This window comes from Lactuca sativa, chromosome 4 (assembly GCF_002870075.4).
Source record: "Lactuca sativa cultivar Salinas chromosome 4, Lsat_Salinas_v11, whole genome shotgun sequence".
In the NCBI taxonomy this organism is placed as follows: Eukaryota; Viridiplantae; Streptophyta; class Magnoliopsida; order Asterales; family Asteraceae; genus Lactuca; species Lactuca sativa.
In genome coordinates this window covers 125,016,541-125,088,629 of record NC_056626.2, presented here as the reverse complement: position 1 = coordinate 125,088,629, position 72,089 = coordinate 125,016,541, and the positions used below count along the sequence as shown (strand labels likewise).

At 39.9% G+C, this 72,089-nt stretch overlaps 2 long non-coding RNA genes across 11 annotated transcripts; both read left to right on the top strand.

The window, feature by feature from the left end:
- Nucleotides 1–58,675: 58,675 nt before the first annotated feature.
- On the top strand, nucleotides 58,676–61,539 carry LOC111877930 (uncharacterized). Of its 5 annotated transcripts, none has more exons than XR_008231704.1 (3): nucleotides 58,676–59,382; nucleotides 59,937–60,351; nucleotides 61,137–61,539. It is a non-coding gene; the product is annotated as an uncharacterized LOC111877930 (long non-coding RNA). The 5 variants fall into 5 exon arrangements; XR_008231705.1 differs by having other exon boundaries at nucleotides 59,605–60,351; XR_002845565.3 differs by having other exon boundaries at nucleotides 58,676–60,029; nucleotides 60,297–60,351.
- Nucleotides 61,540–64,882: 3,343 nt separating this feature from the next.
- LOC111900344 (uncharacterized) lies at nucleotides 64,883–68,993 on the top strand. 6 transcript variants are annotated; one of them, XR_008231703.1, is made up of 9 exons: nucleotides 64,885–65,417; nucleotides 65,632–65,896; nucleotides 65,989–66,136; nucleotides 66,355–66,421; nucleotides 66,503–66,863; nucleotides 66,999–67,078; nucleotides 67,528–67,629; nucleotides 68,198–68,255; nucleotides 68,677–68,993. It is a non-coding gene; the product is annotated as an uncharacterized LOC111900344 (long non-coding RNA). The 6 variants fall into 6 exon arrangements; XR_008231700.1 differs by having other exon boundaries at nucleotides 64,883–65,417; nucleotides 66,999–67,629; XR_008231699.1 differs by having other exon boundaries at nucleotides 66,503–67,078.
- Nucleotides 68,994–72,089: the final 3,096 nt, after the last annotated feature.

Below are 72,089 nucleotides of genomic sequence, written 5' to 3'. Positions count from 1 at the left end.
GGGTCAAGTGTATTGTGTTATAGTGTTATGTTACGACCAATAGATGACATATATGGGTCATGGTTCATGTAAATTGGGTTACAATGTCATGTTACGACCAATATATGACATATGGGTCATGGGTCATGTGCATTGGGTTATAGTCTCATGTTACGACCAATAGATGTCATATGGGTCATGGGTCATATGCATTGGGTTATTGTGTCATGTTAAGACCAATAGATGATATATGGCTCATGATTTATGTGCATTGGGTTATAGTGTCATGTTACGACCAATAGATTACATATATTGGTCATGGGTGATGCGCATTGGGTTATAATGCCATGTTACGACCAAAAGATGACATATAGGTCATGGGTCATGTGCATTGGGTTATAGTGTCATGTTACAACCAATAGATGACATATATGGGTCATGGGTCACGCGCATTGTGTTATAGTGTTATGTTACGACCAATATATGACATATATGGGTAATGGGTCTTGTGCATTGGATTATAGTGTCATGTTACGACCAATAGATGACATATATGGGTCATGGGTCATGTGCATTAGGTTATAGTGTCATGTTACGACCAATAGATGACATATATGGGTCATGGGTCATGTGCATTAGGTTATAGTGTCATGTTACGACCAATAAATGATATATCTGGGTCATAAGTCATGTACATTGGGTTATAGTGTCATGTTACCACCAACAGATGAGATGCATGGTCATGGGTCATGTGTATTGGGTTATAATGTCATGTTACGACTAATAGATGACATATGTGTCATGGGTCATGTGCATTGGGTTATAGTGTCATGTTACGACCAATAGATGTCATATATGGGTCATGGGTCATGTGCATTGGGTTATATTGTCATGTTACAATCAACATATGATATATATATATATATATATATATATATATATATATATGGGTCATGGGTCATGTGTATTGGGTTATAGTGTCATATTAAGACCAATAGATGACATATGGGTCATGGGTCATGCGCATTGGGTGGTAGAGGCTTATAGTGCCATGTTAAGACCAATAGATGACATATGGGTCATGGGTCATGTGCATTGGGTGGTAGTGGCTTATAGTGTCATGTTAAGACCAATGGATGACAAATGGGTCATGGGTCATGTGAATTGGGTTATAGTGTCATGTTACGACCAATAGATGACATATACGTTATGAGTAATGTGCATTGGGTTATAGTGTCATGTTACGACCAATAGATGCCATATATGGGTCATGGGTCATGTGCATATGGTTATAGTCTCATGTTACAACTAATAGATGACATATGTGGGTAATGGGTCATGTGCATTGGGTTATAATGCCATGTTACGACCAATAGATGACATATGGGTCATGGGTCATGTGGATTAGGTTATAGTGTCATGTTACGACGGTACGACCTATAGATGACATGGAAATTTAATCAAACTAAATGAAACATTATTTACTTTAGTTAATTTAAAAACAATATACATACATAAACTAAATAACAAACAATATAATTTAACTTTTTTTGGTAATTTGAACTATACATATATAATGAACATTTCATATCTGATATACCGTCGATTACATCATTAAAATGATAAATAAAAAATGTATTAAGCTTAGTAAATAGATTAGATCTTAATTTTTATTTTAATATTTTGCCATTTTAATATTTAGGCTTTGTTATCTACTTATTATTTTTTTAATATAAAACTAGTTGTTTTTATTCTATATATGTTCTTCTAACATTATCTTAGTTACTTTCATGTTTTTAAAATCTATTTCATTTTTTTATTCTTTGCTGTTCTAACATTTTTATGTCAATCTTGTATAATTTGTTATTATTATTCATATTACAACCATATATTGATTAAAAATTTAAAAGCAAACATGAAATTGATAAAGATAAATATAAATCCAAATATAGTTTGAGTTGATTTGTTTTGACAAAAAAAACCATTATTAATCAAACATTAATCATTGTATTTACAAGGGCAATTAGGTCATTCTTTCATTAATTAATGGGTTCTTGATAAGGCATAGATAATTACACTGGTTGGTTACTCAAAAATGTTTTTTTTAATAATGTGTTTTGACAAAACTACATTTAGTAATCACATATTTGGAATTATTTCAAGGGCAATTTGGTCTTTTTGCAATCTACATCTTTTAGTTGCCATGACGTTTCTGACGCCATCATGTCGTTTCAATTCTTCAGGCCCTTTCGAACATCTACAATTTTCCCGAAGATCAAACTGCCAACTATCAAAGAAAACCCCAAAATCCTCGATAGAGAATCGCTCTCAAAATTGATTTTCCCTAATGTTAATGAAGCCGGTACTTCGTCCACGATCAGTCGATCAAAGTAGGGTTTTTTCTTACCTTGTTACACCGTATTTCACATTTCGCCTGTTTTTTCTTAAAATTTGATATCAACTTATGTAAATGTGTATTTTGTAAGTAGAATGTTGAATACATGATGTTGTAGTTCGTTGGATGATCTACCAGTAGAGATTTTGACTCAGATTATTGTAATGTTAGGTTCAGAATCTGAAAAGGCATCATATCTACAGGAATTTGGTAATTCTCAATAAACATTAATTTATGAATGTATATTTGATGAAATATAACTTGATTTATTAGTTATTAACTTTATATTTCAATTTTGGAAGTTCGAAAAAGATGTATGCAATGGGGGAAGAAGGTGAAGTGTTCAAAGAAGCATTCATCCACATGTTTGAAGGGATGGGTCTGAAAGATTTTAAGACTGATGTATTTATACACAAATGTGAAGTGCATAAAAACGTGGATGATATGTATAGACAAGGAGTGATATGTGTAATTTGAGTAATTTTATGTAGTTTGATTTAATTTATTTTTAGTGTCATTGGTCTTAATATTGGTGTTGTTTTTATTTTTTAACAGGAGGAGTGCTTCTGTAAGGGCAATTTTGATTTGGCAATGAGTTTGATGGGTGATGCATGCAGGAGATAAGGATCATCTCGAGGCAATTTATTTGGTTGTGTATGATGAAGGTATGTATAGTATGTACATCACATTTTCTATATAGTTAATTAATACATATTTATAGGTTGTGCAATGTATTGACCACATAAATCTTTAATTTTAGTATTAATGTCAGAGACTAAATATTAGAATACTAGTTTATAACCCGTGGAAACCACAGTTACAAAATTAATGAAATATTTATAGTAGAAAATTCAAAATTATGAATCAATTGTTTTATATAAAATTTTAAATATATTATTAATTAAGAGATTTTTTATTAGTTATGTAAAATTATAATTATTGATTCAAATAAATATGTGAAATTAATTTATCATACATATTAGACTCTTTTTATTTGTGAACTAATGAAAACAATAATATAAAATTTAAAATTTAAAATAAAGAATAAATAGATTGACAAATAACATCACATTAATTAGGAGGTTTAATGAATTTAAAATAGAGAATTAATAGAATGACAAGTGACATCATATTAATTAGGAGTTCTAATATTATGACACTTGACAAAAAGACTACTCTTTTATTAGTATAGATTTAGTGTTATGTTGTATAATTTGCAATACTTATTGAAACTGATACATTGAACTGATAGTTTTTTAATGTGTACTTGTAGTTAAACAACTACTTGATGAGTATTTCGGTTGGTGTGGTCCGAAAGGTGGAGAGTACACAATTTATGCTGACGGTGCCTTGAAATTTTGAGGAGTGTAGATGTTGTTCATAAACTTACAACAGATAACATAACATTCCAATGTAAAGAGGAAGTTCATTCCGTTGAAGAGACATTTTTGGATGGAAAAGATGAGGATGAGGACACACGGAGGTTGTAACGCCCGTAGATCCGGGCTAGTCAATTTAGAGATAAGAGGGGTCGAAAACGACTTTTTGACAAAAGATTATTTAGAATAAATAATCTTAACCAAGTTGTAGAATATGTCACAAGGTTTTTGTACATATAAAGAACGCCGAAATCCGAGTTATAACAAAGAAGTTATGACCCGTCGAAGTTTTACGGCAAAACCGACACGACACCGGGAAGCGTAAATAGTGAATTTACGATAGAGTGAGTTTTAGCCTTAGCGATCTAAACATAAGTCTAGAATACGTTAAACCGAGAGCGTCCATAAAAAGAACACCCAAATATGACTTCGTATGAAAAAGTTATGTTTTTTCGAAGTTTCAGCTTAGCAGTGTGCCCGAAATTCGAATATTAGATCGAGCAGTTTTTGGCCGACACAACCTAAACAAGAATCAAAGATCTCGTTAATAGTAGCATAACGAAAAAAAATACAGACGAAAACGGACGCCGGATGAAGAAGTTATGAATTTTTAACGGACCAATCGTGTCCCGGTCTGTTAATAATATAACTTTTAAAATAATGTCAAAATTAGCCGGCGGAATCTAAACGAAAGTTGTAGAATACGTTCCCACCTTCGCATGGATATAAAGAACGTCAAAAACGGAGCTCGTACGCGAAAGCTACGAATTTTTAAAGTTTGCACTCGGATTTGTGAAGCCTGATGCGATGATGATGACGTGGCCGAGTACCAGCCGTCTGACGCCAATCAAAGAACTCGCTTCGGATTGCAACACGTAGTCCTCACATTACGCCCCACGTACGAAGCTCGGAATGCGCCGCGTATGCCTCGCACTCCTCGGTCCAGCTTGAGCCACGTCGCCCCATCCGAAGCTCGCCATCTGTCCGCCTTATTTGAAGCTACGCCCCGCGTAGAGCTTCCGAACGCCCAGCATAGCAAGGCCCTCACAACTATAAAAGGAGGTCGAGGCAGCCTCATTTCTTGCACCTTTCTCCCTTCTCTTTAACTTCTTTCTCTCTCTAGCCTATCCTAACCCCCCTAAACCCTAGGGAACCTCCCTAGCACCCAAAGGAAGCCCCGAGGCTCTCGGAGTCCCGAGAAAAAGGGTCTTTCGGTTTCAAAACGCTGCTTCGAGCAAAGCCCGGTTTTCTTTAAAACCCGCTGTAAATGAGCTACGCCTACGCAATTTTTAATATAGATTCTAATTAATTATAGTAATGTTATTAGGTCCTTAAAATAATTATTTGGGCTATTATTATGAGTTATATAGAATGTTGTTTAATGCTTATATAATAATAATAATAGCTAGACTATTAATTAGTCGCGGTTAACGTTAGACTAAACCCTAGTGGTATTGATACTAGGTTTTTTCGAGGAAAATTATTTTAAGAGTAACGAAGTGCTGTCCGAGTACTGAGTCACCACCGTACCAGGTGAGTGCATAGTTACTTTCATCTTACAGATATATATGAAGTATTTTATATAAATTACGTGCTATGTGTGCATATTATCTGAGTACTTGCTGTCTATGCTAGATGAACAATTTTATACATGTTTTAAATGATTTAAATTGTATATGTATTTTATATCTACGATAATGTTGGGGTAAAAGATGGGTAGATGTAATAGATGGAATATGAGTTGGATGATGAGTTGAGAGGTGTTTTAGACCACGAGGTGAGGGTGAGAGGTGGACGATGTGAGAAGCCTTTTCCAAATGATGGCCCCGTCATTCAGCAGAGTATGGATGACAACCACAGACTATTCTAGACAGTCTAGTGGAACACTAGCAGGCTCGCAACCTGTAGGTGTTGTGAACGATGTGTTCACCCAAAGTACTCTAAACCTTGGTGATCATGCAGACTTGATGCCTAAACCCTGGTGATCATGTAGACTTGATGCCTAAACCTTGGTGATCATGTAGACTTGATGCCTAAACCCTGACGATTCTGCAGACTTAGTGCCCGTTGTGTAAACCATGGCAACGATGGACTTCGTGCCGATTCCTTAGGATCATCCTTAGGAACGAATGATCGAGAGATAGCTGATTGTTAGGGTAGATCCTTAAGAATAAAGAAGATAATGAGGATGGGTAATTGGGCTGATTGTTTGATTGTTTAAACATAATAATTATATTATTGTGGGTTGAAAACCCTATGTACTCACCAGGTTTCCCAACCTGACCCACTCAGTTTATTTATATCACAGGTGACGATGTGAAGTTACCTTACACTGAGAGATTAAGGATATATAAATCACTAGTGTAAATGAATGTAAGTTCTGTTTATGCTTATGTTTCTGTAATTACAATGACATCCCAAATGTTTTAAAATGAATAAAATACGTTTCTTTGGAAATGTTTTGATAACGTATTTATCATGTTTTTTTTGAACAAATTCCACAACATTTTTATTAAAAGAGATACTCTGATTTTTATAAAGTATAAACAAAAATCGGTTTTTTCTGGCCGTGAAAATGGGGATGTCACAGAGGTATTGCAAGGTGTGTCGTTGGTACGTAGAGTATGACAATCTTTGAAGGTTTGTTAGGAAATTGGCTGAAAATGGATATTAATATTTTGTAAATATTGTGAATACTCTTTGGATTGTACATATATATTTGTAAATGGATGCATATATATCCTTTGGAAGACAAAAATAGAAATGATTTTAATTATTAAGTATTAGTGACTTTCAGTATTGTTTATGTTATGTTATGATAATTATCAATTCAGTCATAGATGTTAATTTAGTGTAGGTTACTTTATTGATAGTGGGTGTATTCTGTATACAATTTTATTTTGTTTATATTGTTATTTTGTTAATAACTATAATAAAGTTTTTATGTTTGTTATGACCTATAATTACGACCAAGGGTTATCGAAGGTTCCCTCATACACTCTTTCTTTGATCTAGTATCCATTCTACAAATATTCTACGCCATTATCAAATCATCAAAGTGATTAACCGGAACTGTTGTATCAAAGAAAAAATCCAAGTGATCCATTTTGGTTACTTATTATTATTATTGATGCATAGGTTTCAACAATTGTATAGATTAATAATTTGTAACTTTGTATGTCTTCCGTACTTTATAGAACATTTTCATTTATTGTAGTACATTAACCTTGCAAATTACCACATATATAACTACATTCCATGTCATAACATCGTTTTTACATTACCATTTAGTAACAAACATTTGACCGTATGTTTGACCACACCATTTATGGGAAAGTTCACTGCATATAGTTAAAAATTAAGTCCTTTAATGTTATTAAAATATGGATACACATTTGTGATATGGTGTGGCTATTCGAATGATGTTTTTACTCATGGACCATTTGTGATATGGTGTAGCTATTCAATTGTTTATTTTACACAAACACCATTTATGATTTGTTGTTTTTTCTCATGGACCATTTGTTTAAAGTAGAATGTTATTACATGATAGACTTGTAACACATACCATTTAAAAAGTAGTCAATTAATATTGTAACTAAGTAAAACAAATTACTATGACAGAAATATATTAGACTAAAAAGGTTATCACTCCACCAAAAATTATTTAATATCAATAAAAAAAACATTAGCTTTTTATGGAACTTATACGAAGATAATGTTAAATTATTAGGATAATATATCAATTAAATTTAAATAGCAATAGCAGATTTATTTTGATACATTTATATCATGTGTGACAAATCAGACTTTAAGATTTGCAAGCATAAACAATTACAAATATATTGTCTCATGATTTACAAACAATATCACTCAATATGATTAATATCAAACTTAATGATTATCCATTTTGCCCCATTTTTGCTCTAAATAATAGCTACACGAATATTTCACGACGCGACTAATAAAAATCATTTGGATAAACATTTTTGATATGGTATGTCTGTTCGAAATCAATACAATCACTTTGAAATAACATGTGACTATACACATAAAAAACTACAAATATATTGTCTTTTAATTTACAAAGAATAACACTCAATGTGACTAATATGAAACTTAATGATTAACACTTTTTCATCATTTTTGCTCTAAAAAATAGCTACATGAATATTTCGTCACGTGACTAATAAAAATCATCCGATACACACTTGTGATATGGTGTGGCTATTCAAAATTCATACAACCACTTTGAAATAACAAGTGACTATACACATAAACGATAGGCAAGCTATAACACACGTTCAACTTCAGTCGCACTTATAGTTATGAGACCATATGTACCAAATTTTTTCTACACTGAAATCATGGGAGACAAACTCCAGTTTATGAGTTTGCGACATAAACATTTACTTCATGTGATGATTTATGACATTTGGATACTTTTTTGTCACTTTTTTTACTCAGTATGTTTGTCATTTTTTTATGTATAGAGTAACTAATGTGCCGAACTCAATCTTCTATAGTCACGTCTTCCAATTAATAAATGGTTAAACGTTCCGCTAAAATCTTTCAGTTCACTTCAACTACTTAATTATTAAAAGGTGTGGGAATACGCTTTCGAATAGTCACACGATGAAGACCTTCAGCTACTTAAAATATCATATGAGTGATTGTTCGTTTCCGGCGTCAAGTGACCAAAGCCATAAAATGTAGTAGTGACAAGCAAGAAATAAGATGTTCTTGCTTCGAAAAGTGTTGCTTTACAGTGCGGTTGTGATAGAGGGATTCTAATTTAGATCGTGTTTTTTCTTGCTAATTGGAAAGGTAAATACATATTAAACCTCATTGTAGTTTAGATTTGTTGCTTGAATTTATGAATATAGATTCACTGGCTTAATCACGATGGTTTGTTTAAATTATTCATGTCTTTTTGTAAAATTCAAATAAACATCATGATACAACATCCACAATATTTTCAACCCATTAAGTCAACTCTAAGTCATTAGAAGTCATTATATTATTATTCGAATGCAATTAGGTGAAGTTATTAGACAATTAAGAGGGTTTTTCTTGACTTTGGTGCACAACATCATTTACATGGTCATGTAAACATCCAGGCACAATTTACACGAGTCATGTAATTCCTTGATTTTCCCAAGAAAATATGACTTTTTCGCTTGGAGTTTGGTTTCTTATAAGGATCTTCTATGAAAAATATACAAATGTTTATGTGATCTTTGAGATTAGTTAGACTATTAATGACCTTAATTAGCATAATTATGATTAACTAGTAATTAGCCTTCTCAAAGTTCAGGAAGCATTTATGGTAATAAACTATATAAGTAACGTGAATACAAATCTTATTATCCTACACATGACTCTTATCTTGATATATTCTCTTACTAGTTTATAATCCGTGAGAACCACGATTTTAAAACTAATTAAATTTTTATAGTAAAAAAAATCAAAATTATTAATCAATTATTTTAATTAGAGATGGCAACGGGGGCGGGAAACACAGGGGACCCCAATCCCCATCCCCATCCCCGAATCCTCAATCCAATCCCCATCCTCATCCCCATCCCCATCCCCATCGGAGAATATAAATAAAACCCCATCCCCACCCCCAACGGGGACTGGGGATCCCCAACGGGGAAACGGAGATTTCTTTTTCTCTTCTAATATGCAAACTTTTATGTAAGAAAAAACTCTAAATTTCAATTTTACCAGCATAAGTTTAAAGATTTTATAAAATATATAAGTACTCATAAATTGCATAAAAATATAAATAAATTTTCTACCGAATTTAAATACATACATAAAAAATCAAGTAGAAAAAAATTATCAGATTGATATTTTAGGTAAAATAGATCAACCAAAGAGAAAAAGAAATATACACGAGTTTAAATTAGATAAAAGAAAAAGTAAAAATATAATTTCAACCAAGTAATTACTAATGAATTAGGTTACTTAGATCAAATTTTATGTATTATAAATTGTACTATAAATATATGTTCTGTATTATTTTTATATATGAATATATGTCGGGGACGGGTCTAGGGTCGGGAATTAAGGGTATCCCCATCCCCATCCCCATCCCCACTTTTTTTATTCGGGGATTCCCCATCCCCGTCCCCATCCCCGGTCAACTTGGGGATTCCCCAGTCAAAACGGGTACGAGTTTCGGGTTCCCCGTTGGGTATGAGGTTTTTTGTCATCCCTAATTTTAATTAAATTGATAATTAAGAGATATTTTTTAATTATATAAAATCATAATCATTGATTTAAATAAATTCGTGACCTTATAATTAGTATTAATGTTATTTTAATGTTTATTCTAATGCTATTAATTTAATGTAATTATAATGAAAAATTTTGAATTTTGAAATTTGAAATAGATAATCAATAGGTTGACAAATGGGATGTCATTAATTAGGGGACCTAATAGGATTACACATGTCAAAAGAAGAATAAACCTATTCTTTTATTAGAATAGGGATTTAGGATTTTATTTGTTTTGAGGATTATGTTTCCCTTCATTTATTACAAGGTGTTTGTAGGATTACTTTGTGGATATAAGGTATACATTGTGTGAGTAATATCACTTTGTATTTAATTAATATATGGTAATAGATTACATGTTAACAGTTTTGATATTAGTTAAGGCGTACACTTCTGAATAATATCACTTTGTATTTAAAATAACATGAGGACATAGAACACGTGTTAGCCGTTTTGGTAATATGTAGGGTATACAATATATGGGTAATATCACTTGATATTTAAAAATAAGTTGGGGGCACTAATCACATGTTAAGCTTATTTGGTAATAAGATAGGTATATATGGTGTGGGTAATATCACTTTGTATATAAGACAACATGAGGATGCATATCACATGTTAAACCTTTCCTTGAGTGCTGATATTATGTTTTGCATCAGTTAATTATTATGGTATCATACACTATGAATAATTCATTATGGATTTCCACCTAAAACACTATTTTTGTCATATGGTAGGTGAATAAAAGATATTAGCGGAGATGATTTTGGAAGAGAGTTTGAGGAGAACTATGGATTTTATAGTAGCAATAGTCACTTATACTAATCTTTGTTCCATATTTTAACATTCCCGCTTACATTAAAACCATGATGGATTGTTTTAAATGAAACATGGTGAAGCTTTGATGGGAGTTTCATTATTAATTATGTATTATATAACTTTTAAAAGCTTTAAGGGCTTTTTCAATTTCATTCTACATTAGTGTTACATATTTGGTCATTATGTTCAAATTGTCATGATCTTGCTTCTTTTTATTTTATGGTGTGCATTTTGTTATCTAGGTCTTCCTTGTATTATCCTCCATTCTTTTTTAAAGAGGTTTAATCTCAAGTCCTATCCAGCCTCATTATCATGTTTATACCCAACTGATTCAATATCTTGAAAAACTTTTGGTAGCTTGGTTGAGTTCGACCCTCTAGAACAGTTCGAAGGGCTCGAAGAAACCTTTGTGTTCAAAAAATCTTCAAAATATTTATGATTTTCATTTGTTCTTTCATATATTTCAGCTAAATATTCCTACAGTTATACACAACAATAATATATATATATATATATATATATATATATATATATATATATATATATATATATATATTACACAACAAAAAAACAAGTTTCACAATATAAAAAGTCTAAGTCTATTCAATACACCCTTGATTACTATTTGTACCATTGGTTTCATAGTTTTTTTGGTTGATTTGTGGTTTGTTGTCTTTTTTCTTTTATTATTGTTATTATTACTATTTGTATTATTATTTTTATATTTTGTTGTATTATTATTATTATTGCACAAATGGTCCATGTGGTTTGTGGTAGTCTATGGGCTTGCTTGATCGCTATTTTTTATTTTAACTCGGATTGTCTTTATGAAATGCTTTTGTTGTAATATTTTAATTATAGAGCTCACCTTACACCCCTACTTGATGTCTTGTTAGAAAACCGACCAATGCATCATCTACAACTTATATCCATGTCTATATATCTCATGTTTGGCTAAAATTCATGTTGAATATTGGTGTCAATTCTAAACAATAAATGCAAGGGAAACAATAATCAATTGTCCACCAAGATTGAATTGAGGATCACAAATTTTACAACTACAAACAACTAAAATAATAATCCTAGATGATAAATGATTTACCTTATTGAGAAATGTGATTATTTCTTCACATTCATCAATCAATAACTTGGAACCAATAAATTTGATAGTCTAGTTTAGTATGTTTGTTGCAGGTTTAAGAATAATAAACTAAAAAATGTAGAAAAAATTCTCATTTTTATAAAGTAGATGAAAGTTGTTGAAGGGTGTTGGGTAGATAAATATTGTTGAAGGACTAAAGTGAAAATAATTAAGAGGAGTTATATTTTCGAGATTGTTGCCAGTTGTGATATATTCAATAAACTTGGAGGATATCGGTGCTATATGGAAAGCTGAAGGCAGGCTGGCCCAAGGGCTGGGTGAGCTGGGCCACAGCCTAGGGCATCAATTGATATGAGGGTAGGAATTTTGTAAAGTTGTTATAAGTATATTTGTTTTGGGTTAATGGTTAGATCCGTAATAGAAGTCAAGAAGGGGTTGAGGGAAGCGCCAACCGAAAGGATGAAAAGCGAAGGCAGCACATAACACATAACACGGTAAGCACGAAGCTTAGTGAGTTCCCTAAAATACCACATATAACACATATTAGCCACTCGAGGCTATAACTCTGTGGGTCCTATGGCCCTATCTCTGTGGACCCTCTAGTCTTAACTCTGTGGACCTTCCGGTCCTAACTCTGTAAACTCTGGAACACACACAGCATAAATCACGTAGAAATAATGTAGTGCAACACATCACATACACAACATACAAGATAATATGTCACATAACTCTTGTTACCTACTCAAGGTAAACTATAGTGAGAAGACTCACCTCAAATAAAGTCGGATAAACTCCCGTGCTCAACGTCCCGACCTAGCCTCCTCCTATTATTCAAATAACATTCCCGATCAATACTCTCTCATAGTCTCATCTCTAAAGATTGGGTAGAAGACCATTCTACCCCTCCCTGAACTCTCTTAAGTCAGCCTTGACCAAAACCCTAAAGTCAATGAAAGTCAACGGTCAAACTTTGACCCGACTCGTCGAGTGCACATGGGCGACTCGGTGAGTCCACACGTGTCCACGGAATCCTCCTTCTAGCCTCGCTTGACACGTCGAGTCAACCCCTTGCTCGACGAGTTACACCTGACATGAATCGCGGGGCAACCCCGACTCGACTCGTCGAGTCCAATTATGAACTCGGCGAGTTGCTTCCATGGTCATACTCAAATAACCTTCTAAGGTCAGATCTGTTCCTCTAATCCATAGATCTGACCTTCCCAAGCTCAATAAACAGGTAAAGGCTCGACCTTGATGTCCATGCATGATACATTTTGCTCATAATACCATTATGACTCCATTAAAGGTTCATAGCTTCCAAACTCCATATTGCTCATCTCTAAGCTCCTACTTTCGGACTCTCTGGACCTTACAAGGTCCAGATCTACCACTCAAGCTTGGAAAGGGGTTTGGTGCATCCAAAACCCCATCATGAAGAGAATATAAGCCCTAATTTCCAAAATAATAGATCTACACAATTAGGGAAGGAAAGGGGGGCGAATATAATACCTCCAACTGAAGCCCCTTTTAATGAAATCTTCAGATCCATCAATTTCCTTTGGCATTCTCGGTTTCCACCTCCTCCTCTTTTGCATAATCACACTTATAAGCTCAAGATAGCTCTTCCTCTCACTCTACACAACCAAGGACTCTTTAGGGTTGTTCTCTGGAAGATGTGGCCGCAAATGAAGGCCATAAGGACTTTTAAATAGGTCCTAAACCCGAGAAATTAGGGTTTCTCTGCCCAACATCTACTCGGCGAGTCCCTCCTCTGACTCGTCGAGTCCACTCATTAAATCCGCGTGAGAACCCGACTCGACTCGGCGAGTTGGATCCTCAACTCGTCGAGTCTCTCCTTTAATCATAAGATTAACCTACACAATAATAACCCTGAAAACCCGGATGTTACAATTCTCCCCCACTTGAATTAGATTTCGCCCTCGAAATCACTCGTTAACCATACATATAATGAAATCGTCAACCCAATAGGCACCACCGAAAGGACCTCATACTACACCGATATCTTTCTCTATGGACACTCAAAACTTCACAGAAACTTCCAAGACCAAAATTTTAACTAATCCTTTCATCGCTAACATACTCCTTCCCAATATCCATAAACTCTGGTGGCCTGACCCGCCGCCAGACTGCCCACTCTAGCGTTCACCATGATATTTGCTCCTCGAATATCAAACCCAGATTCCTCACTGGCTCTCTGATTCCCATGAGATCAAATCCAACAACCTGCCATTGCTCGCCCAAACTGGTCATGATAAATCATCCAAATCATAACCCAGGAAGGAAAGGGCTCACGCCCCACCGAGGCACATTCACTAAACTGCTATCAGAACCCACTCAAACAAAGAATCCTCAACACTCTGCCCTCGGACACAAAAGAAATAACTACGTTTTCTCGGGAGTGTCCTCAGACATCACCATAATAAGCTCTAGCTCATTTCTCATATCCCTCTTCAATACTGAGAACCAGGTCAACTTTGACTCCATAGTTGAACCTCCAAAGGTCACCCACAACATGATCCAGAATGTCTCACTACCTTCCTTCTCGTGTCAACTATCTCGGCCCAGTAACACACAAGTCACGGAATTCTCTTTACCTCATACGAAAACTACAATCCAACCGAAGTTCGACTCAACCTGACCTCTGATGTCTGTTGCGCATATCTCATGTGCATCTCGCGGTATCTCCCGTACCCGATTACCGACCTATACAGGTTTTAGACATCGGATGACAACAATACCCCTCATCCAAGAATTCACCTTAGAATTCTAGAATCTCATCTCGTTTACCCACATACCATCAATGCCAAACTCAACTCGAGAGTTTGGTCTGACCTAGAGTTGGAACCTCGTGTCCCAATGAAACATTCATCTCATAACTCAACCTGCGCCCCGCACGAATACTACCTTTTCCAATTCCTTCATGTTGCGACAATCACACTCAAATCAAAATATAATGATTCCCGACAAAGACGGAGACACTAGTCTCACCCCTAATTCAACCACCAGGATCCAAAACTCAATACTAGGACTACTCAAGCCCAAAACTCTTATGCATCATACTCTGATCGAAGAGTACTTCATCATCACACTCTCTTCCCGTCTAGCGAGTACCATGACTCCCCGTAACATCACGATGACCTCTCGATGACTAGTGAGTACTACGACTCCCCGTAACATTTCAACTCCCTCTCTCTGACTTGTGAGTACTACGGCTCCCTGTAGCATCACAAAACCCTCTGACTAGTGAATACTACGGCTTCCCGTAGTATCACAACCCCATCTCTCTGAATTGTGAGTACTACGGCTGTAACGACCCAAAATCACGACTAAAAATTTCTTTTAAAACATTACTAAAACTGGATTTATAAAACGTATCATAAGTCAAACATAACTTTTGAGTATTAATTTCAAGGCATAATATCATTATCAGAGTCAAACATTCCCAGGCTAACTGACTATGGTGTGTGCTCTGCAATCTTCCCGAGCTCCTCTTTTGAAAACCGAGTACCTGAAACCAAAACTGAAAACCGTAAGCACGAAGCTTAGTGAGCTCCCCCAATCTACCACATATCACACAAAAACATATAAAGCACATATTGGGCCTTGCCACTGCATCGGACCGAAGTCCGGACTAACTGGGACCTTGTCCCCTGCATCGGACCGAAGTCCGGGCTAACTGGGGCCTTGCCCCCTGCATCGGACCGAAGTCCGGACTAACTGGGACCTTGTCCCCTGCATCGGACCGAAGTCCGGGCTAACTGGGGCCTTGCCCCCTGCATCGGACCGAAGTCCGGACTAACTGGGACCTTGTCCCCTGCATCGGACCGAAGTCCGGGCTAACTGGGGCCTTGCCCCCTGCATCGGACCGAAGTCCGGACTAACTGGGACCTTGTCCCCTGCATCGGACCGAAGTCCGGGCTAACTGGGGCCTTGCCCCCTGCATCGGACCGAAGTCCGGACTAACTGGGACCTTGTCCCCTGCATCGGACCGAAGTCCGGGCTAACTGAACAGAACATAACATAAACATATCAATTAGCATGAACACACGTATACTGCATACTACATCGGGCCGTAGCCCGGAACACATAACACATAAACCCTGTCTGAGCCACGAAGGCATCAAACATACTAACTATTGTATCAGATCAACATCCGAAAACTACTGCTAGCTAAACGGGCCGGCATTGTGGCCTTAGACCCGTTCCTACTGGAAAGGAAACTCACCTGAACTGCTGAGCCCTGCTGATAAACCTCTGGCTGCTACTCGACAATCCCCTGAACCGCTGCTCCTCTAGCTCTCCGAGCTATCAATATACATATAACACTTAATCTGACAGTCAACTAAGTCAATTCTGGTCAAAGTCAACCTTCCAGGTCAACCCTACTCGCCGAGTCTTCCTAAAGACTCGCCGAGTTCATAAGCTTAGGGACTTTCTTATTCGCGACCCGACTCGCCGAGTCAGTCCATGACTCGCCGAGTCCCACTAGTTCCAAGTCCTGTCCTGCCCAACTCGCTGAGTCACCACCCGACTCACTGATTCGAGTCTCAACTCAAAAGGGTTTAAGGTTTCGCGATCTGACTCGCCGAGTCCAAGAACAGACTCGCCGAGTCCTAGACAATCTTCAACCAACTCGTCGAGTTGTTCATCCAACTCGCCGAGTCCATGCCTAACTTCATCCGACTCGACGAGCTGTTCATCCTACGCGTCGAGTTCCTCCTCATCTTCAAGCTACTCGCCGAGTCCACTCGAAGGACTCGCCGAGTCTATCCAGTCCTCAATCCATGCAGTGGCTTTTCGAGCCAAATAGAGCTTCCAATTCATAGATCTATACTTCTAGGGCCTATTCCCCACGTAAAGTGGCAAACTTTACGTGTAGATTGAGAGATTTATGCTCAAAACACACTAAACTAGGGTTTATGGCAAACATGCCTCTTCAACATACCAAGGGCTGATACTTTAGGGGATTCAAGACCAAAACCAACATGGATCTGAGGTAGCAACCTCAGATCTGAACCTCCAACTCGAATTGGTTACATATCATACCAATAATGACCAAAACTCACACATAAGAATAGATCTAGATGCAAAGGGAGTCCAAGAAATAGCTTGTTACCTCCAATTGGTCTGAAATGACTCCTCAATCCCAGATCTACAGTCCCTTCTTGTACCTCCAAGGTCTTTCTTCCTCCTCCAAGCTTTAGTGCATTCTTCAAGACAAGATCTAGCTCAAAAACGGATATGGCGGCTAGGGTTTGGTGTTCTGGGGTAGAGAGGCAGTAGAGGAACCCTAGGAAGGAGAATGAGACGCTTAAATAGTCTCCAAGTCCCAGATTTAGGGTTTTCCTCGTTCAGACCCAACTCGTCGAGTCTCCTTGGCCGACTCGCCGAGTCGGTCGCTTCCACCACAACCCGGATCCCGCTCGGACTCGCCGAGTCCCTCCATGGACTCGCCGAGTCTACCCTAAACTTGAGGTTTTCTTTCTTTTCTTGGCTTTCCAACTCTTTGTCTGGAAAATCCCTCACTCTTGCCCATCACTCCGGCCACTCACAGTGCCGATCACTACCGATAGAACATACTAAATCCTTCTCTTTCCCATAATCTCCTCAACGTTGCTTCCTCCGACTGAAAATCCTGCTGCCTCCCATCCGCCTACCGGATGTACTGAGACTACTCTGGTCTAACCAATCTCCCTATATCTGAGTTACCGGACTCCCACCGGTCACTACACTCCATCGCAACCTCCTAGTCTTTTCCAGCGACTCCTAAAGATACTTCGATTATCTATAACTGTTCTACCCATCCTGCCGCTCATACTGAAACGATGCTGCTGGAACCAGCTTGCTTTTATCCCACCTGATTACTCATCTCCTACTTACTCGAGCCTTCCCTCCTGAATGAAAAGCTACCTGCCTAGCTATCCTTACAGATCATTTATACTCGGCAAAAGGCTCAACTGATCCTGCTGAGAGGGACTTGCCAATTCCAAATCAACCAACTATACCGTCAGCACTTGCATTCCAACGCAAAAACAATACTGACCCAGAACCCTGAAACCTTCCAAACACTGAACTGCCTGCAATACTGAACATGCCTGAAACACTAAACTGCCCGAAACGCTGAACCAACTGAGACGCTGAACGGCCTGAAACACTGAACTGACTGAAACACTGAGCTGCCTGAAACACTGAACTGACTGAAACACTGAGCTGCCTGAAACACTGAACTGACTGAAACATTGAGCTACCTGAAACACTGAACTCCAACCCAACTGTGGAGTCAAGGGACTCCTCACTTAGTCTCTTCCACGACTTCTGAACGAAATCTTCCTCTAGGACTAGTTTCCACTGGTTATCCTGTCACTGTGGCTCTAGCAACCTTCCGATCCAACCGATCGGGTTCATACGTCACATCCTGACATCATCAATTCCACGACTAACAACATGATGGCTCCCAGACTGACGGTAGCCCACAACATACCCGAACCCCAACGGTCCACCGCGACTCTGATCTCATAACTGATGTGACGATCCCAAGCCCAAATTGCTAATTTAGCCGTAACTGATCCCTTTGGGAAATCCGAAAGCTAACCCGTGGATTCCCATATCCTCACTGCTGCACCCGAACTGGTGGGTACAACTGCTTTCCCGCGTCTAACACGCGCTCATGCTACCTACCAATCTGATAAAAGGCTGCGACTACGCTTGCGGACTTACGACTCTCTAATACTATCTGGCTGCTAGTGGATGCTACGGCTACCCCCGCAGACTTACAACACTACTACTGCTATCTCGAGAACATCCTGACTATCCCTAGTCCCGCTAGTGATTCCTCATCCCGATTTCTAAAAAAAAAGACAGTCCTTAGACTTTGAATTCTGCATCATCCCCTACATCTTATATCCTTGATATACTTAGCGCTTCGTCGAGGAATCCTTCGGCTTGGTTCCCAAACCAACCGTTTACTAATCCGGATACAAGAAGCTATTGTTGGGAAGTTTCCACACTCCCAACTCCTGAATCTACGCAACCTGCATGCCACCTCAGTCACTGGCTACCAATACGAAAACATCTCTTGCTACCCGTTCTCAAGATCTTCATTCCGACTCTCATGCGTCCGACAGGTGGTCCTCCATTCCTGGATTCCCAACCAGCTTCTAACCATCTCGATTACATGAACTAACTGCTGGGAAAAGTTCTCGAACTCCCAATTCTGAACTTCTCAATCCATCCATCACTGTGCTACTACCATTTCTTCTCGGAGGCTGCGCACTCATTCTGGGTCTACGTGTCTCTTATCCATGAATACTCGGAGGGTTCTCCCCCACTTCAATCCTGCTTACCCCTTGCTGCTTCACACTCAAAAGAGATCCTGATCTTCACTACCATTCTGGAACATCTACTAGGGAACCCAAGCCTGCCAGGTAGGAATTTAACCAATCCATCCCAATCACTAACCACTCCGAACTAGTGAAACGAACCGAATCTCTCTCTCAACCATGCTACAGTTACTGCATCCTCCGAAACCTTCTCCATAAGAGCACATCCCCTAACTACCAACCAATTATCCGAGGTATGCAAATGGCATATAACATAATCACAAGCAAGCCACACTATAACACAACACTTATACCACAATTTGATGCAGAACCATAACAATATAATCATGACATAAGCTGACAGAAAAACAAAAGTTACGTACCTTCATTACTCAGTGCTGCTCGAATCCCTGCTGAAATCTACCGGAAAACTCGGCTCTGAGCCGTAGGCACCCTTGCCGGGCCTCGACAACTGCTGGCGGTACTCGAAGTCCCAAGGGCAGGAGCTGGCACCTGCCCTGCTGGATACAAACTCGGACAGTGGCCCTTCTTGTGGCCCCTCTGACTGCAATGGAAACATAACGGATCAAGCCCCTGGGCGGTGGTAACAACACAGTCTCTGCTAAAATGACCAATCTGGCCGCACTTGAAACACCCAGCATCGCCACCACTCCTACGCCTACACACACCCATATGCGTCCTTCCGCACTTCCCGCATCGACTGCGGCTCTGATAGTTCCTCGTCCTCAAATCTGGACCCTTGGGCCTCTTACCCGAACCTGTGGCTACCTGAGTCTCATCGATTTTCCTTTTCCCTTCTGACTCCCTGCCCGACCCTCGCTCCTGCGTTACCCCAACGGCAACGCCTGCTAACTGAACAACAGATGTCTGATCCTGAAGCCTCGCTATCAATCTATCAGTGATCCTCACGACCATGTCGGGCAGATCCTCGCGAATGGCTCGCGAAACTTCCTCAACTATCCAATCATGCAATGGTCTCTCTTGGAGACAAAATTCCCCACTCACCCCTGCCCCCTGATGGCAGGAACTAGAAATAGGATCTCCCTCCTTGATGGATCCCTGAACTCCATAAGATTCGGGACCTAGACGAGCCCCAATCTGTCCTGAAACTAACCCGGCCTTAAAGGCCTCAAGATGACTGTCCATGAGCTCCACAATGGCCTCTCTAACCGAACCGAAAATCACTGGAGTCTGATCAATGATGTTGCGCGTAATCTCTGCGGAAATGAAATCCCTCATTTGATCATCAAGCTGCCCGGCTCTGAAGCCCGAGCCAGACCCCTCCTCGACACCTGAACTGCTAACTGGTATCTCGCGCAACGTCACCATGCTGAAAATACAACAAAATCCTGATCAATTTACATACTACTGCTGAGGAATTTCTCACTCACTACCCCATTCCTGGTTTCGTCTTGGCCCCTCTTGAATCGAGTACGGATCCTCTGCTTTCAGTAGTATGGGCCCCTACTACCTTCCACATCTATCCATACTTTCCTCAAGAGTTACCTCAACTCCACACAGTCCCCTTTACTCTTCTACTGATCTCTGCTACTCTCATCCTAGGCTTGCCCTAGGGAACCTCTGACTCTACTCAAACCAGTCCTCAGCTGCTGAAGGCCTCCTTGTAATGCCAATTAGCCACCACCTGAATACCATCACATGTAATGAGGCTCGGATAATCCTTCGAGTGAAAGTCTCGTCCCTACAACGGTTAGACTCAAACGAGAGCTGCGCAGTAGGGCCAAATCCAGCACTCTGAGATTATTCAACCCTGATCACATGTGATGTGACGTATTCACCTAATGGCTAACTCCCATCACTCAAAGTCCCACAAAGCACAAAGCAAGCAGCATTCGGATAAAGGAAACGTACTCAGGCAAAACTATTCTCATAACAAGAAACTACACTAGCATACAATGCTAAGCTCGCGCTACCAGGCATAACCTAAACAGGCTATCCTACTGCTGTCTACTCAATACTAGCATGCAATTCTCATAAAGCTGAACACGTAAAGCAGGCACATAAGGCATCATCCTAGATCCTTAGTCCTATTCTAGCATGCTGTTCTACTAAAGCTGGAACTGAAACTGAAACCGAAACTGATACTGAAACTGATACTGATAATCATAATATAACTTGTATGGGTAAATTGGGAGTACTTACTTGAGCTCGGCTGATTGCATGCACCACACCCTTTTCTCTTTTCAAAACTCTTTTTGCTTTTTCTAAAATTGTTTTCTTTTCTCAAAATTCTTTTGTAATTACGATTTTTTTTTTTTTTTTTTTGAAACTATATACCACTTCCTTAGTTTGAGTTCAGACACACTCAGGAGTGCGCCCGAATCCCTCAAACCAAGGCTCTAATACCAACTTGTAACGACCCAAAATCACGACTAAAAATTTCTTTTAAAACATTACTAAAACTGGATTTATAAAACGTATCATAAGTCAAACATAACTTTTGAGTATTAATTTCAAGACATAATATCATTATCAGAGTCAAACATTCCCAGGCTAACTGACTATGGTGTGTGCTCTGCAATCTTCCCGAGCTCCTCTTTTGAAAACCGAGTACCTGAAACCAAAACTGAAAACCGTAAGCACGAAGCTTAGTGAGCTCCCCCAATCTACCACATATCACACAAAAACATATAAAGCACATATTGGGCCTTGCCCACTGCATCGGACCGAAGTCCGGACTAACTGGGACCTTGTCCCCTGCATCGGACCGAAGTCCGGGCTAACTGGGGCCTTGCCCCCTGCATCGGACCGAAGTCCGGACTAACTGGGACCTTGTCCCCTGCATCGGACCGAAGTCCGGGCTAACTGGGGCCTTGCCCCCTGCATCGGACCGAAGTCCGGACTAACTGGGACCTTGTCCCCTGCATCGGACCGAAGTCCGGGCTAACTGGGGCCTTGCCCCCTGCATCGGACCGAAGTCCGGACTAACTGGGACCTTGTCCCCTGCATCGGACCGAAGTCCGGGCTAACTGGGGCCTTGCCCCCTGCATCGGACCGAAGTCCGGACTAACTGGGACCTTGTCCCCTGCATCGGACCGAAGTCCGGGCTAACTGAACAGAACATAACATAAACATATCAATTAGCATGAACACACGTATACTGCATACTACATCGGGCCGTAGCCCGGAACACATAACACATAAACCCTGTCTGAGCCACGAAGGCATCAAACATACTAACTATTGTATCAGATCAACATCCGAAAACTACTGCTAGCTAAACGGGCCGGCATTGTGGCCTTAGACCCGTTCCTACTGGAAAGGAAACTCACCTGAACTGCTGAGCCCTGCTGATAAACCTCTGGCTGCTACTCGACAATCCCCTGAACCGCTGCTCCTCTAGCTCTCCGAGCTATCAATATACATATAACACTTAATCTGACAGTCAACTAAGTCAATTCTGGTCAAAGTCAACCTTCCAGGTCAACCCTACTCGCCGAGTCTTCCTAAAGACTCGCCGAGTTCATAAGCTTAGGGACTTTCTTATTCGCGACCCGACTCGCCGAGTCAGTCCATGACTCGCCGAGTCCCACTAGTTCCAAGTCCTGTCCTGCCCAACTCGCTGAGTCACCACCCGACTCACTGATTCGAGTCTCAACTCAAAAGGGTTTAAGGTTTCGCGATCTGACTCGCCGAGTCCAAGAACAGACTCGCCGAGTCCTAGACAATCTTCAACCAACTCGTCGAGTTGTTCATCCAACTCGCCGAGTCCATGCCTAACTTCATCCGACTCGACGAGCTGTTCATCCTACGCGTCGAGTTCCTCCTCATCTTCAAGCTACTCGCCGAGTCCACTCGAAGGACTCGCCGAGTCTATCCAGTCCTCAATCCATGCAGTGGCTTTTCGAGCCAAATAGAGCTTCCAATTCATAGATCTATACTTCTAGGGCCTATTCCCCACGTAAAGTGGCAAACTTTACGTGTAGATTGAGAGATTTATGCTCAAAACACACTAAACTAGGGTTTATGGCAAACATGCCTCTTCAACATACCAAGGGCTGATACTTTAGGGGATTCAAGACCAAAACCAACATGGATCTGAGGTAGCAACCTCAGATCTGAACCTCCAACTCGAATTGGTTACATATCATACCAATAATGACCAAAACTCACACATAAGAATAGATCTAGATGCAAAGGGAGTCCAAGAAATAGCTTGTTACCTCCAATTGGTCTGAAATGACTCCTCAATCCCAGATCTACAGTCCCTTCTTGTACCTCCAAGGTCTTTCTTCCTCCTCCAAGCTTTAGTGCATTCTTCAAGACAAGATCTAGCTCAAAAACGGATATGGCGGCTAGGGTTTGGTGTTCTGGGGTAGAGAGGCAGTAGAGGAACCCTAGGAAGGAGAATGAGACGCTTAAATAGTCTCCAAGTCCCAGATTTAGGGTTTTCCTCGTTCAGACCCAACTCGTCGAGTCTCCTTGGCCGACTCGCCGAGTCGGTCGCTTCCACCACAACCCGGATCCCGCTCGGACTCGCCGAGTCCCTCCATGGACTCGCCGAGTCTACCCTAAACTTGAGGTTTTCTTTCTTTTCTTGGCTTTCCAAACTTTGGGGTGTTACAGAAGGTGACATCTCCTCTATCGGCTGATTTCTCAACTCAGATCGCAATCCCCCATAAACACCATCTCTACTAATCCTTGAGTCTTGCGACTACATCTGACATTTCACCAAAAATACTTTGAAATTCTCTCGACCTCCCTATCAAGGATGCCTCTTCGGACTCAATCATGGCCCTCAGGCCTAAAACCCCATCGCGTCCAATCTCCACCTAATCAATCATGATCGGATAACCAGAGAACCACAAGAATCATTTGCTAAGAACCATGGTACTCAACCCATGACATCACTTCTCAATCTGCTACGATGCATGGTACTCGAACCATGACATCGCTTCTCCATCTGCTACGATGTATGGTACTCGAACCATAACATCCCTCCTCAATCTGCTACGATGTATGGTACTCAAACCATAACATCACCCCTCAATCTGCTCTGATGTATGGTACTCGAACCATAACACCACTCCTTAATCTGCTCCGATGTATGGTACTCGAACAATGACATCACTCCTCAATCTGCTCCGATGTATGGTACTCGAACCATAACATCACTCCTCAATCTGCTCCGATGTATGGTACTCGAACCATGACATCACTCCTCAATCTGCTCCGATGTATGGTACTCGAACCATAACATCACCCCTCAATCTGCTCTGATGTATGGTACTCGAACCATAACACCACTCCTTAATCTGCTCCGATGTATGGTACTCGAACAATGACATCACTCCTCAATCTGCTCCGATGTATGGTACTCGAACCATAACATCACTCCTCAATCTGCTCCGATGTATGGTACTCGAACCATGACATCACTCCTCAATCTGCTCCGATGTATGGTACTCGAACCATAACATCACTCCTCAATCTGCTCCGATGTATGGTACTCGAACCATGACATCACTCCTCAATCTGCTCCGATGTATGGTACTCGAACCATAACATCATTCCTCAATTTTCTACTTAGAACCTTCAGAATACTTCCTGTATCGAGTATGGGTCCTATGCTTTTGGTAGTACGGGCCCATACTACCTGCCACATCTACCCATACTTTCCACACGGACCATCCCAGAGCTTCCCAAGTAGCCACTCAACCTTCTCGTTCACTAACTCTGTCATGCAGTGCTCGCTCCTCAGCGAAAGGCTCTACTCTGCCAGCGTACTCATCTGACTAAGGTTACTCCATAGGCTCTTCCTAGGTTCTCATACTCCTCCGTCATCAGCTACTAAAGAACTCCTAATAATGCCAGCCATCTACCTACTGAATATCATCATATTCACTTAGTAGCTGGCTCCCATCATCGAGGGTCCCACAAAGCACCAAGCAAGCAGCATTCGGGCATCGAATAATACATAAAACTCACTATGGGTGATAACTCCACTTGCTCTGCTCATTCTCAAAGATACCATCGAACTCTATAGCTCTACCCCTCGCGGGTTCTAACTATTCTCTCGATAAGCATCACAATACTCATCTAGGCATCTCTCCTAGATTACTTCTCTACTCAAATCCCTCTCTACAAGAACTCTTGATGAACACTCACACTCAACACCTACTCGAAAAGTGCATCACCGATAACAACAATTCCTAGGCTAAGGCATCACAAATCAGGCCACTCTAGCCCTAGAATATGAAATACCTAGCCTATCTATAGCATGCATAATATCTCATAACATATCTCATAAGTATAAAGTCAGGGTATTTTGGGAAATCACCGTTCGGGCTCGGGCTGATTGTACACACTGCTCTTTCTCGTTTTCCCTTTGAATTCTTATTCGCTTTAGAAAATCATTTCTTTGAAAACTTTTCTCAATTCCTCAGTTTGAGTCCAGATTTACCCGAAGGTGCATCCGAATCCCTCAAACCAAGACTCTGATACCAACTTGAAACACCGTAAGTTTCAAACTAAAATTTTCATTTAAAATCGCATAATTCATAAAACACTTTTCATAAAAATCTCATTTTGTTTAAGTTACAAAACATAATTCTATATTCAAATAAATAATAATTCAGGATCCCCAAATCATAACTCTTTCCATGGTGTGTACAATCGAGCCGGTGCCGTCCCGTGATCCTGAGGAAAACCTGAAACACATAACACATAATACGGTAAGGATGAAGCTTAGTGAGTTCCCCAAAATACCACATCTAACACATATTAGCCACTCGAGGCTATAACTCTATGGGCCCTCTGGCCCTATCTCTGTGGACCCTCTGGTCCTAACTCTGTGGACCTTCCGGTCCTAACTCTGTAAACTCTGGAACACACACAGCATAAATCACGTAGAAATAATGTAGTGCAACACATCACATACACAGCATACAAGATAATATGTCACATAACTCTTGTTACCTACTCAAGGTAAAGTATAGTGAGAAGACTCACCTCAAACAAAGTCGGATAAACTCCCGTGCTCAACGTCCCGACCTAGCCTCCTCCTATTATTCAAATAACATTCCCGATCAATACTCTCTCATAGTCTCATCTCTAAAGATTGGGTAGAAGACCATTCTACCCCTCCCTAAACTCTCTTAAGTCAGTCTTGACCAAAACCCTAAAGTCAACGAAAGTCAACGGTCAAACTTTGACCCGACTCGTCGAGTGCACATGGGCGACTCGGCGAGTCCACACGTGTCCACGGAATCCTCCTTCTAGCCTCGCTTGACACGTCGAGTCAACCCCTTGCTCGACGAGTTACACCTGACATGAATCGCGGGGCAACCCCGACTCGACTCGTCGAGTCCAATTATGAACTCGGCGAGTTGCTTCCATGATCATACTCAAATAACCTTCTAAGGTCAGATCTGTTCCTCTAATCCATAGATCTGACCTTCCCAAGCTCAATAAACAGGTAAAGGCTCGACCTTGATGTCCATGCATGATACATTTTGCTCATAATACCATTATGACTCCATTAAAGGTTCATAGCTTCCAAACTCCATATTGCTCATCTCTAAGCTCCTACTTTCGGACTCTCTGGACCTTACAAGGTCCAGATCTACCACTCGAGCTTGGAAAGGGGTTTGGTGCATCCAAAACCCCATCATGAAGAGAATATAAGCCCTAATTTCCAAAATAATAGATCTACACAATTAGGGAAGGAAAGGGGAGCGAATATAATACCTCCAACTGAAGCCCCTTTTAATGAAATCTTCAGATCCATCAATTTCCTTTGGCATTCTCGGTTTCCACCTCCTCCTCTTTTGCATAATCACACTTATAAGCTCAAGATAGCTCTTCCTCTCACTCTACACAACCAAGGACTCTTTAGGGTTGTTCTCTGGAAGATGTGGCCGCAAATGAAGGCCATAAGGACTTTTAAATAGGTCCTAAACCCGAGAAATTAGGGTTTCTCTGCCCAACATCTACTCGGCGAGTCCCTCCTCTGACTCGTCGAGTCCACTCATTAAATCTGCGTGAGAACCCGACTCGACTCGGCGAGTTGGATCCTCAACTCGTCGAGTCTCTCCTTTAATCAGAAGATTAACCTACACAATAATAACCCTGAAAACCCGGATGTTACAATTCTCCCCCACTTGAATTAGATTTCGCCCTCGAAATCACTCGTTAACCATACATATAATGAAATCGTCAACCCAATAGGCACCACCGAAAGGACCTCATACTACACCGATATCTTTCTCTATGGACACTCAAAACTTCACAGAAACTTCCAAGACCAAAATTTTAACTAATCCTTTCATCGCTAACATACTCCTTCCCAATATCCATAAACTCTGGTGGCCTGACCCGCCGCCAGACTGCCCACTCTAGCGTTCACCATGATATTTGCTCCTCGAATATCAAACCCAGATTCCTCACTGGCTCTCTGATTCCCATGAGATCAAATCCAACAACCTGCCATTGCTCGCCCAAACTGGTCATGATAAATCATCCAAATCATAACCCAGGAAGGAAAGGGTTCACGCCCCACCGAGGCACATTCACTAAACTGCTATCAGAACCCACTCAAACAAAGAATCCTCAAGACTCTGCCCTCGGACACAAAAGAAATAACTACGTTTTCTCGGGAGTGTCCTCAGACATCACCATAATAAGCTCTAGCTCATTTCTCATATCCCTCTTCAATACTGAGAACCAGGTCAACTTTGACTCCATAGTTGAACCTCCAAAGGTCACCCACAACATGATCCAGAATGTCTCACTACCTTCCTTCTCGTGTCAACTATCTCGTCCCAGTAACACACAAGTCACGGAATTCTCTTTACCTCATACGAAAACTACAATCCAACCGAAGTTCGACTCAACCTGACCTCTGATGTCTGTTGCGCATATCTCATGTGCATCTCGCGGTATCTCTCGTACCCGATTACCGACCTATACAGGTTTTAGACATCGGATGACAACAATACCCCTCATCCAAGAATTCACCTTAGAATTCTAGAATCTCATCTCGTTTACCTACATACCATCAATGCCAAACTCAACTCGAGAGTTTGGTCTGACCTAGAGTTGGAACCTCGTGTCCTAATGAAACATTCATCTCATAACTCAACCTGCGCCCCGCACGAATACTACCTTTTCCAATTCCTTCATGTTGCGACAATCACACTCAAATCAAAATATAATGATTCCCGACAAAGACGGAGACACTAGTCTCACCCCTAATTCAACCACCAGGATCCAAAACTCAATACTAGGACTACTCAAGCCCAAAACTCTTATGCATCATACTCTGATCGAAGAGTACTTCATCATCACACTCTCTTGCCGTCTAGCGAGTACTATGACTCCCCGTAACATCACAATGACCTCTCGATGACTAGTGAGTACTACGACTCCCCGTAACATTTCAACTCCCTCTCTCTGACTTGTGAGTACTACGGCTCCCTGTAGCATCACAAAACCCTCTGACTAGTGAATACTACGGCTTCCCGTAGTATCACAACCCCATCTCTCTGAATTGTGAGTACTACGGCTCCCCGTAGCATCACAACACCTTCTGACTAGTGAATACTACGACTCCTCGTAGTATCACGACTCCCTCTCTCTGACTTGTGAGTACTACGACTCCCCGTAGCATCACAACACCCTCTGACTAGTGAATACTACAGCTCCCCGTAGTATCACGGCTCCCTCTCTCTGACTTGTGAGTACTATGACTCCCCGTAGTATCACAACACCCTTTTCTCATCACCCCATAATCTCATTCTTACTACAACACCACACTTCGTCCATTAACTCATGCTCCGTAGACTATCATAGATAGCTACACACACTTGTCCCGAATATGCATCACAGATTATGACGGCAACCGCCATAACAAAATACCTTTCCCTGCTGAAATCCATATTATTAAATAATCCCTCCTTATGACAATACCCGAAGGCTCCCACTGGAACCATAGATACTTGATACACCACTAGTCGTCTCAAACTCAAGATTCTAAATAACTCCGAAATCAGGACATTATACCTGGATACCTCGAAACACCATTACAGAACATCACAATGTCCTGCCTCAACCACTGATCTCCTACTCCCAGCATCATACAGATACAACAACACATTCCCTCTGAACCCCATAATTAGTTCTTCATTTTACCCAATGCGCAACTTCGGTGTATCCAAACACTCAATTGGAATACAGAGAAAGCACTAACGCTTTAGAACACTCTGATGATCTTCTGAAACTCTTTCCTCTACTGCTCAAAATCCAGGCAAGAATACACATATCGGTCCGAGAGTTGACTGCTCGATCATCTTCTATCTACCCCAAAGGGCATACACAATCAATACTTTGACTCAGAAGTTCTCATCTGCTAATACCATCCTTACGATCCTTCCACTTGGAACGGCCCTAACCACCACCAGGTTCCTGACCATTGGCCACCTTCCGTGGAGACACTCATCCTTTCTCAGACACGTACCACATGCATCATCTTGCTCTGCACCTCTCCTCGATCACCAATAACTCTGGTCTCATGAATTTGTACCTCGGGTCTCTATATACCACGTTATAACCGCTTTTGAACAAATCTCTGCTTCCTTCAATATGATACCCGGTTCTCCCCCACTTGGGGTTCGAACCATCACCAAATGGCGCACAAACCATCCCACAAACTGTTTCCACTAGCAACATTGCACCTGCCCTTGGAAGGTGTTACGCAACGCCCGGTAATCTCCTTTAAAGAGATCAAGCAACCTCAAATGTCAGATGAAATCCTCAGGAACTTCTCATCATGACTGCTCTAGTCGTTCAAAGTCTCATACCATCCCAATACCGAACATCTCAACTGTCCAGTAATCTCACTGACACTTAGACTGAAACAATAAATCATCATACTCCTCAATTTCGACTTCTTAACCCACATTCCAACACATGAATCATCACAAGAACAGGGACTCCACTCCCATACTCAATACCCATCATAGACAGAAGAGCCACTGTCCTGATATACTTGTCTGGATTACCCGCTGATACCGCTACCACGCCCCACTATACTCAATTAGGGTGTAACATGGTCCTTGACCATCTCAGTCCCAACTGACTACCTACTCATGGTAAATCATTTCCTCGCGGCAGACATGCTGCCTGATACTCTGGTGGGAAAATCGTCATCAATGTCAACCCGTAAGGTTTACTCCTAAACCCAAAACTGAAATCTCACGCCTCTCTTGTTTCCTACAAGAAACATAAATAACACCCCTCAGGTCACAGAAGGTGACATCTCCTCTATCGGCTGATTTCTCAACTCAGATCGCAATCCCCCATAAACACCATCTCTACTAATCCTTGAGTCTTGCGACTACATCTGACATTTCACCAAAAATACTTTGAAATTCTCTCGACCTCCCTATCAAGGATGCCTCTTCGGACTCAATCATGGCCCTCAGGCCTAAAACCCCATCGCGTCCAATCTCCACCTAATCAATCATGATCGGATAACCAGAGAACCACAAGAATCATTTGCTAAGAACCATGGTACTCAACCCATGACATCACTTCTCAATCTGCTACGATGCATGGTACTCGAACCATGACATCGCTTCTCCATCTGCTACGATGTATGGTACTCGAACCATAACATCCCTCCTCAATCTGCTACGATGTATGGTACTCAAACCATAACATCACCCCTCAATCTGCTCTGATGTATGGTACTCGAACCATAACCCCACTCCTTAATCTGCTCCGATGTATGGTACTCGAACAATGACATCACTCCTCAATCTGCTCCGATGTATGGTACTCGAACCATAACATCACTCCTCAATCTGCTCCGATGTATGGTACTCGAACCATGACATCACTCCTCAATCTGCTCCGATGTATGGTACTCGAACCATAACATCACCCCTCAATCTGCTCTGATGTATGGTACTCGAACCATAACACCACTCCTTAATCTGCTCCGATGTATGGTACTCGAACAATGACATCACTCCTCAATCTGCTCCGATGTATGGTACTCGAACCATAACATCACTCCTCAATCTGCTCCGATGTATGGTACTCGAACCATGACATCACTCCTCAATCTGCTCCGATGTATGGTACTCGAACCATAACATCACTCCTCAATCTGCTCCGATGTATGGTACTCGAACCATGACATCACTCCTCAATCTGCTCCGATGTATGGTACTCGAACCATAACATCATTCCTCAATTTTCTACTTAGAACCTTCAGAATACTTCCTGTATCGAGTATGGGTCCTATGCTTTTGGTAGTACGGGCCCATACTACCTGCCACATCTACCCATACTTTCCACACGGACCATCCCAGAGCTTCCCAAGTAGCCACTCAACCTTCTCGTTCACTAACTCTGTCATGCAGTGCTCGCTCCTCAGCGAAAGGCTCTACTCTGCCAGCGTACTCATCTGACTAAGGTTACTCCATAGGCTCTTCCTAGGTTCTCATACTCCTCCGTCATCAGCTACTAAAGAACTCCTAATAATGCCAGCCATCTACCTACTGAATATCATCATATTCACTTAGTAGCTGGCTCCCATCATCGAGGGTCCCACAAAGCACCAAGCAAGCAGCATTCGGGCATCGAATAATACATAAAACTCACTATGGGTGATAACTCCACTTGCTCTGCTCATTCTCAAAGATACCATCGAACTCTATAGCTCTACCCCTCGCGGGTTCTAACTATTCTCTCGATAAGCATCACAATACTCATCTAGGCATCTCTCCTAGATTACTTCTCTACTCAAATCCCTCTCTACAAGAACTCTTGATGAACACTCACACTCAACACCTACTCGAAAAGTGCATCACCGATAACAACAATTCCTAGGCTAAGGCATCACAAATCAGGCCACTCTAGCCCTAGAATATGAAATACCTAGCCTATCTATAGCATGCATAATATCTCATAACATATCTCATAAGTATAAAGTCAGGGTATTTTGGGAAATCACCGTTCGGGCTCGGGCTGATTGTACACACTGCTCTTTCTCGTTTTCCCTTTGAATTCTTATTCGCTTTAGAAAATCATTTCTTTGAAAACTTTTCTCAATTCCTCAGTTTGAGTCCAGATTTACCCGAAGGTGCATCCGAATCCCTCAAACCAAGACTCTGATACCAACTTGAAACACCGTAAGTTTCAAACTAAAATTTTCATTTAAAATCGCATAATTCATAAAACACTTTTCATAAAAATCTCATTTTGTTTAAGTTACAAAACATAATTCTATATTCAAATAAATAATAATTCAGGATCCCCAAATCATAACTCTTTCCATGGTGTGTACAATCGAGCCGGTGCCGTCCCGTGATCCTGAGGAAAACCTGAAACACATAACACATAATACGGTAAGGATGAAGCTTAGTGAGTTCCCCAAAATACCACATCTAACACATATTAGCCACTCGAGGCTATAACTCTATGGGCCCTCTGGCCCTATCTCTGTGGACCCTCTGGTCCTAACTCTGTGGACCTTCCGGTCCTAACTCTGTAAACTCTGGAACACACACAGCATAAATCACGTAGAAATAATGTAGTGCAACACATCACATACACAGCATACAAGATAATATGTCACATAACTCTTGTTACCTACTCAAGGTAAAGTATAGTGAGAAGACTCACCTCAAACAAAGTCGGATAAACTCCCGTGCTCAACGTCCCGACCTAGCCTCCTCCTATTATTCAAATAACATTCCCGATCAATACTCTCTCATAGTCTCATCTCTAAAGATTGGGTAGAAGACCATTCTACCCCTCCCTAAACTCTCTTAAGTCAGTCTTGACCAAAACCCTAAAGTCAACGAAAGTCAACGGTCAAACTTTGACCCGACTCGTCGAGTGCACATGGGCGACTCGGCGAGTCCACACGTGTCCACGGAATCCTCCTTCTAGCCTCGCTTGACACGTCGAGTCAACCCCTTGCTCGACGAGTTACACCTGACATGAATCGCGGGGCAACCCCGACTCGACTCGTCGAGTCCAATTATGAACTCGGCGAGTTGCTTCCATGATCATACTCAAATAACCTTCTAAGGTCAGATCTGTTCCTCTAATCCATAGATCTGACCTTCCCAAGCTCAATAAACAGGTAAAGGCTCGACCTTGATGTCCATGCATGATACATTTTGCTCATAATACCATTATGACTCCATTAAAGGTTCATAGCTTCCAAACTCCATATTGCTCATCTCTAAGCTCCTACTTTCGGACTCTCTGGACCTTACAAGGTCCAGATCTACCACTCGAGCTTGGAAAGGGGTTTGGTGCATCCAAAACCCCATCATGAAGAGAATATAAGCCCTAATTTCCAAAATAATAGATCTACACAATTAGGGAAGGAAAGGGGAGCGAATATAATACCTCCAACTGAAGCCCCTTTTAATGAAATCTTCAGATCCATCAATTTCCTTTGGCATTCTCGGTTTCCACCTCCTCCTCTTTTGCATAATCACACTTATAAGCTCAAGATAGCTCTTCCTCTCACTCTACACAACCAAGGACTCTTTAGGGTTGTTCTCTGGAAGATGTGGCCGCAAATGAAGGCCATAAGGACTTTTAAATAGGTCCTAAACCCGAGAAATTAGGGTTTCTCTGCCCAACATCTACTCGGCGAGTCCCTCCTCTGACTCGTCGAGTCCACTCATTAAATCTGCGTGAGAACCCGACTCGACTCGGCGAGTTGGATCCTCAACTCGTCGAGTCTCTCCTTTAATCAGAAGATTAACCTACACAATAATAACCCTGAAAACCCGGATGTTACAATTCTCCCCCACTTGAATTAGATTTCGCCCTCGAAATCACTCGTTAACCATACATATAATGAAATCGTCAACCCAATAGGCACCACCGAAAGGACCTCATACTACACCGATATCTTTCTCTATGGACACTCAAAACTTCACAGAAACTTCCAAGACCAAAATTTTAACTAATCCTTTCATCGCTAACATACTCCTTCCCAATATCCATAAACTCTGGTGGCCTGACCCGCCGCCAGACTGCCCACTCTAGCGTTCACCATGATATTTGCTCCTCGAATATCAAACCCAGATTCCTCACTGGCTCTCTGATTCCCATGAGATCAAATCCAACAACCTGCCATTGCTCGCCCAAACTGGTCATGATAAATCATCCAAATCATAACCCAGGAAGGAAAGGGTTCACGCCCCACCGAGGCACATTCACTAAACTGCTATCAGAACCCACTCAAACAAAGAATCCTCAAGACTCTGCCCTCGGACACAAAAGAAATAACTACGTTTTCTCGGGAGTGTCCTCAGACATCACCATAATAAGCTCTAGCTCATTTCTCATATCCCTCTTCAATACTGAGAACCAGGTCAACTTTGACTCCATAGTTGAACCTCCAAAGGTCACCCACAACATGATCCAGAATGTCTCACTACCTTCCTTCTCGTGTCAACTATCTCGTCCCAGTAACACACAAGTCACGAAATTCTCTTTACCTCATACGAAAACTACAATCCAACCGAAGTTCGACTCAACCTGACCTCTGATGTCTGTTGCGCATATCTCATGTGCATCTCGCGGTATCTCTCGTACCCGATTACCGACCTATACAGGTTTTAGACATCGGATGACAACAATACCCCTCATCCAAGAATTCACCTTAGAATTCTAGAATCTCATCTCGTTTACCTACATACCATCAATGCCAAACTCAACTCGAGAGTTTGGTCTGACCTAGAGTTGGAACCTCGTGTCCTAATGAAACATTCATCTCATAACTCAACCTGCGCCCCACACGAATACTACCTTTTCCAATTCCTTCATGTTGCGACAATCACACTCAAATCAAAATATAATGATTCCCGACAAAGACGGAGACACTAGTCTCACCCCTAATTCAACCACCAGGATCCAAAACTCAATACTAGGACTACTCAAGCCCAAAACTCTTATGCATCATACTCTGATCGAAGAGTACTTCATCATCACACTCTCTTGCCGTCTAGCGAGTACTATGACTCCCCGTAACATCACAATGACCTCTCGATGACTAGTGAGTACTACGACTCCCCGTAACATTTCAACTCCCTCTCTCTGACTTGTGAGTACTACGGCTCCCTGTAGCATCACAAAACCCTCTGACTAGTGAATACTACGGCTTCCCGTAGTATCACAACCCCATCTCTCTGAATTGTGAGTACTACGGCTCCCCGTAGCATCACAACACCTTCTGACTAGTGAATACTACGACTCCTCGTAGTATCACGACTCCCTCTCTCTGACTTGTGAGTACTACGACTCCCCGTAGCATCACAACACCCTCTGACTAGTGAATACTACAGCTCCCCGTAGTATCACGGCTCCCTCTCTCTGACTTGTGAGTACTATGACTCCCCGTAGTATCACAACACCCTTTTCTCATCACCCCATAATCTCATTCTTACTACAACACCACACTTCGTCCATTAACTCATGCTCCGTAGACTATCATAGATAGCTACACACACTTGTCCCGAATATGCATCACAGATTATGACGGCAACCGCCATAACAAAATACCTTTCCCTGCTGAAATCCATATTATTAAATAATCCCTCCTTATGACAATACCCGAAGGCTCCCACTGGAACCATAGATACTTGATACACCACTAGTCGTCTCAAACTCAAGATTCTAAATAACTCCGAAATCAGGACATTATACCTGGATACCTCGAAACACCATTACAGAACATCACAATGTCCTGCCTCAACCACTGATCTCCTACTCCCAGCATCATACAGATACAACAACACATTCCCTCTGAACCCCATAATTAGTTCTTCATTTTACCCAATGCGCAACTTCGGTGTATCCAAACACTCAATTGGAATACAGAGAAAGCACTAACGCTTTAGAACACTCTGATGATCTTCTGAAACTCTTTCCTCTACTGCTCAAAATCCAGGCAAGAATACACATATCGGTCCGAGAGTTGACTGCTCGATCATCTTCTATCTACCCCAAAGGGCATACACAATCAATACTTTGACTCAGAAGTTCTCATCTGCTAATACCATCCTTACGATCCTTCCACTTGGAACGGCCCTAACCACCACCAGGTTCCTGACCATTGGCCACCTTCCGTGGAGACACTCATCCTTTCTCAGACACGTACCACATGCATCATCTTGCTCTGCACCTCTCCTCGATCACCAATAACTCTGGTCTCATGAATTTGTACCTCGGGTCTCTATATACCACGTTATAACCGCTTTTGAACAAATCTCTGCTTCCTTCAATATGATACCCGGTTCTCCCCCACTTGGGGTTCGAACCATCACCAAATGGCGCACAAACCATCCCACAAACTGTTTCCACTAGCAACATTGCACCTGCCCTTGGAAGGTGTTACGCAACGCCCGGTAATCTCCTTTAAAGAGATCAAGCAACCTCAAATGTCAGATGAAATCCTCAGGAACTTCTCATCATGACTGCTCTAGTCGTTCAAAGTCTCATACCATCCCAATACCGAACATCTCAACTGTCCAGTAATCTCACTGACACTTAGACTGAAACAATAAATCATCATACTCCTCAATTTCGACTTCTTAACCCACATTCCAACACATGAATCATCACAAGAACAGGGACTCCACTCCCATACTCAATACCCATCATAGACAGAAGAGCCACTGTCCTGATATACTTGTCTGGATTACCCGCTGATACCGCTACCACGCCCCACTATACTCAATTAGGGTGTAACATGGTCCTTGACCATCTCAGTCCCAACTGACTACCTACTCATGGTAAATCATTTCCTCGCGGCAGACATGCTGCCTGATACTCTGGTGGGAAAATCGTCATCAATGTCAACCCGTAAGGTTTACTCCTAAACCCAAAACTGAAATCTCACGCCTCTCTTGTTTCCTACAAGAAACATAAATAACACCCCTCAGGTCACAGAAGGTGACATCTCCTCTATCGGCTGATTTCTCAACTCAGATCGCAATCCCCCATAAACACCATCTCTACTAATCCTTGAGTCTTGCGACTACATCTGACATTTCACCAAAAATACTTTGAAATTCTCTCGACCTCCCTATCAAGGATGCCTCTTCGGACTCAATCATGGCCCTCAGGCCTAAAACCCCATCGCGTCCAATCTCCACCTAATCAATCATGATCGGATAACCAGAGAACCACAAGAATCATTTGCTAAGAACCATGGTACTCAACCCATGACATCACTTCTCAATCTGCTACGATGCATGGTACTCGAACCATGACATCGCTTCTCCATCTGCTACGATGTATGGTACTCGAACCATAACATCCCTCCTCAATCTGCTACGATGTATGGTACTCAAACCATAACATCACCCCTCAATCTGCTCTGATGTATGGTACTCGAACCATAACACCACTCCTTAATCTGCTCCGATGTATGGTACTCGAACAATGACATCACTCCTCAATCTGCTCCGATGTATGGTACTCGAACCATAACATCACTCCTCAATCTGCTCCGATGTATGGTACTCGAACCATGACATCACTCCTCAATCTGCTCCGATGTATGGTACTCGAACCATAACATCACCCCTCAATCTGCTCTGATGTATGGTACTCGAACCATAACACCACTCCTTAATCTGCTCCGATGTATGGTACTCGAACAATGACATCACTCCTCAATCTGCTCCGATGTATGGTACTCGAACCATAACATCACTCCTCAATCTGCTCCGATGTATGGTACTCGAACCATGACATCACTCCTCAATCTGCTCCGATGTATGGTACTCGAACCATAACATCACTCCTCAATCTGCTCCGATGTATGGTACTCGAACCATGACATCACTCCTCAATCTGCTCCGATGTATGGTACTCGAACCATAACATCATTCCTCAATTTTCTACTTAGAACCTTCAGAATACTTCCTGTATCGAGTATGGGTCCTATGCTTTTGGTAGTACGGGCCCATACTACCTGCCACATCTACCCATACTTTCCACACGGACCATCCCAGAGCTTCCCAAGTAGCCACTCAACCTTCTCGTTCACTAACTCTGTCATGCAGTGCTCGCTCCTCAGCGAAAGGCTCTACTCTGCCAGCGTACTCATCTGACTAAGGTTACTCCATAGGCTCTTCCTAGGTTCTCATACTCCTCCGTCATCAGCTACTAAAGAACTCCTAATAATGCCAGCCATCTACCTACTGAATATCATCATATTCACTTAGTAGCTGGCTCCCATCATCGAGGGTCCCACAAAGCACCAAGCAAGCAGCATTCGGGCATCGAATAATACATAAAACTCACTATGGGTGATAACTCCACTTGCTCTGCTCATTCTCAAAGATACCATCGAACTCTATAGCTCTACCCCTCGCGGGTTCTAACTATTCTCTCGATAAGCATCACAATACTCATCTAGGCATCTCTCCTAGATTACTTCTCTACTCAAATCCCTCTCTACAAGAACTCTTGATGAACACTCACACTCAACACCTACTCGAAAAGTGCATCACCGATAACAACAATTCCTAGGCTAAGGCATCACAAATCAGGCCACTCTAGCCCTAGAATATGAAATACCTAGCCTATCTATAGCATGCATAATATCTCATAACATATCTCATAAGTATAAAGTCAGGGTATTTTGGGAAATCACCGTTCGGGCTCGGGCTGATTGTACACACTGCTCTTTCTCGTTTTCCCTTTGAATTCTTATTCGCTTTAGAAAATCATTTCTTTGAAAACTTTTCTCAATTCCTCAGTTTGAGTCCAGATTTACCCGAAGGTGCATCCGAATCCCTCAAACCAAGACTCTGATACCAACTTGAAACACCGTAAGTTTCAAACTAAAATTTTCATTTAAAATCGCATAATTCATAAAACACTTTTCATAAAAATCTCATTTTGTTTAAGTTACAAAACATAATTCTATATTCAAATAAATAATAATTCAGGATCCCCAAATCATAACTCTTTCCATGGTGTGTACAATCGAGCCGGTGCCGTCCCGTGATCCTGAGGAAAACCTGAAACACATAACACATAATACGGTAAGGATGAAGCTTAGTGAGTTCCCCAAAATACCACATCTAACACATATTAGCCACTCGAGGCTATAACTCTATGGGCCCTCTGGCCCTATCTCTGTGGACCCTCTGGTCCTAACTCTGTGGACCTTCCGGTCCTAACTCTGTAAACTCTGGAACACACACAGCATAAATCACGTAGAAATAATGTAGTGCAACACATCACATACACAGCATACAAGATAATATGTCACATAACTCTTGTTACCTACTCAAGGTAAAGTATAGTGAGAAGACTCACCTCAAACAAAGTCGGATAAACTCCCGTGCTCAACGTCCCGACCTAGCCTCCTCCTATTATTCAAATAACATTCCCGATCAATACTCTCTCATAGTCTCATCTCTAAAGATTGGGTAGAAGACCATTCTACCCCTCCCTAAACTCTCTTAAGTCAGTCTTGACCAAAACCCTAAAGTCAACGAAAGTCAACGGTCAAACTTTGACCCGACTCGTCGAGTGCACATGGGCGACTCGGCGAGTCCACACGTGTCCACGGAATCCTCCTTCTAGCCTCGCTTGACACGTCGAGTCAACCCCTTGCTCGACGAGTTACACCTGACATGAATCGCGGGGCAACCCCGACTCGACTCGTCGAGTCCAATTATGAACTCGGCGAGTTGCTTCCATGATCATACTCAAATAACCTTCTAAGGTCAGATCTGTTCCTCTAATCCATAGATCTGACCTTCCCAAGCTCAATAAACAGGTAAAGGCTCGACCTTGATGTCCATGCATGATACATTTTGCTCATAATACCATTATGACTCCATTAAAGGTTCATAGCTTCCAAACTCCATATTGCTCATCTCTAAGCTCCTACTTTCGGACTCTCTGGACCTTACAAGGTCCAGATCTACCACTCGAGCTTGGAAAGGGGTTTGGTGCATCCAAAACCCCATCATGAAGAGAATATAAGCCCTAATTTCCAAAATAATAGATCTACACAATTAGGGAAGGAAAGGGGAGCGAATATAATACCTCCAACTGAAGCCCCTTTTAATGAAATCTTCAGATCCATCAATTTCCTTTGGCATTCTCGGTTTCCACCTCCTCCTCTTTTGCATAATCACACTTATAAGCTCAAGATAGCTCTTCCTCTCACTCTACACAACCAAGGACTCTTTAGGGTTGTTCTCTGGAAGATGTGGCCGCAAATGAAGGCCATAAGGACTTTTAAATAGGTCCTAAACCCGAGAAATTAGGGTTTCTCTGCCCAACATCTACTCGGCGAGTCCCTCCTCTGACTCGTCGAGTCCACTCATTAAATCTGCGTGAGAACCCGACTCGACTCGGCGAGTTGGATCCTCAACTCGTCGAGTCTCTCCTTTAATCAGAAGATTAACCTACACAATAATAACCCTGAAAACCCGGATGTTACAATTCTCCCCCACTTGAATTAGATTTCGCCCTCGAAATCACTCGTTAACCATACATATAATGAAATCGTCAACCCAATAGGCACCACCGAAAGGACCTCATACTACACCGATATCTTTCTCTATGGACACTCAAAACTTCACAGAAACTTCCAAGACCAAAATTTTAACTAATCCTTTCATCGCTAACATACTCCTTCCCAATATCCATAAACTCTGGTGGCCTGACCCGCCGCCAGACTGCCCACTCTAGCGTTCACCATGATATTTGCTCCTCGAATATCAAACCCAGATTCCTCACTGGCTCTCTGATTCCCATGAGATCAAATCCAACAACCTGCCATTGCTCGCCCAAACTGGTCATGATAAATCATCCAAATCATAACCCAGGAAGGAAAGGGTTCACGCCCCACCGAGGCACATTCACTAAACTGCTATCAGAACCCACTCAAACAAAGAATCCTCAAGACTCTGCCCTCGGACACAAAAGAAATAACTACGTTTTCTCGGGAGTGTCCTCAGACATCACCATAATAAGCTCTAGCTCATTTCTCATATCCCTCTTCAATACTGAGAACCAGGTCAACTTTGACTCCATAGTTGAACCTCCAAAGGTCACCCACAACATGATCCAGAATGTCTCACTACCTTCCTTCTCGTGTCAACTATCTCGTCCCAGTAACACACAAGTCACGGAATTCTCTTTACCTCATACGAAAACTACAATCCAACCGAAGTTCGACTCAACCTGACCTCTGATGTCTGTTGCGCATATCTCATGTGCATCTCGCGGTATCTCTCGTACCCGATTACCGACCTATACAGGTTTTAGACATCGGATGACAACAATACCCCTCATCCAAGAATTCACCTTAGAATTCTAGAATCTCATCTCGTTTACCTACATACCATCAATGCCAAACTCAACTCGAGAGTTTGGTCTGACCTAGAGTTGGAACCTCGTGTCCTAATGAAACATTCATCTCATAACTCAACCTGCGCCCCGCACGAATACTACCTTTTCCAATTCCTTCATGTTGCGACAATCACACTCAAATCAAAATATAATGATTCCCGACAAAGACGGAGACACTAGTCTCACCCCTAATTCAACCACCAGGATCCAAAACTCAATACTAGGACTACTCAAGCCCAAAACTCTTATGCATCATACTCTGATCGAAGAGTACTTCATCATCACACTCTCTTGCCGTCTAGCGAGTACTATGACTCCCCGTAACATCACAATGACCTCTCGATGACTAGTGAGTACTACGACTCCCCGTAACATTTCAACTCCCTCTCTCTGACTTGTGAGTACTACGGCTCCCTGTAGCATCACAAAACCCTCTGACTAGTGAATACTACGGCTTCCCGTAGTATCACAACCCCATCTCTCTGAATTGTGAGTACTACGGCTCCCCGTAGCATCACAACACCTTCTGACTAGTGAATACTACGACTCCTCGTAGTATCACGACTCCCTCTCTCTGACTTGTGAGTACTACGACTCCCCGTAGCATCACAACACCCTCTGACTAGTGAATACTACAGCTCCCCGTAGTATCACGGCTCCCTCTCTCTGACTTGTGAGTACTATGACTCCCCGTAGTATCACAACACCCTTTTCTCATCACCCCATAATCTCATTCTTACTACAACACCACACTTCGTCCATTAACTCATGCTCCGTAGACTATCATAGATAGCTACACACACTTGTCCCGAATATGCATCACAGATTATGACGGCAACCGCCATAACAAAATACCTTTCCCTGCTGAAATCCATATTATTAAATAATCCCTCCTTATGACAATACCCGAAGGCTCCCACTGGAACCATAGATACTTGATACACCACTAGTCGTCTCAAACTCAAGATTCTAAATAACTCCGAAATCAGGACATTATACCTGGATACCTCGAAACACCATTACAGAACATCACAATGTCCTGCCTCAACCACTGATCTCCTACTCCCAGCATCATACAGATACAACAACACATTCCCTCTGAACCCCATAATTAGTTCTTCATTTTACCCAATGCGCAACTTCGGTGTATCCAAACACTCAATTGGAATACAGAGAAAGCACTAACGCTTTAGAACACTCTGATGATCTTCTGAAACTCTTTCCTCTACTGCTCAAAATCCAGGCAAGAATACACATATCGGTCCGAGAGTTGACTGCTCGATCATCTTCTATCTACCCCAAAGGGCATACACAATCAATACTTTGACTCAGAAGTTCTCATCTGCTAATACCATCCTTACGATCCTTCCACTTGGAACGGCCCTAACCACCACCAGGTTCCTGACCATTGGCCACCTTCCGTGGAGACACTCATCCTTTCTCAGACACGTACCACATGCATCATCTTGCTCTGCACCTCTCCTCGATCACCAATAACTCTGGTCTCATGAATTTGTACCTCGGGTCTCTATATACCACGTTATAACCGCTTTTGAACAAATCTCTGCTTCCTTCAATATGATACCCGGTTCTCCCCCACTTGGGGTTCGAACCATCACCAAATGGCGCACAAACCATCCCACAAACTGTTTCCACTAGCAACATTGCACCTGCCCTTGGAAGGTGTTACGCAACGCCCGGTAATCTCCTTTAAAGAGATCAAGCAACCTCAAATGTCAGATGAAATCCTCAGGAACTTCTCATCATGACTGCTCTAGTCGTTCAAAGTCTCATACCATCCCAATACCGAACATCTCAACTGTCCAGTAATCTCACTGACACTTAGACTGAAACAATAAATCATCATACTCCTCAATTTCGACTTCTTAACCCACATTCCAACACATGAATCATCACAAGAACAGGGACTCCACTCCCATACTCAATACCCATCATAGACAGAAGAGCCACTGTCCTGATATACTTGTCTGGATTACCCGCTGATACCGCTACCACGCCCCACTATACTCAATTAGGGTGTAACATGGTCCTTGACCATCTCAGTCCCAACTGACTACCTACTCATGGTAAATCATTTCCTCGCGGCAGACATGCTGCCTGATACTCTGGTGGGAAAATCGTCATCAATGTCAACCCGTAAGGTTTACTCCTAAACCCAAAACTGAAATCTCACGCCTCTCTTGTTTCCTACAAGAAACATAAATAACACCCCTCAGGTCACAGAAGGTGACATCTCCTCTATCGGCTGATTTCTCAACTCAGATCGCAATCCCCCATAAACACCATCTCTACTAATCCTTGAGTCTTGCGACTACATCTGACATTTCACCAAAAATACTTTGAAATTCTCTCGACCTCCCTATCAAGGATGCCTCTTCGGACTCAATCATGGCCCTCAGGCCTAAAACCCCATCGCGTCCAATCTCCACCTAATCAATCATGATCGGATAACCAGAGAACCACAAGAATCATTTGCTAAGAACCATGGTACTCAACCCATGACATCACTTCTCAATCTGCTACGATGCATGGTACTCGAACCATGACATCGCTTCTCCATCTGCTACGATGTATGGTACTCGAACCATAACATCCCTCCTCAATCTGCTACGATGTATGGTACTCAAACCATAACATCACCCCTCAATCTGCTCTGATGTATGGTACTCGAACCATAACACCACTCCTTAATCTGCTCCGATGTATGGTACTCGAACAATGACATCACTCCTCAATCTGCTCCGATGTATGGTACTCGAACCATAACATCACTCCTCAATCTGCTCCGATGTATGGTACTCGAACCATGACATCACTCCTCAATCTGCTCCGATGTATGGTACTCGAACCATAACATCACCCCTCAATCTGCTCTGATGTATGGTACTCGAACCATAACACCACTCCTTAATCTGCTCCGATGTATGGTACTCGAACAATGACATCACTCCTCAATCTGCTCCGATGTATGGTACTCGAACCATAACATCACTCCTCAATCTGCTCCGATGTATGGTACTCGAACCATGACATCACTCCTCAATCTGCTCCGATGTATGGTACTCGAACCATAACATCACTCCTCAATCTGCTCCGATGTATGGTACTCGAACCATGACATCACTCCTCAATCTGCTCCGATGTATGGTACTCGAACCATAACATCATTCCTCAATTTTCTACTTAGAACCTTCAGAATACTTCCTGTATCGAGTATGGGTCCTATGCTTTTGGTAGTACGGGCCCATACTACCTGCCACATCTACCCATACTTTCCACACGGACCATCCCAGAGCTTCCCAAGTAGCCACTCAACCTTCTCGTTCACTAACTCTGTCATGCAGTGCTCGCTCCTCAGCGAAAGGCTCTACTCTGCCAGCGTACTCATCTGACTAAGGTTACTCCATAGGCTCTTCCTAGGTTCTCATACTCCTCCGTCATCAGCTACTAAAGAACTCCTAATAATGCCAGCCATCTACCTACTGAATATCATCATATTCACTTAGTAGCTGGCTCCCATCATCGAGGGTCCCACAAAGCACCAAGCAAGCAGCATTCGGGCATCGAATAATACATAAAACTCACTATGGGTGATAACTCCACTTGCTCTGCTCATTCTCAAAGATACCATCGAACTCTATAGCTCTACCCCTCGCGGGTTCTAACTATTCTCTCGATAAGCATCACAATACTCATCTAGGCATCTCTCCTAGATTACTTCTCTACTCAAATCCCTCTCTACAAGAACTCTTGATGAACACTCACACTCAACACCTACTCGAAAAGTGCATCACCGATAACAACAATTCCTAGGCTAAGGCATCACAAATCAGGCCACTCTAGCCCTAGAATATGAAATACCTAGCCTATCTATAGCATGCATAATATCTCATAACATATCTCATAAGTATAAAGTCAGGGTATTTTGGGAAATCACCGTTCGGGCTCGGGCTGATTGTACACACTGCTCTTTCTCGTTTTCCCTTTGAATTCTTATTCGCTTTAGAAAATCATTTCTTTGAAAACTTTTCTCAATTCCTCAGTTTGAGTCCAGATTTACCCGAAGGTGCATCCGAATCCCTCAAACCAAGACTCTGATACCAACTTGAAACACCGTAAGTTTCAAACTAAAATTTTCATTTAAAATCGCATAATTCATAAAACACTTTTCATAAAAATCTCATTTTGTTTAAGTTACAAAACATAATTCTATATTCAAATAAATAATAATTCAGGATCCCCAAATCATAACTCTTTCCATGGTGTGTACAATCGAGCCGGTGCCGTCCCGTGATCCTGAGGAAAACCTGAAACACATAACACATAATACGGTAAGGATGAAGCTTAGTGAGTTCCCCAAAATACCACATCTAACACATATTAGCCACTCGAGGCTATAACTCTATGGGCCCTCTGGCCCTATCTCTGTGGACCCTCTGGTCCTAACTCTGTGGACCTTCCGGTCCTAACTCTGTAAACTCTGGAACACACACAGCATAAATCACGTAGAAATAATGTAGTGCAACACATCACATACACAGCATACAAGATAATATGTCACATAACTCTTGTTACCTACTCAAGGTAAAGTATAGTGAGAAGACTCACCTCAAACAAAGTCGGATAAACTCCCGTGCTCAACGTCCCGACCTAGCCTCCTCCTATTATTCAAATAACATTCCCGATCAATACTCTCTCATAGTCTCATCTCTAAAGATTGGGTAGAAGACCATTCTACCCCTCCCTAAACTCTCTTAAGTCAGTCTTGACCAAAACCCTAAAGTCAACGAAAGTCAACGGTCAAACTTTGACCCGACTCGTCGAGTGCACATGGGCGACTCGGCGAGTCCACACGTGTCCACGGAATCCTCCTTCTAGCCTCGCTTGACACGTCGAGTCAACCCCTTGCTCGACGAGTTACACCTGACATGAATCGCGGGGCAACCCCGACTCGACTCGTCGAGTCCAATTATGAACTCGGCGAGTTGCTTCCATGATCATACTCAAATAACCTTCTAAGGTCAGATCTGTTCCTCTAATCCATAGATCTGACCTTCCCAAGCTCAATAAACAGGTAAAGGCTCGACCTTGATGTCCATGCATGATACATTTTGCTCATAATACCATTATGACTCCATTAAAGGTTCATAGCTTCCAAACTCCATATTGCTCATCTCTAAGCTCCTACTTTCGGACTCTCTGGACCTTACAAGGTCCAGATCTACCACTCGAGCTTGGAAAGGGGTTTGGTGCATCCAAAACCCCATCATGAAGAGAATATAAGCCCTAATTTCCAAAATAATAGATCTACACAATTAGGGAAGGAAAGGGGAGCGAATATAATACCTCCAACTGAAGCCCCTTTTAATGAAATCTTCAGATCCATCAATTTCCTTTGGCATTCTCGGTTTCCACCTCCTCCTCTTTTGCATAATCACACTTATAAGCTCAAGATAGCTCTTCCTCTCACTCTACACAACCAAGGACTCTTTAGGGTTGTTCTCTGGAAGATGTGGCCGCAAATGAAGGCCATAAGGACTTTTAAATAGGTCCTAAACCCGAGAAATTAGGGTTTCTCTGCCCAACATCTACTCGGCGAGTCCCTCCTCTGACTCGTCGAGTCCACTCATTAAATCTGCGTGAGAACCCGACTCGACTCGGCGAGTTGGATCCTCAACTCGTCGAGTCTCTCCTTTAATCAGAAGATTAACCTACACAATAATAACCCTGAAAACCCGGATGTTACAATTCTCCCCCACTTGAATTAGATTTCGCCCTCGAAATCACTCGTTAACCATACATATAATGAAATCGTCAACCCAATAGGCACCACCGAAAGGACCTCATACTACACCGATATCTTTCTCTATGGACACTCAAAACTTCACAGAAACTTCCAAGACCAAAATTTTAACTAATCCTTTCATCGCTAACATACTCCTTCCCAATATCCATAAACTCTGGTGGCCTGACCCGCCGCCAGACTGCCCACTCTAGCGTTCACCATGATATTTGCTCCTCGAATATCAAACCCAGATTCCTCACTGGCTCTCTGATTCCCATGAGATCAAATCCAACAACCTGCCATTGCTCGCCCAAACTGGTCATGATAAATCATCCAAATCATAACCCAGGAAGGAAAGGGTTCACGCCCCACCGAGGCACATTCACTAAACTGCTATCAGAACCCACTCAAACAAAGAATCCTCAAGACTCTGCCCTCGGACACAAAAGAAATAACTACGTTTTCTCGGGAGTGTCCTCAGACATCACCATAATAAGCTCTAGCTCATTTCTCATATCCCTCTTCAATACTGAGAACCAGGTCAACTTTGACTCCATAGTTGAACCTCCAAAGGTCACCCACAACATGATCCAGAATGTCTCACTACCTTCCTTCTCGTGTCAACTATCTCGTCCCAGTAACACACAAGTCACGGAATTCTCTTTACCTCATACGAAAACTACAATCCAACCGAAGTTCGACTCAACCTGACCTCTGATGTCTGTTGCGCATATCTCATGTGCATCTCGCGGTATCTCTCGTACCCGATTACCGACCTATACAGGTTTTAGACATCGGATGACAACAATACCCCTCATCCAAGAATTCACCTTAGAATTCTAGAATCTCATCTCGTTTACCTACATACCATCAATGCCAAACTCAACTCGAGAGTTTGGTCTGACCTAGAGTTGGAACCTCGTGTCCTAATGAAACATTCATCTCATAACTCAACCTGCGCCCCGCACGAATACTACCTTTTCCAATTCCTTCATGTTGCGACAATCACACTCAAATCAAAATATAATGATTCCCGACAAAGACGGAGACACTAGTCTCACCCCTAATTCAACCACCAGGATCCAAAACTCAATACTAGGACTACTCAAGCCCAAAACTCTTATGCATCATACTCTGATCGAAGAGTACTTCATCATCACACTCTCTTGCCGTCTAGCGAGTACTATGACTCCCCGTAACATCACAATGACCTCTCGATGACTAGTGAGTACTACGACTCCCCGTAACATTTCAACTCCCTCTCTCTGACTTGTGAGTACTACGGCTCCCTGTAGCATCACAAAACCCTCTGACTAGTGAATACTACGGCTTCCCGTAGTATCACAACCCCATCTCTCTGAATTGTGAGTACTACGGCTCCCCGTAGCATCACAACACCTTCTGACTAGTGAATACTACGACTCCTCGTAGTATCACGACTCCCTCTCTCTGACTTGTGAGTACTACGACTCCCCGTAGCATCACAACACCCTCTGACTAGTGAATACTACAGCTCCCCGTAGTATCACGGCTCCCTCTCTCTGACTTGTGAGTACTATGACTCCCCGTAGTATCACAACACCCTTTTCTCATCACCCCATAATCTCATTCTTACTACAACACCACACTTCGTCCATTAACTCATGCTCCGTAGACTATCATAGATAGCTACACACACTTGTCCCGAATATGCATCACAGATTATGACGGCAACCGCCATAACAAAATACCTTTCCCTGCTGAAATCCATATTATTAAATAATCCCTCCTTATGACAATACCCGAAGGCTCCCACTGGAACCATAGATACTTGATACACCACTAGTCGTCTCAAACTCAAGATTCTAAATAACTCCGAAATCAGGACATTATACCTGGATACCTCGAAACACCATTACAGAACATCACAATGTCCTGCCTCAACCACTGATCTCCTACTCCCAGCATCATACAGATACAACAACACATTCCCTCTGAACCCCATAATTAGTTCTTCATTTTACCCAATGCGCAACTTCGGTGTATCCAAACACTCAATTGGAATACAGAGAAAGCACTAACGCTTTAGAACACTCTGATGATCTTCTGAAACTCTTTCCTCTACTGCTCAAAATCCAGGCAAGAATACACATATCGGTCCGAGAGTTGACTGCTCGATCATCTTCTATCTACCCCAAAGGGCATACACAATCAATACTTTGACTCAGAAGTTCTCATCTGCTAATACCATCCTTACGATCCTTCCACTTGGAACGGCCCTAACCACCACCAGGTTCCTGACCATTGGCCACCTTCCGTGGAGACACTCATCCTTTCTCAGACACGTACCACATGCATCATCTTGCTCTGCACCTCTCCTCGATCACCAATAACTCTGGTCTCATGAATTTGTACCTCGGGTCTCTATATACCACGTTATAACCGCTTTTGAACAAATCTCTGCTTCCTTCAATATGATACCCGGTTCTCCCCCACTTGGGGTTCGAACCATCACCAAATGGCGCACAAACCATCCCACAAACTGTTTCCACTAGCAACATTGCACCTGCCCTTGGAAGGTGTTACGCAACGCCCGGTAATCTCCTTTAAAGAGATCAAGCAACCTCAAATGTCAGATGAAATCCTCAGGAACTTCTCATCATGACTGCTCTAGTCGTTCAAAGTCTCATACCATCCCAATACCGAACATCTCAACTGTCCAGTAATCTCACTGACACTTAGACTGAAACAATAAATCATCATACTCCTCAATTTCGACTTCTTAACCCACATTCCAACACATGAATCATCACAAGAACAGGGACTCCACTCCCATACTCAATACCCATCATAGACAGAAGAGCCACTGTCCTGATATACTTGTCTGGATTACCCGCTGATACCGCTACCACGCCCCACTATACTCAATTAGGGTGTAACATGGTCCTTGACCATCTCAGTCCCAACTGACTACCTACTCATGGTAAATCATTTCCTCGCGGCAGACATGCTGCCTGATACTCTGGTGGGAAAATCGTCATCAATGTCAACCCGTAAGGTTTACTCCTAAACCCAAAACTGAAATCTCACGCCTCTCTTGTTTCCTACAAGAAACATAAATAACACCCCTCAGGTCACAGAAGGTGACATCTCCTCTATCGGCTGATTTCTCAACTCAGATCGCAATCCCCCATAAACACCATCTCTACTAATCCTTGAGTCTTGCGACTACATCTGACATTTCACCAAAAATACTTTGAAATTCTCTCGACCTCCCTATCAAGGATGCCTCTTCGGACTCAATCATGGCCCTCAGGCCTAAAACCCCATCGCGTCCAATCTCCACCTAATCAATCATGATCGGATAACCAGAGAACCACAAGAATCATTTGCTAAGAACCATGGTACTCAACCCATGACATCACTTCTCAATCTGCTACGATGCATGGTACTCGAACCATGACATCGCTTCTCCATCTGCTACGATGTATGGTACTCGAACCATAACATCCCTCCTCAATCTGCTACGATGTATGGTACTCAAACCATAACATCACCCCTCAATCTGCTCTGATGTATGGTACTCGAACCATAACACCACTCCTTAATCTGCTCCGATGTATGGTACTCGAACAATGACATCACTCCTCAATCTGCTCCGATGTATGGTACTCGAACCATAACATCACTCCTCAATCTGCTCCGATGTATGGTACTCGAACCATGACATCACTCCTCAATCTGCTCCGATGTATGGTACTCGAACCATAACATCACCCCTCAATCTGCTCTGATGTATGGTACTCGAACCATAACACCACTCCTTAATCTGCTCCGATGTATGGTACTCGAACAATGACATCACTCCTCAATCTGCTCCGATGTATGGTACTCGAACCATAACATCACTCCTCAATCTGCTCCGATGTATGGTACTCGAACCATGACATCACTCCTCAATCTGCTCCGATGTATGGTACTCGAACCATAACATCACTCCTCAATCTGCTCCGATGTATGGTACTCGAACCATGACATCACTCCTCAATCTGCTCCGATGTATGGTACTCGAACCATAACATCATTCCTCAATTTTCTACTTAGAACCTTCAGAATACTTCCTGTATCGAGTATGGGTCCTATGCTTTTGGTAGTACGGGCCCATACTACCTGCCACATCTACCCATACTTTCCACACGGACCATCCCAGAGCTTCCCAAGTAGCCACTCAACCTTCTCGTTCACTAACTCTGTCATGCAGTGCTCGCTCCTCAGCGAAAGGCTCTACTCTGCCAGCGTACTCATCTGACTAAGGTTACTCCATAGGCTCTTCCTAGGTTCTCATACTCCTCCGTCATCAGCTACTAAAGAACTCCTAATAATGCCAGCCATCTACCTACTGAATATCATCATATTCACTTAGTAGCTGGCTCCCATCATCGAGGGTCCCACAAAGCACCAAGCAAGCAGCATTCGGGCATCGAATAATACATAAAACTCACTATGGGTGATAACTCCACTTGCTCTGCTCATTCTCAAAGATACCATCGAACTCTATAGCTCTACCCCTCGCGGGTTCTAACTATTCTCTCGATAAGCATCACAATACTCATCTAGGCATCTCTCCTAGATTACTTCTCTACTCAAATCCCTCTCTACAAGAACTCTTGATGAACACTCACACTCAACACCTACTCGAAAAGTGCATCACCGATAACAACAATTCCTAGGCTAAGGCATCACAAATCAGGCCACTCTAGCCCTAGAATATGAAATACCTAGCCTATCTATAGCATGCATAATATCTCATAACATATCTCATAAGTATAAAGTCAGGGTATTTTGGGAAATCACCGTTCGGGCTCGGGCTGATTGTACACACTGCTCTTTCTCGTTTTCCCTTTGAATTCTTATTCGCTTTAGAAAATCATTTCTTTGAAAACTTTTCTCAATTCCTCAGTTTGAGTCCAGGTTTACCCGAAGGTGCATCCGAATCCCTCAAACCAAGACTCTGATACCAACTTGAAACACCGTAAGTTTCAAACTAAAATTTTCATTTAAAATCGCATAATTCATAAAACACTTTTCATAAAAATCTCATTTTGTTTAAGTTACAAAACATAATTCTATATTCAAATAAATAATAATTCAGGATCCCCAAATCATAACTCTTTCCATGGTGTGTACAATCGAGCCGGTGCCGTCCCGTGATCCTGAGGAAAACCTGAAACACATAACACATAATACGGTAAGGATGAAGCTTAGTGAGTTCCCCAAAATACCACATCTAACACATATTAGCCACTCGAGGCTATAACTCTATGGGCCCTTTGGCCCTATCTCTGTGGACCCTCTGGTCCTAACTCTGTGGACCTTCCGGTCCTAACTCTGTAAACTCTGGAACACACACAGCATAAATCACGTAGAAATAATGTAGTGCAACACATCACATACACAGCATACAAGATAATATGTCACATAACTCTTGTTACCTACTCAAGGTAAAGTATAGTGAGAAGACTCACCTCAAACAAAGTCGGATAAACTCCCGTGCTCAACGTCCCGACCTAGCCTCCTCCTATTATTCAAATAACATTCCCGATCAATACTCTCTCATAGTCTCATCTCTAAAGATTGGGTAGAAGACCATTCTACCCCTCCCTAAACTCTCTTAAGTCAGTCTTGACCAAAACCCTAAAGTCAACGAAAGTCAACGGTCAAACTTTGACCCGACTCGTCGAGTGCACATGGGCGACTCGGCGAGTCCACACGTGTCCACGGAATCCTCCTTCTAGCCTCGCTTGACACGTCGAGTCAACCCCTTGCTCGACGAGTTACACCTGACATGAATCGCGGGGCAACCCCGACTCGACTCGTCGAGTCCAATTATGAACTCGGCGAGTTGCTTCCATGATCATACTCAAATAACCTTCTAAGGTCAGATCTGTTCCTCTAATCCATAGATCTGACCTTCCCAAGCTCAATAAACAGGTAAAGGCTCGACCTTGATGTCCATGCATGATACATTTTGCTCATAATACCATTATGACTCCATTAAAGGTTCATAGCTTCCAAACTCCATATTGCTCATCTCTAAGCTCCTACTTTCGGACTCTCTGGACCTTACAAGGTCCAGATCTACCACTCGAGCTTGGAAAGGGGTTTGGTGCATCCAAAACCCCATCATGAAGAGAATATAAGCCCTAATTTCCAAAATAATAGATCTACACAATTAGGGAAGGAAAGGGGGGCGAATATAATACCTCCAACTGAAGCCCCTTTTAATGAAATCTTCAGATCCATCAATTTCCTTTGGCATTCTCGGTTTCCACCTCCTCCTCTTTTGCATAATCACACTTATAAGCTCAAGATAGCTCTTCCTCTCACTCTACACAACCAAGGACTCTTTAGGGTTGTTCTCTGGAAGATGTGGCCGCAAATGAAGGCCATAAGGACTTTTAAATAGGTCCTAAACCCGAGAAATTAGGGTTTCTCTGCCCAACATCTACTCGGCGAGTCCCTCCTCTGACTCGTCGAGTCCACTCATTAAATCCGCGTGAGAACCCGACTCGAGTCGGCGAGTTGGATCCTCAACTCGTCGAGTCTCTCCTTTAATCAGAAGATTAACCTACACAATAATAACCCTGAAAACCCGGATGTTACAAGTTCTATGTCTAATTGTGAAATATGATTATACATTAGTAAGACATTTTATCTTTCTCAAATTGTCTAATTGTGAAATCTGAATGAATAGAGGTTTACTGTTAATTGTTCCATGCCATTGATTGATCGAATTGAGGTTTACTAATTGCCATTTTGGGTGTTCTTGGAGATTTAGAGGTCGTTAAAGAGCATTTTGGTGTTGAGAAGCCATTTTTCAAGCAAGTGAAGAATATAGCAAGGTGGTGGATCAAAGGGGAAGCAGTAGATCCAAGATTGTGGTTCTATTTCAGGTCATCTTGAGGTATAAAGTCTGAAACCTTCCTCAAGCATGCTTAGATCTATGTTAATGGGGCTTTTTTTTTGACCTTTTAGGTCCCAAGAATGGACCTTTATGTCTCAACTCGTTTTCTAGGTCCAGGGTTGCCACCCTTGGTGTCATATGAGTCCTATAAGCAGTATAGTTTCAATATTTAGGGCTCATTTGTGACCATACATGAGATCTATCCCTTTTCATCAAGGTTTTTTTTGTCACATTTCAAGTTTGGGCTCATTTGGTGGGTTCCAAGCCACCAAGTAATCGACTTTATGGATTACGACGTTGAAGAGGACTTGGATCTATAATTGTAGCTTCTAGAACGGAGTATTAAACACTTAATGGGAAAACGTAGCTTAACAGAGAAGTATGTTGGGCATACATGCAGGTACGCGCAACGTACACCACCTTCAGCTAGTACGCTTAGCGTACAATAGAGTATGCTCCGCATACTCATCCACTATGGGCTTGGAGTATTTTAGGCCTCGGGTTGGGCCAAGTAGTGGACTTTGGTTCTTTGGGCCTTAGCGGGCCATCAAAAGTTAGATGTTTTGGTCCAATAATATGTTTGGGCTTATGGTAAGGTCCATTAGAGGGATCAGACCCAATTTAGCAAATTGGGCCATTAGTGGGCTTGGAGAGCCTACCTAGTGTTGGGCCTTTTTGTATTATGGCCTTGGGCCTTAGATATGGACCAAATTAGACTAGGGGTAAATGGTCATTTTACCTTAAGGAGGATTATTGATTTGGACTAATTGTCATTTTGGGTAATGGTAGCTCAGGAGTCGAGAGACCAACAGTTCGGGGATCCACCAGTTAGCAGCGAGAGGTTTATTCGCAGGGTTCTGCAGTCAGCTAGTGAGGTGAGTCTCCTCACTGTTTGTGTGGGTCTAAGGCACCAATGCCGACCCATTTAATTTATGTATGATAGGAAGACCCAGGGGTTAAACCTAGGCATTGTGCATGAAAGAACAGGAGGCGGCTCCTGGCACACAGTATGTTATTATGTATGGTAGGAAGACCCGGGGGTCAGCCCTAGGCAATATGTATGAAAGACCAGGAGGTGGCTCCTGGCACACTGTACCCTATTATGTATGAAAGACCAGGATGTGGCTCCTGGCACACTGTATGCTGATTAGCTAAGTATAGTAGTATGTATGCTAGTTGTCTTTTTGATGCTTGCATGGAAGATCAGGAGGTGGCTCTTGGCACTTGTCTGTAAGACCGAAGGGGTGGTCCCAGGCTTGGCAAGAAAGCCCATGTGCGGCCCGTGGCATAATGGCAAGACTATGTTTGGCACATATCCCCTTACCTGATTATGAATATGTTTGGCATGTATGGCCGAGTTAATATGTATGGTATGTGGTATTTGGGGAACTAACTAAGCTTCGTGCTTACGGTTTACAGTTTTGGTTTCAGGTATCTTCAGTTTCAAGAAAAAGGAGCTCGGGACGATCACAATGCATTCACCCATGTTATTCCGCATTATGTGATCTTTGGGATCTGACTCTGATATTTGTTTTAATTGAAATGTTTTCAATGTTTTGAACAAAATTATTAAAGGTTTTCTTAAATTAAAAATGGAATTTTTGGCCTTGAATTTTGGGATGTTACACCCTCCATCGTCAGTGGCACTTGGATGAGAAAGTAAAGTGTTATAAAAGTGAAGAACCACAACAACATATGGAGATGTAGGGAAAAACTGATGAATGATTCTAGGCTTATCACTAGAAAATGGTTAGTCTTAAATTATACCAAATGCAATCACTATGAATCATATTAGTGGACTATTATGACTAAAATATACCGTCTTAAACGATTTTTTTTGTATAAACTTAAAATTTATACATGATTGGTACAAATAAATAGGCATAATTAAGCATCTTCGCTCTAGGCAAGAAAAACTAATTGACTGGCCTGACTGAAGGTTACCAGAGTAATTACTTATACTTCAAGGACTAGTTATGTAATATTTTCAAGAGTAAATTACACGAATGGTCCCTTTGGTTTAGGATAATTTGCACGTTTGGTCCCTAATTCAATTTTTTAACTCGGAAGGTCCCTACTGTTTGTTTTTGTTACGCGCTTGCTCCCTTTCTTACCTAAAAAAGACTATTTTGCCATTGATTTTCTAATTTCTTTAAATAAACACACCCCCAACCTCACCCCCTCATCTTACCTTACCTACCTCATCATTTTTTTTCTATTTAAATAATAGTCGTTTTAAGTAAGATAGGGACCAAACACGTAACAAAAACAAAGTGTAGGGACCAAGTGTGTAACAAAAACAAATAGTAGGGACCTTCTGAGTTAAAAAAATAAGTTAGGGACCAAACGTGCAAATTACCCAAAACCATAGGGACCATTCGTGTAATTTACTCTATTTTCAACTATATATTCTTAGTGGTAGATAGGGTTCGGGAGTGAAACTTTGTCTTCTCCACAACACACACATCAGTCATATATATTTATTTTCTCTCTCATCTTCTCTAGTTGTTCGTCATTCTTTGCTAGGGTTAGGGTTTATACTCCGGTTCATATTTTTCTGAGTGTTAAAGCATATTTGAGAGTAGATTAGGTAATATGGTGTGAGGCAACTTTTGTAATTTTATATGTCAATGATCTGATTCTATAAATTAAAGAAGTAGAGTTATTCATGTTGTAAATATCATACATGTGTTGTGTTATTGAGTTTCTTTACATACCTCTTGAAGACTTGGAGAAGGGTATCTCCAACAACACCCACCTCTAGATCATGTTTGATTTGTAAAAAATAAAAATAAAAGTTATTGAGAAAAATCTTTTGTTAGAAACATTTTTCTGCTTAGAAATAACTACATAATGACCACCATTAACAAAGATTATAACAATAGCTACATGATTTAGGATGTCTTGAAGACCAACAATTAGCGGGAAACACGTCGATGGACATTGTCTGATTATAAAATTAACAGTAATATCATGCATGTTTGCAATTACAAAACAAGATAATAATAATAATAATAATAATGAAAGACAAAAATAATAAGATGAAAGATCAAATCACCATGGACACAATAAATAATAAAATGGATACAATCAGTAAAATCAAATATAGAATAGTTTAAAAAAAACAATTTGATGAAACCTTGATTGATTTGATTAGTGTTAGCGGTGACTAACAATACGGTAAAACCCTATAAAAATCTATTAAAACTATAAAACAAAAAAAAGTCAATATTTCTAAGAAAAAATTACAATAAAGATGCAGTTGGTTTGTGTTATGTAGAGAGAGCTATTTCGATAAATATATATATATATATATATATATATATATATATATATATATATATATATATATATATATATATAGGGTTAGGTTCATGTGAGACGGCCTAATTTTGTGAGACCGTGAGACGTATTTTTTAATTTTTTTTATTTTTTTTAGTTAATTCAAGTTTTGAAAATAATATTTAAAAAAAGAATTTTTTGATTTTTCCATTTATTTTGCATTTTAAAATTATTTTTAGAATATGTACAATGTAATATTCTATTTAGAATATTTCACGTATTTTTCAAAAAAAAAATAGAATCTTTTTTTTTATTTTTTATTTTTTTTAGTTAATTCAAGTTCCGAAAATAATATTTAAAAAAAGAATTTTTAGATTTTTTCATTTATTTTGCATTTTAAAATTATTTTTTAGAATATGTCAGTATAATATTATATTTAGAATATTTCACGTATTTTTCAAAAAAAAAATACGATATTTTTTTTTATTTATTTTTTATTTTATTTATTTTTTTAGTTAATTCAAGTTCCGAAAATAATATTTAAAAAAATAATTTTTGGATTTTTCCATTTATTTTGCGTTTTAAAATTATTTTTAGATTTGGTCTCACGGTCTCACAAAATTAGAATGGTTTCAAATGAACCTGAATATATATATATATATATATATATATATATATATATATATATATATATATATATATATATATATATATCTTACTACCTTATAAAAGAAATCCTATTATTTCTAAAAATAAATTGAATATAATAATAATATTTTTTAAGACGTCCAAATCAATAAGCTAATAGTACAACTAACTACTAATAAAATAATATTAAATTTTAAACTTAATTCCATTTAAATTAAATTGTACAAATAATAATACAACATGTATAAATATGTAATGCGATAATAAAATATCTTAATTCATTTTCACCCGACTCTTTTATCTTGCATGATTATCTTGGCCTGGTCCTCCGCCTTTATCTCCGAATTTGAACCCAAAATTTGAAAACTCGGATTCTCCCTCATCTCTTCGTTTACATCTCTGATAAATTCAAGATATACATTTTCTTTATCATCTTCTCTATTCACTATTCATAGGCTTTCTTGCTCTAGGGTTTTAACGAGGTCTGTTTTCTTTGCAGGTAATTGAAATCACCAATATATCGATGGACAAACGTAACAAGAAGTAAAAAGATTATGTGGTTCTGTTCCATTCCCTTCTCCACTCCGATTTACCTCATCCCCTTTCTTCTGTTTCAGTTCTTTCTCTTCAATCCAACTCCTCTCCACTCTCTCTAAACCTAATTAGTCGCAATCACACCAACAACACCACACTATTGCACCAGTCATGCACTACCACCACTATGGTCTCTCCCCATAGAAAATCCCTAAACAGTCGTTTCCGCCACGGGTAGGACCTACGTCGGTTACAACTCTCTCTCTCTCTCAGTTGGTCTTCTCTTCTTCAGCGAAGAAGAATATATTTTATTTCGTTTTTGGTCGATTGTATGTGTTTATATCTATTTCTTTGGAGATATGATCATGGATTAATGTTCACTTGGTCTTTACAGGTCATTGTTATCAGGCTAATTATCACTATTTAAAGGAAGCATTTTCTGGCTTTAGGAACGTCATTAGAGGTAACAATTTGTAATAGTGTGTGTAAATGTGTAGCTATATGTATGTGTATGTGCCTGCAAATGTGTATAATTGTTTATGTAGGTATGCATATGTGTCTACTCGTGTGTGTATCTGTGTGTAGATCAGATTTGTGTTTCCTTTTTCTTGTCCTCTCTCCAATCTCTATTGTAAAAAATCCTATTTTGATTTTATTTTAATATGATGCATATGTCTTCTTCAAGGTTTACAGGTGCATTTTTCTTATTCGACATCATTCTTATCTTCACAATGTGCTTGGTTCTTGGGAATAATTCCTACTTCTCCTATAGTTGTTTGAAGATAAAGGTGGTTGGCACTGTTATAAAGCAAGTCCAGTGTGTGGATTGAGGACCAAATCTTGCTTCTTAATAATGAAATTTTCCTTAAAAGTTAGTTGGTTTGTATGGGTGTCCAAAATCCGTTATCTGAAGTTTTAGACTTCATGGCAGTGGCACCTAGTGGTTTTGTTGTGGGATTTCAGTAGACTTTTTTTTTGCCAAAACCCAATTTAGTGTAATAGTTTTTCGTTGTTTAGGGTTACAAGGAAGAGGCATGGGAGGTGGTTGAGCATATGAGTCATGAAGACATGCATCTGCAGGAAGTTAGTGAGAGCCATGGTGGAAAAGAAGTAAAAACCCTTCTTATTATTTTAATTTAGATCATACCCTAAAAACTTTATGCAATTTATAGCATGATATGATATTGGAGGCTAATATTGAAAAAAATACAGGTTTCTTAATTTGTAATTGATTTGGGATTGGTTTTTGTTGGCAGTCACCGTTGGGTTTCCCTCTATTTACTCAGAATTTATTTGATTTTAGTTGTCACGGGAGGAGCATGATCTTTAATGTGATTTGTTCATAATTTTTATTTTCTTATTTTATTATTTGATTAGAGCATATAAAAGATCTGGTAGCAATGAAGCAATATAAAAGTGTCCCAATACAAAGGTATGATGCTTGCTCCTCTCACGTTTCTGTTATTTTACTGAGATTCCATATGATAAATTCACTTCTTTTTGTTGTACGTCTAAAAATCTATAGGTGGTCTTCCTGATTTGTTATGTAAAAGCTTCGATTTTGATTCTTAAAGAAATGGCAAATTTATAACTGAGATTTTGCCAGTTTCCTAGGTTCGATATTTGCCTTTTGATTCCCAAGTTTGGATTTTTATTTTCAAATCCCTTTGGCAAGTTGCTAATTCTTTATTCTTTGATCATATAACCTTTTTTCGTTTACGCTTCTGGTGACATCAGATTGTAATTATATTGTGTTTTTTTCAAGTGTTTCTTTAAACTAAACTAGAGGATTTCCTCCACACGATTACATATGAGGATAAGAAGCTCAAAATCTTTAACATGCTATATGATTTTTAATTGGTGAGATATTGTGCTTTTTTCCATTTACATGTATTTTAATCAAAAATGATGATGATCCTCATTTTTAATAAGGCATTGTCATGCTCTGTTTGGGGAAGTTTCCAAATTTGCTATCATATTAAATGTAGAAATTACATTTACTCCACTCTCACTTCATGTGGATCCACACATATATCCAATGGATTCTGTAAATGGTATATATAGAAAGTTTTACCTATCTTTCAAATTTTAGTTTATATATTTTTGATGAGAATATCTGATGACCGAACATATAAGCCAATTAGAATTAATGTTCAATTTTGGTGCTTTTTATGCTATGGGAATTTCATTAGTTCCACATATTTATTCACATAACAGTGTCAAGACTCAGAGTCACTCTACATATCTGCTAAGTGAAAAAAGTTCCTCCCTTGGTGAGAGAAGACCGTTTGATCCAATATTTGACGGTATTACCACTGGTGTTGCTTTGGTGAAATCAGTTTTCTGGTGGTTTTATGGTGTTGCGCCTGTTTACTAATCAAGACTTCACAACGGGAACTTTACATACTTATTGTGCGAAGATATTAGGGTTTATTGATTTTCTTGGTGATTTTTGGATTCAATACTTTAGTTATCTTCTTATTTCATGTGTTGTTGATCAGTGAGCAAGCACTTTTGTGCTTAAGTTTGCTAATATTCCTTTATGTTTATCTGAACCAACTCTTTGTAATGTTCACTTTTTACTGTCCTATAAAGATAAGAAAACAATCACATAATCACATATACACAACTAAAGTTGGCATATACTTTTTTAATGTCATATATCATTACAGATTTAATAAGATAAAAAATAAAGAAGGATCTTAAAATTCCTTGACATGAGGAACATATTTTGAAAATTCATTTTGAAATTGGAAATCTGATAAAATTTAGGTTATTTTGTGAAACCATGTCAAATGTGTCTAGAATTTTTCTATTAAATCAATGAGATCAATTTTTGTTCATTTAAACAACATTTTCCAGTGTTCATATAAAATTGGAAATATGAAAAAATTAAGGCTATTTTGCGAAACCATATGTCAAATGTATCGAGATTTTTTCTATTAAATCAATAAGATCAACTTTTATCCATTTAAATAAAATGACAATTGCATAAAACAAGCAAAATGTCATACCAAATAGTTTGCCCAACATAGAAACCCTAACCATTAATGTTTAACATCTTACATTCAAATACACTCTCCACATAACGTATGTATTGTTGTTTGAAAGTCAAACTTAATTACATTAACCTCAAAAAAAGAAAGTGCGTACAATACCTTAATAAATATTAATCAAATAGAACATGAGGGTGACAATAGAAGCAGCAGTAACAATCTACTTTCGCAATTTGAAGTACAAACACACTCATTGGAGCCTCCCTTTTCTTAACCTTTCCATTTATTTCACCATTTGCCAGTGTTCATATGATAAACATGTCTCCCCAAAGCTCATTGACATCAAACGCCCCATTGTAAGTCATCTGGTATTTCAAAAACATACTTAATATTGCACTTTGTTTGTAAGTTAATTGAGTATTGGAAATGTGTGTTTGTTTGTTGCAAATGGTTTTACAGTATATATTGCTCTTTGTGCTTCTTGTATGTTTTTCTGGTTTGTAACCCTTCCTTCCTCATATTCCTTTTGTTAGGGTATTTTTATTTGAATATTATATAAATTGTCTTGCAAAATTTTAAGTAAAGTGTTGTAATATCCATGCTTTATGCAATGATTAACTTATCAAGTGAATTTGAAACTAGCATTAAATACCAAACTTTTATGAGACGATGGATTTTTTAAACAATAACATGATTAAACATACTAAAAGTTTACGTATTTTTATGTACATGTTAAATTTAATTTTATCACAAAAACTAAAAGCAAAACATTTTTTTTGGTTTTTGTTGTAATTTTAAAATTAAAATAAATATAAATAATGTTTTTCTTTTATTTTGAAAATTACAACAAATAATATTTTGATAATAACGTATAGCTTTTATGTTAATAAAATTCTTAACCAAATTATATAATAATAAAATAAAAATTTTAAGATATAGTTTCATATACACCCTAAACATTGAAATATAAATCGTAAAGCCAATAACCACTTCTAATGTTAACGTTATTTGTTAACAATATAAATTGTAAGCCCCTTGCCCTCTTCTAATGTTATTTGTTAATGCATAGCGTGTTTTATTTAAATATGAGGTACTCCGTAAAGAAACAAACCACTAAAAGATAACTATTCGTAGTGTGCTCAAAGAAATTAATTTATCGTCATCTGAAAAAAGATAAAATTTGTTGTAAAGAAACAAATTACAACAGGATTAGTGTTTTAGTGTACCTCTCAATTAGTCGCCAATTTATATATAATAATGAAATTTACGAATTAATGTTCGTCGTCAGCCGTATGACACAGATACCCGAAATGAAAATACACTACTTTCAAATAAACGACAACCTACTTATATATAACATCTAACATTAATATTTTTTCTTAAAACTAATAAAAAAATTACTAAACAAATTAAATAAGCCATTAAGAGTTTAATATGATTTTTTTTCATATATGACTTTCATAGACTTTCATATAAAAAATGATGGTTAAAAAGAAAGTTTACATCGAAATTAAAATATTTGAAATAAAGAGAGAAGATCATGATTAAAAAGAAAGTATTCATCGAAATTAAAATATTTGAGGCATATAGAAAAAAACTAATTGTCTCTTGAAAACTAACTGATCATATTGAAAACATATATTCCAACATATTGGCTATTGCATTTGTCAAAGAGTAACAAATCGCCTCTCTAAACAATTCGTTGAAAATGATTATTCGTACCGCTGCATTGCGCGGGTGCACTACTAGTTTATATCTATATATATATATATATATATATATATATATATATATATATATATATATATATATATATATATATATATATATATATATATATATATATATATATATATATATATATATATATATATATATATTTCACAATGAGTCTCGGTGAGAAAGAAGTGATTATTTTGTGTTATTAGGAAAAAGATAGATTATTTTGTTAAATATGTTTATGAGATGCGATAATTTTGTGGTTTTTTGTTATAAATAATATATTAAAAAAAAAAAAGACATTTGTTAAGTTTAATTCATATAGCTACACTTTTGTTTTTTTAATCCGAGATGTTCGATCTTACAGATAACACTCCACAATCCACATGCATTTGGCAGCCCATCTCGGCTCGCGCTATTTACGTTCAAAAGGGATTCTGAAAATAATCCGTGAATCAGGAGAATTTAAGCTGAAGAAACCATCGCCAATATTTAATATCAACACTTATAAGTGCCCCTTATCTACGCTTTTAATGGTGATACATACAATCACATTTGATGATTTCAAGAAAAAAACAAATTAAGATTAAACTTTTATCCAATAATATATTTTTATAACTAAATATTAGATACGAGAAGATGATTTATACTAGAATATTATAGAAAGAGAAATTAAATAACATTACAGTTGTTGACCGTTGATTCATTGAAGACGGTTGTTGGGAAACAAATGCATGGTAAATACATACGACAGTCGTGGATCTTTTCCCAGACGCGGTGAGTGAGGAAACGGTCTTCTTCGTGTTGACGCCGCCGGTGCATTGGTTGATCAGGTCAGAAGGCGGAAGGAAGCGTATTTCCAACGACGGAAAAGCCGGCAACAAGTCTAGTCAATTCCATTTCCACCCATTATTATACTATATATTAAAGTTATCTGTCCTTAGCTACAGTTAACTTCCTAAGCTTTTGGCAATTTTGACCCTTTATTTATTTCTCTATTGTCACTTGTGGCTGGCCTTATTCTAATTTCCTGTTGTTGTCTTTGTTTCATTTATTCTAAATTGCCGTTTATTCCCCTTCTGCTTCCCTTTATTTGTCTTGCATTTATTTTAATATGATTCTTCTTCTGTTCGTACATGACTTGCTTTTAAATTTTCTACGTGTCTTCCCTGTCGTTTATTGTCCACGTGCTCTTTTCTTCTTTCTCCCTGTTTCTTTTGGGTCAACTTCCACCGCTGTTTCTTTCTTTTTGTTCTTGCTTTTTTTTTTGGATAGGTAACTTCTCTCTCTTCTTCTTCTATTTCCCCTTTTTGTTTTACAGAAGATGAAGATGTGGATGCAACGGGGTTCGATCAGTTGGAAGAAAAGGTTTCCGACAGGGCCGAACAGAAGGAAAAGAGAAAAGGCAATTGGTCTCGGTGGTGATTGACGAACAGGGGTATGGCGATCCACACCCAGCGGCGGCAGTAGGTGGCTCCACCACTTCTTCCTCTTCTATTTCGTTCGTCCGGCAGCAAACTCAGATGGAGAAAGCATGGTGGAGTTGTCCCCTTCTACAAATGGCGGCGAAGCGCACCTGCGACGGTAGTAGCAGCGGACGAAAGCTGCGCCGGTAGTAGCATCGGACGAAAGCTGCAATCACGACAGCAGCAAATGGCGGTGAACAAGTGTTTGGTGGCTGTTGTGGAGTTAGAAGGGAAAGAGAGTGGTGCGACGGGGTGGGTCTCGGTCTATGGGATCAACGAGAAAGATGGAGACGGACTGCCTGTTGCGGTGATTGCAGGTAAACAGACGGGGCTGCTTCAGCAGTCCCGGGTTCTTTCTTTTCCTTTTTTTATTGTTTGATAAAAATCATTGGGGTGTTTGGGATCGATTCTTGACAGAAATCGTTCCCTTGCTCTTCCTCTTTCCCTTCTTTTGACTGTAAATGTTTAACCAACATGTTTAGATGAGCTTTTGGTGTGTGTTGGGTTTCATTCGTTTGTTTATGTTAATAGAAATCAAGGCAGAAGCCACAAAGCTTCAATTTGGATAAACTATTGGCAAATTCACCTCCATGGCCTCCAATAATAAGTACTACCCTTGATAGAGACATGATAACAGTGGAGTTTACCAATCTTATAATATCGGATTCCAACGTGTAAATGGTTTTCAGATCGCGTCGCCGCTAGCATCTCATCTAACCCGAATCTTCTTTGGCAGTTCAATCAATCAAAACTCCTAACCTTGCAACAGAAAACCAACAAACAGCCTACATCTCAGGTATTCTTTTAGTAAATCTTATTATCAACCATAGCGTCTATTTCTAATAAGTCAAACATAAACATCGTGGGTTGGGTTGTATTGTATTGTAGGTCAATGATTCAGAGACTTGGGCCATCTCCATCACGAAAATCGACCGGCCTGGCTTAGGATCAGGCTTCGCAGCGAGGTGGGAGGCAAGGAACTGTCACTGGTGTTGAAATGAAAACGAAGGTTGGGACAAGCAGGTAGTAAAAGGGGGTAAGTAAAGTAACAGGTTCTTCCAATTTCTTCGATTCTTAACCAAGTTGTCATTTTTTGGTTTCTTTTTTATTGGGTTTCATGAACTGTGTAGTTTATATTGAAATTGTACGACTTAATTACATGTCTGATGATAACACTAATTTCGTCATCTACCACCACCTTAACAACTTTTTTTAACTTTCATATCTCATGTTTTGTTTTGTGTTTGGCTGTAGGAAGCTCCTGCTATTGTCAAATCTTACTATCACCAAAGAATTGTTGTTTGCCCTGTTGTAGAAGGGGGTGAGTCTTATTTTTCTGTAATTTTAGAGACTTTAGTGTATGAACTGTATATAAATGCTTATACTGATCTATTCTTTTCAGATTCCATCTTTTGGGTATGGTGGATGATGTTAAGGGTTATACACAACCTAATAGTTCATCTTCACTTTCTTTCATAAAGTCAAAATATAGATGACTGAGGGTTTATCCGTTTCATTTGCTACTTTGGAGATGCACATTAGAATGGAGTATATGTATCAAATTAAGTATCACAATCAAATGATTTGACTTGCACATTAGATGTTTGACAGAATGCCTGAATGAAACTGATCAGATTCTCTTGAAAGCAACTTTTGATTATGGATTTTATTTACATTTACAGATTGATCTGCAAGTGGTCCCTCATTTTGAGTTTTCAGTCAAAAATCCACATGATGTTTGGGATGGAAAAAACATGGATTATGTAAGATAGGTTATTCAGTGTAGATATTTCGCATGGCTTGAAATAGAGGATGGAGTAATTTCCATTCGAACGTGGTTCAACAAATCATGAGTTTATTCATCTTTTAAATATTTAGAGCTTTTATGTTAATTCCAGGTGATGCTCAATACAGTTGTTGCTGCAATATTAGTGCTTAAAATTTGTACAGGTGGTGATTGGTCCTCAACACTTAAAAGGTAACCATTTGATTCAACATGTGGATATTGTAAACCAAAATCAAAAGTTTAACAGGTTAGCAAATAATTTTTATATATAAATTTTTATTCTCAACTTTTTGGATGTTTTTTGATAGAGTTTGGAGAGCAGGGGAATTGCCCCCAGGTGGTGTTTGTATTGCTAATGAAGTTCAAGCTAGATTTAGACAGAATGGCAAAATAGTCAACTTTTTCTTTTTAGTAGTTCGGATTTATTATTATTATTATTATTATTATTATTATTATTATTATTATTATTATTATTATGTGACATGGAATAAAAAGAAGTCTTTTTATCACATGCATGTGATATTATCAAAGTAGTCAATTTTAGTATGGTGAAAAATGTGAGGCAATGTATGTTTGATGAGAATAATCATGTTTTTTACTCGAGTTACTAATGATAATCAGTTTTTTTTTTTGGGATATAGAAATGAACGAGGAAGACGAGTTCAATGGCTGCAAGTTTAGGAAGGAGTACACACCACAACAATTCAATGATGAATCCATTAATTATCACTTACAATCACACGGTAGAGACAAAACTTTGTTCAAATGTTCCTTACTTTTTCCTATTACTATGTTCAAAGGTTCCATGTTTTGTGTTAATTTAAAATTCATATATTTCATATGTTTATTTGCAATCTATACCAGACACAACTTTTTCAAAATCAAATTCACAGTAATAAAAGCACAATCTTCTTATGTATATTCCTTATCTACAAGCACGATGTTCTTATGTACGGGACACGGTTTGATCTTTGTAATACATATCTTATTGATAAGTAAGCACCCATGGCAAGACGTGAGAAGGTAGTATTGTTATCTTTGATGAAATGGAATTCAAGATTCCATTCCAATGTTTGATGGATTTCACGTTTATGCTTACATGATAATGATGAAGATGATATTTTTGGTTGCTGCACATTGAAAGTAGAAAACGTTGAGCCACAGCTTCCAACTATCATCAGATTAAACTGTTATGCATAAAAATATTCTAAAAAAATATATCCATATTTTTTTATTCAGAAAATTAATAAAAACACATAACTTGCACTTTATGTATTTTACTATTTAAAATCAAGTTTGTTACATGTGCAGTGGTTTCAGGTTTAATCCCAGTAGCATAACCTTATTTAGGGTTGACCTGCCTGTCGAGGTTTGTTTTATTTTTATTCATTTATTGAAAATGCAGTCGGTTTAATTTCATGGTTAAAAATAAAAATAAATAAATGAAATGAAATGCATGTTTCTTATGGAGATGTGGATGACAACACAGAAGAACATATGTTGTCAAATATGAAACAGGCTGTGGATTCATCTGTTTAACAGAAGGCGAAGGCCACACATACGTACCCATGTTGGATGATACTTTTTTAAATGGATTCATTTTTCAACCACAAGGCTTTCATAGGAAATAAAAATAAAGAAATTAGGTTTTGGGTGTTGGATTTTTTTAATACATATCGTCAATATATTAGATATAAATAAATAAGACATTTCATTCTACAAATTTTTTGATGGAATATTGTAGGCTGGTAGCTAAACTTTAATTTTTATATGATTTTCTTTTGTCATAGATGAGTGAGTACATACTCTTATTGGGATCAAAATATTGGTGCTTTAGTTGATGAATCCACAATTGATGAGGGCGTTTTGGTAATTCGTCCAAATGCTGACACAGAATGCTTAAATCTGGGTATTTGTAAATACACTATAATATTATTCTTTTTTGCTTCTCATTCCCGCTTTCACATATATTGATTGTTTGGTTACATGGTTCTTTGTCATGCAACATAAGGATTGTGTTATACAAATATGGAGTATGTATTTTGTTTTTTACTCATAATAATGAAAATACACTCATCTAAATACAATGAAAATCCATTCAATTCAATTGTTTTTATCCTCTAAATTTACCATATATATACATGTTACAAAATAAAATATCCTTTAAAACACAAATATTACTTCCTACTACATACTAAGAAATACGATCACCAACGACACACTACCTATTGACTATGCGACATACGTAACCGAAAACCGAAAGACTAAAAGTCTGGTCGTAACCGAACCCCGCGGAGCGGGGTACCTCATTCTAGTTATTATTATTATTATTATTATTATTATTATTATTATTATTATTATTATACTATATTATTTAACTGTTTTGTAACCCCACCCCCAACCCCAAGGAATCCCATGAACGGATTTGATGCCTATTTATGTCCATTTAGCTTTAAAACAAAAATGTCAATTTACCTTTTCTTCCTTTTTACTTTATATTGTCTTGTAAAATATATCTCAAATTAAGATTTTTTGGGAAATATAAAACTCTTTTTTGGCTATATAAAAAAAGTCTCAAAAGTTCCTACAAAAAAGACTTCAAAAAACATATATATATTTTTTAAAATTATTATTTTGTTAAAATATAAACAACTTTACGATATATTTCTGGAATAAACAGTAATTTCTTAAGTTAAACATATGAGTGTGCGATATATATATATATATATATATATATATATATATATATATATATATATATAGAGAGAGAGAGAGAGAGAGAGAGAGAGAGAAAGAGATATGTTTTAACCCTTAGATTTTATATTCAAATGATGTATCGTATAATTATAATACATCCTTATACATAGAATCGAATACATCAAAGGGGTAAAATGGAGATTTAATACATATAAATTATTAAATAAATTCAGTTTTAACAAACATATTGTTATTTTTTGTTTTTATCTCATATTTTTTTAACTGTTCCTAAATTCATTCCTAAAATAAAAAATAAATGGGACCGGCTAATAAAAAACAACCCAGCTCCATCGATCCTCTCTCTCTATCTAGTCCAGGTATGTTCCCGCTCTCGTATCCCTCATCCTCGTAATTGTCTCTCTGACGAGATCGATCTTCGACTACAATAGAAGACGCAACAAGCCTACCATCCCTACCATTCTCTCAACCTTTCTTTGTTCCTATCGTTTCAATCCCTAGCCCTAGCTAACTTGTGATGTCGCCCCTTCAACGCTTTTGTACCTATAGACTGACGTCGTTGAGGTATATTCGAATTTGAAAACTAAACTGAGGATATTAATGTTGTTAATTTTGAGATGATTCGTGAGAACGTTGGGTGAAACTTATGTTATATATTGTTGTAATATGAATCTGGCCCGATTCCTGCTCCGTGAGAGATGGACAGAGGGGGCCTGAGAATCACAACAAAGGAAATAAGACCGTCAGTCGTCGCCCGGGAGGTTGTCCTAGAACGATGCTCCGACGATCAAGTCCGTTCGAGGTTCTGATAAGAGAGTGTGAATGTATGAGACAACGAGTTAAAGTTTAATGTTGGTCCCTTCTCTTGGGGAAGAAGAGACCCTTTTATACCTAGAATCGGGGGGACAGAACCCCGACAATATCTTCTACTTTTTCAGGTGATCTGGTAGGGACATACGGCTTCAGATTTGTAGATCGTGCTCTGCGTGTAGCTGCCTACCATTGGTGCAGGGCTGCCAGGAGCAACGTTCTAAGTGGTACACCTGTCACTCAGGGGGACGAAGGGTACTATTTTGTCTCGACTCCAGCTGTGACACTTGGACGCCAAGGAATGAGTTTGGGATCGCAATGACGAGGGCAAGATCACGGGCCCGACGTTAGGCGCACATTAGCCTTTGCTCAAACTGTCTGACGGTTCCATTATTTATGACATATTCTTGGTGGGATACGTCAACAAGTCCCCTAGGCTAGTAGACGTCAGTGTTTGCTTAGGGTAGCTGAGTAGTTCTAACTTAGATCTGGGCACACGTTTGGTGGGAACGGTCCCTGACGTATACTAGAGTCGTTCTGGCGAGACAGCGTCGCTTCGTTCTGTTTTTTCCTCCTTCTCTTTCTTCCTTTTTCTTTTTATTTAAGGGTTCTCTACTTTTAGAAGCGGTTATACACTTCCTTTTCATGTAATCTGTCGTCCCATCCTCTATTGTCATTTCTTTTTTTTACCCATATTTTTTTCTCTCTGGTTCTTGATGGCCTCTGCTAGGTCTGGAGTTGTTCCTACGCCTGAGGAGTTCGAGTTTCTTCAATTCCAATTTGGGTTCATGCCTGAGCATGGAGTACAATTCCCGTCGGAAGTGTCTACCATATATCAACTATCGGCCAGGAAGGTGGGTATTCCGGTGGCGATCTTCGAGGTCGGGTTTCGGCTTCCCGTTTCTGGTTTCTTTGATGGGGTTATGCGAGAATACGGTTTCTCCGTGACATCCCCAAATTCACGGTCATTTAAAAAAATTTATTTATGCTTAATTGAAAATCAGAGTATTCATTTTAAAGAATAATATTGCGGAATTTGTTCCCAGAAAAACATGATAAATATATTATCAAAGCATTTCCGAAGAGATGTATTTTGTTTGTATTAAAACTTTGGGATGTCATCGTCAATACAGAAACATAAGCATAAACAGACCTTACATTCATTTACACTAGTGATCTACATCTCCTTTAATCTTTCAGTGTAATATAGTTTCGTATCGAAACCTGTGTTACAAATAACCGAGTGAGTCAGGTTGAGAAACATGGTGCATACATAGGGTTTTTAACCCACAATAATAAAGTTATTATGTTTTATCATTAAACAATTAACTCAATTACCCATCCCCATTATATTCTTTAAGGATCTACCCTAAAAAAAATCTATTCTTTCATTTATTCATTCCTAAGGATTGTCCTAAGGAATAAGCACGAAGTCCATCGTTGCCAGGGTTCATCTAATAGGCACTAAGTCCATAGCTTCCGATGTTATCTGTTAGGCACTAAGTTCATAGTTGTTGATGTTATCTGTTAGGGTACTAAATCTGTAGCTACCAACGTTCATTTGTAAGGCACTAAGTTCATAGTTGCCCATGTTCATTCGTAAGACACTAAGTCCACAGTGTTGGGTTTTAGTTAAAAAATAGTTTGATAAACTTGATAAATATGGCAACGGAAGACT